Consider the following 70,550-nt stretch of genomic DNA (forward strand, 5'->3'; position numbering starts at 1 on the left):
TTGTACATGAAATGCAGCCAGCTGAGTACACACATAGCTGGGTCCAAACATGCTGAACACAGCCTGAATGCAGAGCTGTCACATCCAGGCATACAAGGGACAAACGTGCAGCATAATTCACTTATATTTACTGTATGAAAAGCAGAATTCTTCCTTAACTCGGCTTTGGGTTTGCATGTACACCACTCATTGGAAGGTGGCTCACAGGCAGGTTTGATAAATGACCAAGGTTTTCTTGTTGTGCTTAGCTCGGTTATATATGCGGTTACACTCCGAGGGCAATGACAGCATCCTGCGTGTTCATGATCCCTGTACCCTCGTTTTCGGGATATTAAGATGATCCGTTAAGTCAGACAGAAAAGCTAAGTCACACCATCCACCTTTCATCCCCTGCCTCAATCATAGCCGGCTACTCGCTCCACTTTCCCCCCCACTTTGCTTACTCCTGTGTGAAAGAGCACATGTGCCAGTTTGGCAAGGTAGGTGGTAAATGAAACAAACAGCCATCTATTTGCACCCTACCGAGAAATACTCAGCCTCCCACCTCTCTCAAAAACTGGCTGCCTTCAGCATCAGCCCTCCCTCCACTCTTCAGCCATCAGCCATTGCTTTCTTTCACTGTGTCCTGTGTAGTCGGGTCGTGTGTGTGTGTGTGTTTGTGTTGGACGGGTGCTGTGGGCTGATTCCATTCAACACATGGCATGCAACCATAAAGCACAGCTGCAACTAGGTGGACCAGGTAGAGCTGAGAGCTGTGTTGATTTTGAACGTGGCATATTTTAATTTTACTTCAGGTTACACTTGACAGAAAAAGGGACAAGCTGGACGAACCCAACATTTCCTGGAAGGCAAAAACTGAGGACAGCAATTAACCTTAAAAGCGACATTTCCCCTGATGCGCACAGGAAAAACGTCTGATGCAACAGTGCAACTAATCATGAAATATTTTATTTGCAACATGACTTATAGCTAACTCAACTGGTGCAGGTGAACATTTCTCTTCTGAACGTGGGACATACTTTTTTTTGGAATTAAAGCCTCCATTTCTCTCATATGATGTGATATGTCTGTGTGCTTTTGGGAGAATGGGCACTTGTGTCATAACTCACATTTAGTGTAATAAAAACACAACCCACTCTAACAAGCAATAGGCTACTTGTTGTTATGCCTGTTCCACAACAGCTAATTTTAATTAGGCAATTAAATGAAAAGCAGCAGTTGCATAGAGGATAATAAGTCAGATGAATCCGTTTCAAACCCAGTTCTTAGAAGTAAGTGCATAAATCACCTGCACATAAAAAAAATGTGATTTCAGATTGGGATTGAAGTAACTAGATACAGTTCACAGAGTTGAAGTGTCTATAAAAAGACTTAAAATCCATGTATGTAAGTAAACAAGAGGGGTATATTTAACTACTGTTGCTTGGGCAGCCATTTTTTCCATCAGAAAAATAAACATGGATCCCTCTTCTTGTTACAATACAAATGATTTCAATCATGAGTCATGGTCACCACAGTACCCTATATTCAATAATGAATTAGTACATATAGTGAAATACTCCACCTTACATGACCATCTCTTCTGCTGCCACAGCACCAGCAGTTACGATAGAAACGAAGACAAATTGAGATCTGAGCAGCAGCTGTCCTGTTACGTCTGCAGTGTTCAGATGTTAGGTATAGGCTTATGAATTTTGAAGTAGCCTAGCAGCTGTTTAATATTGCAGTCTCTCATATGAAATTTACAAAATTTGCCACCAGCCTAAAGGTCGTCAGCCAGCAAAAGTCCTACTGAATGTACTCACATCAGAGCAGCAATGACAAACTAATGAACAAAAGACAAAAGACAGTTGTTAAGACTGTGACTTCTCCTCACACAAGTGAGAAATCCCAGATGAAGCCACAGAGCAAGTGGAGCAAGACTGTAATCCATCGCATCATCCAGGATCTGGAACAGTTACAGCCTAGGCGTTTAATGCTGTGCACTAAAAAATACAAAATGCAAATCAACTGTAGGGATGCAGAGAGGGAAATAAAAGCTGCGTTGGCAACTTTTTTTTCTTCAAAGAATCAAACTGCTGCAAGCAACATCCCTACTGTCTGACTCCAAGCTCCAGTGATGCAAACATTAGCTCTTCCGTCTGCAGCAACCAAAAGCAACAGTCATGCTTTAGCAACTAACTCTCAGAGTGAGGGGCATTTAGATGCAGTGATAATAATGATGAAGATGGGCAGCGACATGGTGACTGACACCATCATTATTCTCTCATTCAGATGAGCTCAATTTTTGTTCTGTGCAGAACACACACTGTACATGGAGCGCCAACCGTTGTACTTTGCCTTCACATCAAATTCAGGTAAATATGACCTAAAGGAAGAGGATGAAACAGGTTTTGGGATTTAAGAGGGGACACATCATGCTACCCTAAATCTGTGGTGGAAATCACTCTACCAGAGTGATTTCCACCATCCCCTGAACTCTCACAGTAACAGTATGAAACCTCCAGATGCTTTCCCATTGGTTTACTTTATACTCTCTCATGGAAATATATTCCATCCACCCACATTAAGTACCTAACCATGTCAGTCATAGCACACCATCAAGCTGCACCATGAAGTGAGGAGCACTGCGTAACACCCCACTGTCACTGATGTTACCTGACATCCAGTGAGTGTTTGTATCGAGTGTGTCAAGGACGAACAGCCTGATTGTGTGGGCCAGCAGTTTATATATATCCTACCTGACCTCACCTCATGTACCACAGCATGTTACAGAAGTCCACATCTCCATGTGTGCAAACTGACTCACTCTTGTAGCTCGCGCTCCAAGGCTGATATCCATAGTAGCCGGTGATCCGCAGTATCCGCTCCTCTATGGATGCGCTGTTGATGTCCTCAACTGAGCGGGAGGACTTGAGGTCCTCTTTGATGGCCTCGTCCACCACCAGGTACTTGAGCTGTCTGAGCTGAGGGCTGATGTCCGAAAGCCTTCTGGGGCTCACGTCGGGCGACTTGCGCATCCCGCTGGGAAGAAAAAGAGCAAGGGGGCGGCGGTGTTAGGCTACAAGACAAAGTGGGACCGCTTAGCAAAGGGAAAGTGAGCCTGTAAACCCTGTATAGGACTTGATAAGATAAGAGTTCTCCTTGGTTAAAGCAGGGAAAGTCAGTGTTGTTAAGGGCCCCTGCAGCGCCTCTCTTGTACACTACAGAAATCATCATCCTTCACTGGCCCTGCGTCCGAACAACAACAGTGTGAAAGACACTAAGCCAAAGTGACTGGTCCTGCAACTGTTGTATAGGCTACTATGCACCGTGCAGCCCCTATTATAGGCTTATAGGAATTTGAAACTAATGAATCGATCGTGTGTGATTTGTGGAGATGGAGAAACAACACTTGTGACAGCTCCGGGGCATCATGTATGGGCACTGGAGCACAAAACTGCGCCCAGCCTGCAGCCTCTCTCTTATATCATGCTATCGCACAGAGGAGATGAATACTTGTTATTCTGTGTCCACCAGGTGAAATAAACTAAAACCAGAGGCGTTTAATGTTGCACCAATAAAGCTCTGTTGTGTGATGTACCAGACAAAGTAGCACAATGATGACCTGAAAGCATCTCAGCTGTTATGAAACCGTCAGCATGTGAAAGGAAAACATTATTTACTAACCCATTCACACAAAATCGGTGTGTATAATTTCCCCCTGCTCTGCTATATTATCCCCAACGCAGCCCCCATATTTTCTTTATAGAATTATAATCTGCCTCCATACAATTAAAGCCCTAACATTTACAATATTATTGAAATTCACAGAGAATAAGACTTTAGCTGTAGCCTATTGAATGTTTTTAACACTTAAAGTCAATTTACTTTATCAATGCACCTGGGAGATCAAGTGCGCAACAGGTCCTGCCTCCTGTCGTTCGGCTGCGAGGCGTTTGTGAAAGTTTAAATGTCTTACATCGGCATCAAAGTAGTAGGAGGTCCAAGGTAGCACATGCAGTCCCGGTGGGGCCGTCCGACCCGGTCCCACACAGTGCCCTCTCCATCGCCGTACATCCTTCAAAGGCCACAAATCAGGGCAGCTACTGTAAATCTAAATCCCCATCAAGGCTGGCGGAGACCAGAACCGTCATCCTGCTCCTTCTCACCCTCACAGACATATGCCTGCCTGCCTGGCCACTACAGTACAGGCTGTTTTCAACACTAAAAGGCTGCGCTCTGATCTGGATGCCGCCGGCTCCTGGAGGCATTGCAACAGCACCATCTACCGGATTCACGTAATTTATTCTCTGTAAGCCTGAAATACAGAGACCACACTGTACCAGCTGTAACCCCCTTTTAACCTGAAGGATCTGAACCACCACTACAGTACCTTGACATATATCAGCCCCCAACGATTTTTATGCATGGCTATCCAGATATATAGCTACACATTAAAATTCCAATAGTTAAGGCTATTCTAGTACAATCTTTGTCGAAATGTAAGAAAAATTAATCTGCTGTCCTTCCCAGGCCCCACAAGTACCCCTAGTGGCCCCTGAATCTCAGTCGTCACATATCTGCAACTATACTGACTCATCTCTCTCCCTATGAAGTGTCTGAGTATTCTTCTGCAGCTTTGTGGCTGTAGAAGTCCTCATACTGTCACATTGAGACAGGCACAGCAAGTCTCCCTGGCTCAAGATCACACAAAAAAGAGGAAGGAGAAGGAGATGTATTGCATATTGAAGTGTGAAGGAGGGGTTCTAGCTTTTATAAGACTATCAAGCAAAAAAGGGGATGGGAATGTAATGCACAGGCACATAAAATTTTACAATTGTCTTGATGATATTGGTATCTGTCAAACAGTAAACCCCAGCTTATGTCTTTGGAAAATAAATGTCAATCGCCCCATTCAAGTTTACATTTCTTTCAGCACATCAGTCACAATACTTAAACTTTGCTCATGCTTTCCTGCCTTGTTTTCCTGGTATTTCTGTGTTTGTTAGTTTAATTTATTGTGTTAAACTTTATCATATAGAATATGCAAGAAATATTGACTGCACACTTCTAGTCTGTTTTAAGATGTTTTTCAGTAAAGGTGTAGCAACACAGCAGCGCTGTTTCCAGGCTTTTCCCAAGTAACTATCACTATAGATTTCACAGCAAATTTACAGGCCACTGGTTCCCCTCTTTGTCCATTATTCATAGTCTACTTTGCCTAAGGAGTCCACCAGCATTTTCAAGATGATGGCAAAGGCCTGTATTACAGACATTAAAGAGCAGGAATTGTTGTCTCTGTTCAATTCCACAGAATCAAAGACAATTACAGGGATGCTGTTGATTACATCCAATCAGAGCTGTGCTTCCAGTAATGGCGTAATTATGTTCACTGGTGGTGATTATGTCTCCTTGGAAATTAGAATCAAGTAAATGTATTTGGCTTGTGTTCAGAGGTGTGAACTGTACAACACAGACAGTACACAGTACACTTAGTGAGATTTGTTGTTAGGAAGAAAAGTGACTCATGCCTGTCAGCAAGGTTTTCAAATGAATGCGGATTTGAGTCTATTGAAACTTTTTCACTGTTTAGACTAAAGATAATTACATTTCATGCTCATTCTATATTTATCTATCAAGTGCGACAAAGTTTATATGAAGTGCATTATTTTCTGTCGCTTCCTAGATAAACCTAAGCAGTACAAGCAGTTCCAAGAATCAGGAAGAGTGGAGCTCTACCTTGCATAGCGTTGCCCATGGGTTCCGGGTCTGTGGTCCACTCGCTGCATTGCGTCGGCATCCTGTGGGCTCCTGACTGCGCAGAGCAGCACAAGCACAGCGACTGTTTTTTGAGGACAGGTTTTTGCATCGATCAGTGACAAGCTTCACCTCACATGTCCACACGGTGGGGTGGGCCTGTGCTTACTCAAGCAAAAAAGTGGAGTGTAGTCATCAATAAGCGGGTCAACACCTCCCATCGACAAGTCTTGGGGAGGAGAGGATCAGGTTCATCTTGCATAATGCACCTCTCAACTTCACAGCTCGGCCAAAGCCAAATCAATTCTCACTGTTCGACTTTCTGCTTTGCCAAAACTGAAGAATGTGGACACCTTTCCTGGGAGACTCAGCTCACAAACATCAAAACAGGATTGCTGATATATTCAAGTCATTCACTTCCATCCAGCACACCATCTTCCACTTCAGCAGACCTCTAATAGAGATTTAATTGGTGCCCCAATCTACACAGCACTGCACTCCTTTCTAAATATGGATCAGAGATGAAGTGAGAGCCAAAGCTCAAGGCCAAGAGACATAAAATGAACAGTGAGGACGATACATCCTCTTGGTTCACACACGAAATGGAAGATATTGATTGAAATAATCAATTGTTAACCAGATATGTTCGTTTTCTAATGATCCATTCATTTTCATAAAAGCAGTTTCAATGGATTAGAAAAACGTAGGTTTAACGAATGACATTAACATTAAATGACAGTGAGCCAACTTTCACAGTGCCATGGCCCTAAATGAAATGCAGCCATTATTAATGCTATTTAATAACACCTGTGCTTTTCCTGCTCCATGACTTATCAAAATGTCAGTCATGAAAAAAGGCATTCAAAGCTTTCTCACAGCAGAATAGGTGACATGTGAAACACATGACTAACTGAATTAAATTCAAATGTGCTTTTCCCTGAAATGACAAGTCAGAATGTCTGCAGAGAGGAAGGTCTCTGCGTGGAAACTGATGCTGTCATTTTCAGAATTTATTCAAACACTACCTGCGTTTTGACAGGAAGGTTTATTCATTTTTGTTGATTAAAAGAGCTGCTAATGCCCCATTTAAGCCTTTGCTCTAATCTAATATTCTTTATTGACATTTAATATGAATAATTTAGACAAGAGCCTGTTTGGGTATTTAATGCCAACTGGTGCTGTTACAAATGTTTTAGTTTCTCGCTGACTATGTGATGCTCTATATATTTCTATTCTCTCTCCTTCATCATAACCTCCCCCTTTAGTTCCTCTCCTTTGACCATGTACAATTCAGTGCTTGGTCAGAAATGAAAGCCCTCATGTTAGAAACCTTGAGCTCCTTTCTCAGTCATTTCCATTGTTTCTCTTATCCTCCTGTGTCCAGCTGAATACAATTTCAAAAAAAAAAAGTATGATGTAAATCCTCTCTCTTCTCACCATCAATATTTAATATGTAGCTCTCAGCCTGGAAACAGTGTAACAGGCCACTGCTGATTGGCCGATGCATGAGGAGAAGTGAAACTCTGAGCCAGTGAGAGAGGTCACATTTATTACTGTGTATTTAAGTACTTAAGAGGTTTTATAAACATTTTATTTTCTCATTACTCAGCAGTTGATCATTGGCTTTTGCATTTGTGTATGCCAACATGTGGAGCAGTTTATAGTTGTGATCCAGAGAGACACACCTATTCCTCTGTTGCTAGAGAGGGCATTATGTGGTGAAATGTTATTCCAGCTAGAAGGAAACATAACCTTTATGGAATCGGCACCCTGTAGTCCCAGGGGCCTGTGTCATTTCTTTAGGCTATATTTGTTATTCAGCTGCCATTACTAGTAAGGTTGACACACAGCTGGAGAGTAACCAGGAGAATCTCTGAGGATGAGAGGACCTGCTGATGCTATTGTGAGCCAACATCGTGAACCAGTTAGCAGCCCAGGCAAACAGCTCTAGTGGGAAGAAAAGACTGGCAGCCTCAATAGCCCCAGTTTCCACTCACATTTTCCCTTTTTTAGTTTTAGTTGACGACTGACAACGAGACAAAAATACAGTATATGATCAAAGCTCTGGGAGTAGCCATTCATAGCCCCTTCTCGTGCTGCTATTAATATTAAAAGACACACCTCTGAGATGACAGGAGGATTGACTTCAGAGGTGCTTTTCAGGTGACAGTTTCACAATAGTGAAGAAAAGTGTTGAGGAAAATATTTTTCATATCAACACAGATGATGAGCTCTACCTGAACTGGGGTCCCACTCCAATTGAAACACATCACTTTTGACTATGAGTCATTCACATCCATGTGGTTATTATAAATAGAACATGTTTTTCGGTTTGTTTTCTTTGTGGATGTGATTATTTTTCTCCATATAAAACATTATTCATTTATTAGCTTGAAAATCTGTCCACTGCTACTTACATGTAAATCCTCCTGCTTTTCTAACCCTAACCCGTCTTAGACAAGGTGTACCTCTCCTCAAATGAAAGTCTGCTTTGCATAATTGTTGCCCAATTTGCCAAAAGTGATTTGGAGTAATTGGTCACCCCATGTTGCAGAGGCAAAAATCACCACTCTGCTTCTCCAAATCCTGAAGGTCGTTGAACATTCACCACTTGGAACAAGTGACTGCTTCCTTTGAATATTTATAACCAATTATTTTCAGTGAGGTTTTGAGTGTGAAGACTTGGCGAGCTCTTCTCAGATTACTGTAAACGTATTCTGATTGGATTGAATAACCGACATGGCAATTAGATTAGCCAGTAGTGGTCCTCCATGTGTTTATAATTTGATACAAGTTGTGTTTGTCGAAAGTGCACAGCCCTTTACTCTCTCTTCTAATTGGTGGCCACAAACATTTTCTCAGCATTCTCACTCAGCTGAACGTCACACTTACATCTGATTCGCCTGGATGTCAGCTGTAGTGGGATGACAAAGTGGAAAAGACAGGAAAACGTGGGCTGTGCAGTTCCGTTCCCAGGAGTTGCTCCATCTGTTTCAGCATGACTGATGATGATGTTTCAACCTGTGATGCTTTTTGTCAGAAGTTTGAACTCCTGGGAAAACAACTGCAGATTACATCCCCTCCCCCTATCTGTTCCTCTTGTTAATATACTCATGGTTTGTCATCCAGCGCCTAATAAATGTGCATATGCAGTCTTTATATCGAGCCAAGTGTGAGTCCACACTGCAGAGATGAAGGTTTCACTGCAGAGTGGTTGCAAGAGAGAGAATGCCTCTGGCTGCAGCATCCACTTGCCACTTCCTCTCTTCTCTCCTTCCTTCTTCTGGTCCTGTCAGTTTGTCTCACCTCTTATACATTCAAGACAGAGTTAACTGGGGCAGTGTATGTCCTCCTGAGTGTTTGCTGTGTGCTTTTCTGAACATATATGATTTTTATGCCAAGAAAATATAGAACTGTCATGCATGACTGCAAACTCAAATCACCATATTTCATTTTAGTTATTTCTTTGGTCCCTTGTCATAAATAAATCCCTATTAACATTTCGAAAATATGACCAAGGCTCACTTCACAAAGGCAAATTGAAACCACCATGTTTGCCATAGCAAATGAAAGTAGTTACAGAGCTGGCAGTGGGGAATGTTTGTGCTTGAGGCTTCCTGCATTCCCATAGTCCCAGTGTGTGTGTCAGGATATAAATAGAGTTACTCCACCATCAGAGAGCGTTGCTATAGGGTAGATGCCAGTCGTTGCCTCGGTCCAATCCAACCCACCCCCCTGTCCTGGATGACCCCTGAGTCCTTGGACCACTGGTGCATGAGGGGCCAAAGTTGCAACAATAGACTTGTTGTAAAAACCTGACTGATGAAATGTCAAGCATTACACAATGTACTCCCAGGCAATTCTGCAGTGCGTGTTGCTCTTGGATTTTGCTGGAGTGAGCGTTTGATGTATCTACAACAAGCTGTAACACAACAGTGTTGCATTATTTGTTCACTAATGCATCCTTAAAGAATAGCTTTAGATTCAGCGCACTGATGCTTCTCTCAGTTTATAGCACAGGGATAAAAATCATTCTGTTTGCAGGACTGAAACATAAGGCCGAATTGTTTTATCTTCACAGCTCAGGCTCAGGTAGTTCCCTGTGTGGATATGCAAAAAGATCAAATAGCAATATTAATGACAAGAAGCGGCTGGTAAATTTCAGGCTGGTGCGTAGAGCCGGGCCTTCAGGGGATAGTTCCATTCTGCCCCAGTACACTCCTGACTGACAGCCTGGCTGCAGCTACTGACAACTGCACTGTATGCACAAGTTTGTGTGTGGGTACAAATTGAAAGCAAATAAAGCAGAGAAACAGTGCGGCATTAGAAGATGTGATGTCCTAAAGAGTAGGTGTACTTTAACTGGCCATGTGCCAGAGGTAGAAGGTAGTTTGTTGGAGTCTCTGGAGTCAGCAAATGCAATCTCATTTTGTGGGAAGCACATGCTTATGCATGCAAAACGTTTGATTTCTTGTTTTTTATTCTAACCTTGTTTTATTTTTATAAACACAATAACGCATCCATTCACATTTAGCAGGCTGCAGATTCCTCTCATGGGGGCACTGTTTGTCATTGTCAGACCAGTATTATAGCTGCCAACCTGCACCACCTGCAGCCACAGACAGTGCTGTGAAAAAAGTTGCACTTCCACCTGTGGGCAATGATGATGATATAAATGTTTTTTTTTTTTTGTTTTGTTTTTTAATACATACTGTTAATATGTTTAGTTTTGTCCATAGTATATATTTTAAACCCGCACAGTTTACCTCTAAAATACATTTACAATTTGCACAAAGGCTGAGAATAAACAAGTCATAAGAGTGTGAATGTGTGATGAGTGTGTTTGAGTATTGCCTAACCTTAACAGTTATTTTGCTGTAGCTGTAATGGGGTGTGGAGGCGTGGACCGTAGGTGGTGCGACGGTGTTGGAGGGCTGGTCAGGGTGATCACAGTGGAAGTAGGTGATGAGGTCAGGGTTGACGATGTGGCGAGCAGGAATCCAGAACCTCTGCTCCGGACCGTAGCCCTCCCAATCGACCAGGTACTGGAAGCCCCTTCCACGACGACGGGAACGGACCAGGCGCAGAACCGAAAAAACCCGTCCCCCATCGATGAGGCGACGAGGAGGTGGTGGGGCTGCCGGCAACAGAGGGCTTTCACTTTGGACACGTGGAAGGTGGGATGGACATGCATGGAGCGCGGAAGCCTCAATCTCACCGCCGTCGGACTGATGACCCTCTGGATGGGGAATGGGCCGATTAACCTGGGAGCCAGTTTCTTGGATTCCACCCGGGGGGTAGGTCCCGGGTGGAGAGCCACACTTTCTGGCCGACCTGGTAGACTGGAGCAGGAGATCATTGCCGGCTGGCTGAGGCAGTGTAGCGACTCACGGAGCGCTGGAGTTCAGTGCTTGCCTGGACCCAGGTTCGGCAGCGGACGAAGGCTTGGACAGACGGACAGGAAACCTCCTTCTCCAAAGCCGGGAAGAGCGGGGGCTGGTAGCTGTAGGCACCCTGAAAGGGTGAGAGACCCGTGGCAGAGCTGGTGAGGGAGTTGTGGGCGTACTCCACCCGTAGGAGCTGCTGCGACCAGGAGGACGGATTCCAGGAGACCATGCAGCGAAGGGCCGTCTCCATCTCCTGGTTCTTCCGCTCAGAATGTCTGTTAGACTGGGGAAAGAACCCGGAGGAGAGACTGGCAGTGGCTCCCATCAGGCTGCAAAACTCCCTCCAAAAAACCGAGGAGAACTGGGGCCCCCAGTCGGACACCAAATCGACAGGGAGACGATGTAGGCAGAAGATGTGGAGCAGGACCAGCTGGACAGTCTCTTTGGCTGACGGCAACTTGGGCAGGGGCACAAAGTGGGGCATTTTGCTGAAACGGTCGACCACGGTGAGGATGACCGTGTTGCCGTTGGAAGGAGGAAGACCCGTGACAAACTCCAAGGAGACGTGTGCCCATGGACGATGTTAGACTGGGAGAGGCTGAAGGAGTCCCACCGGAGCCTGATGGGAGGGTTTATGCTGGTTGCAGACAGAGCAGGCCTTGACAAAATCGTGGGTGTCCTCCTTCGTGGCCACCAGAAGCGTTGGAGGAGGACGTCTTGAGTTAGCTGGGACCCAGATGGCAGGAGAGTTTGGAGGTGTGGGCCCATTGCAGCACCTCCGACCTCAGGGCTTGCAGGACATACAGGCGATTAGGCGGGCAGGCACTGGGACCAAGTTGACCCTCGGTGGCGGGTCTCACTCTCTCCTCTATATCCCAGGCCAGGTCCTCCCCCTTCTGGACCTGCCAGGACAGGGCGTCAGGCTTGACATTGCGGGACCCTTGACGGTAGGAGAAAGTGAAGTTGAACCGAGTGAAGAATAAGGACCAGCAGGCCTGGCGGGAGTTCAGTCTCTTGGCTGTTTGGACGTATTCCAAATTCTTATGGTCGGTCCAAACCAGGAAGGGTTCCTTGGCGCCCTCCAGCCACTGCCACCACTCCTCCAGAGCCATCTTTACCGCCAACAATTCTGTTCCTGCTGTCGTAGTTTCTCTCAGCCGGTGACAGTCGCCGAGAGAAGAAGGCGCAGGGGTGGAACTTCTGGTCGGTGACAGATCTCTGGGACAGAACGGCTCCCACCCCTATATCAGAGGCGTCCACCTCCACCATGAACTGGTGCTCAAAATCAGTTCGTTACGAATCTCGAGTTTGGTGAAAATGATGGGCCCCTGAAGCAGTTCAAAAGCTGATGAGATAAGAGGAAGAGGGTACCGGTTCTTTATGGTGATGTCGTTCAAACCCCGGTAGTCGATGCAGGGTCTCAGAGTCTTATCGTTCTTCTCGACAAAAAACAAGTTCGCCCTGGCTGGAGATGAAGAGGGGCGGATGATGCCTGCAGCCAGGGATTCATTTATGTAGGTCTCCATGGCCTTCCTTTCAGGGGCGGACAGGGAGTACAGACGACCTTTGGGTGGTGATGTGCCAGGCAGGAGATCGATGGCGCAGTCAGGCAGAGATGTTGCCTTGGCTTTGCTGGACACCTGGTGGAAGTCGTGGTATTCCGAGGCACCCTGGAGATGTCAGGCGGGGCCCTGGAGCTGGGAGTGTAAAGCAGCGAGGAAGCTTGCTTCAGGCAGGACAGGTGACACGAGGTGCCCCACTCTTGGATGGTCCCCGTCTCTCAATCAATGGTGGGGGTTGTGCCAACAGAGCCAAGGATGACACAGGATGAGAGGCAGGCAAGGTGAGTCTAGAATGTGAAACTGAACAGTCTCATGGTGGTTGCCGGACAGGATCATGGGAATCTGAATGGTCTGGTGAGTGGCTGTGCCCAAATGGTGGCCGTCGAGGGCCTGAGCGGGAACCGAGTGAGGTAGAGGAACCTGCTCGAGCCCCAGCTGCTGAACCAGCCCCTCGTCAATGATACAGGTGCCCCAGAGTCTATTAGGGTGGCCAGGGTGTGGGGGCCATCAGGAAGGATGAGCCAGGCTTGGAGCAGCGGTCTGTGGTTGCAGGGAGGTTTGACGGTTGTTGGGCTCACCAGTATCCTCCGTTACTGGTGAGCCTTGGCTTTTATTGGGCACTTGGAGACAAAGTGACCTGCCTGTCCGCAGTACATGCACAGGTTAGACTGGCAACGACGTTCTCGTTCCTCTGGGGTGAGGGCGGTGCGGTTCGGCCCAACTGCATTGGCTCAGACTCCCCCTTCTGTTGCCCTGGTGTTAACCGTTCCTGCCTCAGCTCCCCGACCGTAGTCAGAGAGCACAGGGGAGACTTGTTTACCTCCAGGGCCGAAAATTGATGCTGCTCACTTCGGGGTTAACCCCCTTCACTTTTACCAGCAGTTGGAAAGCAACACACAGGAGCTCCACTTGACCTTGAGAAGCTGCCGCCTTTATTAACTGACTTACATTGCACATTTACTGCTAACGGAATACTTTTGCTGCTTGCTGCCGACTCGTTGCTCTACTCAGCTCCTGCTGCAAGCACCGTCACTACACTGGTGAGGATGAGGGACTGGTAGAGCCCCCTCAGGAACAGACAGGGCGAAGAGGGACCCCTTGATGCTTCTCTAGTCTGCGGGTATGGATACGGAGATCGATCCGGATGGCCAGCTCGATGTGCCCAATGTGGAAGGAATGTCATGGGAAACCAGCCCGTCCTTAATGTCGTCAGCCAGGCCGTGGAGGAAGGCGTCACAGAGGGCTTCAGATTTCCAGTTGCTCTGGCTGGCCTTGGTACGGAAGTCGATAGAAAAGTCGGCCACCATCCAGTCTCCTTGCTGCATACCCATATGCCCCCGTGCAGTCTCTGAGCTGAAAGCCCCCAGGCCGAACACCTTGCGCAGCTCACTGGCGAACAACTGGAAAGAAGCGCAGGCTGGAGATTGTCTCTCCCACACAACAGCAGTGCCCCACAGACAAGCCCTGCCCGTCAGGTGATTGATAGTGAAGGCCACCCTCGCCTCCTCAGTGGCGAAGGTGCGGGGCTAAAGGGAGAACGGCAAGGAACAGTTTGTTAGGAAAGGGCCACAAGTCTCTGGGTCTCCTTCATGGCGCCCCGGGGTTCCCAGGGCATTTCTGGGTGAAGGGGAAGCTGGAGCTGGTTATGGTGCCATTTGAGCTGGTGAGGGCATGGGAGCAGCGGACTGACTCAGGAAGGTCGTTAGTTGCTGCATTTGCCCTACTAATGCTGCTAGCGCCTGTCCATTAGCCTCAGCTGCCTGTCTAGCTTCTGAGGCGGCAGTGGACATCATGGCCTCGTGCTGCTGGAGAACGCCCTCAATTCTCTCGAGGCTATCAAGGGTGTGGGATTGTGCGCTGGGTCCATTTCTGGCTAGATTGTACTGTAACGGGGTGTGGTAGAACATTGTAGCACAACCAAACAGGTGAATAGTTGGTAATGACTTTTATTAATGAACCAGCAGAGATATTGCACACAGGTGGGTATTGGGGATAGAGGAAGGGTTCCGGGGCCGGGGCTGGGGCTGGAGATGCCGTGTCGCGGAGCCGGTGAGTGGAGCGGGTTGGGGAGGCTTCCACACACAGGGACGAGTTGGTAGGAAGGCAACGGTACCGTTAGGGAGCAGGCTGGAGACGTAGTCGAGGATGCAGGAGGATCGGAACCTGGTGTGCAGTCAGCGGGGCAGACGAACCAGGAAGGAGCAGGCAGGCCGGTAATCGGAGTCAGACGAAGGATCGGGAAACCAGCAGGGAAGCACTCACGTTGCAACATTGGAGCTGGAGAACGCCATACAGCCACAGGGACAGGCAGACGGGGACCAGGAAGCGCACAAGGCTGAGGCGTTTACCGGGGCAAAGACGAGGCAGGATGGTCAGGGATGAGCAGAGTTGATACAGGGAAGTCAGTCCGGAGATGAACGCTGGAAAGTCTTGCATGATACTAAGAACAATCTGGCAAAGAGCGAGTGAACCGGGGATGCATATATACTGGCCTGATTGGAGATAAGAGTGCAGCTGGGGTCAACAGGTGAGACAGTGAGGCTGATTAGGAGGTGTGGCAGAGTGGAGTGAGACAGAGGCATAGCAGGCTGTGACAGTAGCAAAATTTTTCCAAACTAAATTGTACTATGTTATGTTATATGTGTAGTTTTATAGTAACATTACAAATGTACTTAAATATACCTTAATATACTGAAAGCATGGCTCAAATGATTTAAAAGGACTATTTCTAGTGCACAAATTGAATGAGGGCAGGAAGTCAGTTGCATGTGGCGCTGGGTTATTCATTGTTGGGTTTTGAGCCTGTTCTGAAAATGGCTTTGTCTAAAGTTTGAATTACAGGCACTGTACATATTATAAGTTTAAGCAGATTTCATACTTTAAAGCGGTGATTCTAATCTGATTACAGTCGGATTTGTTCCAATTACATTATGTAAATGAACAGAGACAATTGCGATTCGGTGCCGATTCTGAATGTGGCAGATTTGTACTGTACCAACTGTCTGACGTCCTCAACAGTTATTTCCAATTACTGTGCGCCCACAGGTAATTGTGTTCTCACAACATGCACCCAATAAATACTTTGCCAGGAGCTGCCTTCCCCTCATCTTTATTCAGGCATTTAACCTTGATAACATGTATGTAGGCTCAGCAGCTCTGCAGTAAGAGGTGCCTGCATGTCATAGGTAATTACACTTCTGCTCAATAAGAAATAAAGCTGCTGAATGAAACAAAGCATTGCTTTTTTTTTCTTTAGAATTTGTTAGGCGATGGGCCAGCACAATAAACATACACAATTGAATTTACTATCCTTAGAGAGAGCTTTGCAGCCTGTACCAATAAAATGCAATAAACTCTATAGTACTGGGATGAAAGCTGAGGTTGAAAGGTATAAAATGATCACCAATACATCAACAAACAAAACAATTATATATATATAGATGAGTGTTTTGTTTTCTATTTAGTTCCATTATTTGTTGTTGTACATATTTCTTTGTGCTATATATTGTGCAGTCACACCAAAGCCTCTATATATTTTAGGTATTCAATAGCTTTGTTCTTTGCATGTTCTCATAATAAATCAGTGTCTTTCAGCAGCTAACAACGTCCTTGCTTTTATGAAGTGCCACATGTAATGAGTTTGATGTGCAAATCATTTCTATTTATGCTCAAATAAGAAAGCATTTTCTGTTCATCACTGGCTGGGGTATTTGTAAGCCTCTTGTTCACCCCACAACGTCAATTACTGCTCTTCTGTGATGGAGACAAAGATGTCCTAAACATCCACCTCCATTTCATATTCAAGGATTAGATGAAAAAGTAAAATAGTGTATTCAAGTGCCAACAATTTTATTCTTTTTCTTTTTAAAAAAAGAGAAGCTTCCCAAGACCTTACATATAATCACATTCATTGCTATGTGTTCTGCTTTCCAATATTTCCAAGTGGTTTTAGTGTACAACTGTCCACAGCTCTCATGCTTACTTATTTTGATTTAAGTACACTATTATGGTAAATACACGTTATATAATAATACATGTTGCTGGAGGCAAACAGCTGAAACTGCAATCAGAGCACAACATGCTTTTTTTCAGTGGGATAAAACAATTACCAAAGTCAAATTAAGTAATAATAACAACACTTTATTTAAGACACACTGATATTTTACAGTTCATGGAATCACTTCTTATGTTGAAATGTGTTGAATATGTTGAAGTTTACAGAAAACCTTGGTGGCATTGCTGTATTACAATATTGGTATTGTAACACTGAAGTACTCAACTGTGCATATGTATCTACAGTATGCGCCACAACGACTGAAGAGATATGTACAGAAAACTATGATTCCAAATATTCCAAACGTATCCGTTTTGTCAGCATAAATAAACAATGTCAGTGTGCTTCCATTTGTAATCCTTGACATGTTTACTCCCTGAACAGAACTAGAGCTGCTTTACCTTTGAGACAAACTGCATGGTGACAAACAATGCCAGAAACAGTAAAGCTGAAGGGTCAAAGGCTTGACATCAATCTATTCAACGAATCTACAAAACAGAGAAACATCTTTACAGTAAAAGAGACAAACCCAAACTTATCAAAATTCAAGTTCTCCTTTTTTTCTCAGCAGACAATATGAGCAGTATCAATGCTTCACAGTTTACATGAAGGCCCAGACTGGTGAAACAAAAAAAAAAAAGAACAATCTGATCTACTGATCTATAAAATTCAATATTAAAGATCAGTGAGTAACTCAAGATGCTGACACAATCAAAGCTAATTTCGCAAGTGGTCATGACACCTTGCTGCAGCTAAACTTGTCAATACTTAACAAACAGAGCCAGCGGAAAACAGCAAGAGGCAATGCTGTGCGCTGGTCAGGCCTTGAATCTCACTGTAGCAAACAGCATAAAAAACATTACATTCAAGACTTTATAAAAGGCTGCGACTGTGTCTTGATGGAGCAATGTAGCAGAGAAAGATGAGGTCAGAAATTCAGCAACAAACGGAGACTGAAACACTGTTAAAACTGATGATGATTGCATGTCTTTCTATTAAATGACAAATAAATCTGCATTACAGTCATATTCTACACTGTATGTGTGGGCGTCTGCACCGAACAGAATATAACAGGACGGATAATGGAATGAAATTAGTACTTCTGTCAGAACATTTTACCTCCTGCTAGAAATATTTCTTTTTAAATACACAGAGGAGTTCAATGTCAATGTCACAGAAATCTGCAAGTGCATATCCACTGGTTTAAATTCAGATTATGGAAAATCATTGCCCTTGTTGAGATTAAAAACTGACGTGGTAGATAATCAGAACTGGGATAGTTCAATTCAAGCTGCTCCTTCTGCTGCTTGAGTTTATAGTTTCAAGTTTCCCTAACGTACCTTTTTAGTACAGAATTCCTTTCATAAATTACTAACAAAATTTTGTAAACCTTCCTCGTGTCATATCTAAATATAGAATTTTCGACATTCAAAGGATGTAAATACAGTAAAATAGTTTCTGTTCAATGTCTTGCCTTTACAGATCATCCACAACAGAGGTAACATCATATTTTTCATTAAAAATATCACTGATGAAATCTTTGGAACCATGTCCCTTTCCTTTCAGAGAAATCCCAAAGTTATTTTTTCTGTACTACTGCCTGGTTCCAGTACATGTGCAAACTGAGCTCTCTTTATTGACAGTAAAATGCAATAGGGCAGTCGGCCCTCTATGGTTCCCTTTTTTAAGCTGGGCTAACCTCATTCCCCTTTTCACACAGTCCAGCACACATTAAGCAATTCAGACAAATCAATAAATTATAGTGCTTATCACCACACATGGACAACTCTGAAACGGCACTGCAACATGTTGAGAAAATACATATATCTGCAGACAAATACTTTCCCTCACAATGAAATGCAACAATGTGGAGTGCAACCGGAACGTTTAACACCTCTGTAAAGATGAGCCAAAAATGCTACAAAACATATACGGTGTGAAACAGCTCATGTATTGTTCATAAAATGTATCGTCTATTCTTTCAGATGCCTTTTTCAGGATCGACTGCAACCTCTCTTTCAGTCACCCATGTGACCCAAATTATGCAATGGAAAAACAGGTCCCTGAAACTTTCAAAAACTCTTCAAAAATCCATACGAGCAACCAACTGAGGAGAATCCGATGAAGCATTTCACAGCTTAACCACCAACAAACTTCGATCAGTCAGAGGCGAGCACTAGCATGAAAACACAACACATTACAAATTCTCCTGTCAAAGTTCCAACTGAAAAAAAAAAAGTTCTGACCTCACAGTACAAGTACAGTTAATTACTAAAGTTGTTTATATGTTTTAGCTTCACTTTGGCTCATCTTTAAGAGTTGTGTTCATTCTTGATGGCACTATACTTTACATATTTTACCTGATTATGTACATTCCACATACCTGTCAAGCATCTCTATTTATAAGATACAGACATATTGTATTACATATGTACTATTTTGTGACAGACTACAGATAATTGTCTTATATTTCATCTAGATTCAAGAGACCAATTACATCCTAAGATGTCACTAAATATGCAATAAATAATACAGCTCATAAAGGAGCTTAGCTCCTATGAGTTATAAATGCAGCAGGAGGCTTTTCTTTTATCACTGACTTTGTCTTTAGAGTCACTGTTAAAATATTAATTTTCTACCTAATTATTGTGCATAAATTTAATCTCTGCTGCATAGCACTGTGTTGTCAGTATTGTGGTTCGGCAAAGGAGATTGTTTGCGTGATCTCAACAGTCTCAACTAGTTTTACTTCTAAATTTTGCAGGGCTGAGCTTTGCAGAATGCCTACAGCTGAGACTTAGGATCTACTCGTTCTATCTACTTATACTCTTGCGTGTATTACCCCCCCACTTTCATATTTTAATCATTCAATAGCAGTTTGCTCCATCTTTGTTTACTGAATCATGGGATCATCATTAGGAGAGGCCAGAGTTTGGACACTAACAAACGGCTGGGTCTTGTCTTCATTGTGAACTGTGGCCCTGTTGGACACAGTAGTGAAGGACAGGTGGTCGTGCTCCAAAATGGCGAGGCGGTCCAGCGGCTTCTCCTTCTTCAGGTAGAACATCTTCCTCAGCTGCTTCAGCTGCTGTAGCTCGCAGAAGGTCTCCAGCACCACCAGCATGACGATCAGACCCAGGATCAGGTAAACTGATGGGACAAACACACAAGGCAAGGAAAGAGATTGCATATCAAAAACAAACCTAACCAGGCATTCTATATAACCCTGACAAGAAATCACTTTAACATTAAGCATGTTTTTAGAACTTAACTGTGACTTTTTATGGGACATAACACAATTTATACTATTCAATATCTTACTCTATAACTGTAGAATTTTCTGTAGGTCATTCTATTCTAACGCATTTCTTCCATGTCGTCCCAAAACCTGTTGTTTATATGCACTGACACAAGGGGGCAGTGGCTAGGCAGCCATGTTAACAAGAACAGTGTGTGTGCTTTTGTTGGATGTAAGATAGGAAGAGAAACAGAGAAAAGGTTTCAGACAATGCTGGAAATCCCCTCATCCCCCGTTTACAAGTAAATGTTTGTTGCACAGTGCTAGGGGTAAAATCTTTCACTTCCACCTGATACAAGCAAACTCTCTTCTCAACATCTAACATGAAAAAACCTCTGAAACCCACTAGAAACTCAAGGTGTGTTTAAACAGGTGTTTGACCTATAAATGACAGCATTACAGCACTATCAGGTGACTGTTGTAGCAACAGCCTAAAATACATTTGAAATCCCCTTTTACCCAAAAAAACTGTTTTATGTTTTACTGTGTATTTGCATTTAGAACATACTGTATGTATACAGAATAGGGCTACACCCTGAATGCACATCATAAAAGCAATGACTGCTTATCACCAAAGGCAGTGGCAAAACAGCTCTCGAGCAATTGCCACCAACTGTTCAATATTAGCTCTTCTCTTCGATTACTCCAGATGTTATTACAGGCAGTGGTGATGTCACTTCCAATATGGACACGTAGTTTTTCAGAGGAAGTTGTATAAATGTGTCTAGTGTCCTTTTGTACAAACAAACACGTTTTGTCTCCTCCTACAGTCCGACACATTGTGCCCACTGAATGACGCCTGGCTGGTGCGTACCACACGCCCACACCACACATGGCAGGTGACAGTTCATTGGAGTAGTCGTCGACATTTATCCACAGCTTGTCAAGACTCTGTGGATTTAGTCTGAGTTTGGCTGTTTTGTTTTTTTTTTTTTTTCTTGTGACTATTAGCCCTGACAGTGCTGCTGACAGCAAGCTGCACAAATGCAATCAATGCCTCAGCACTCTGCTTTAGGCCATGGCCCAATTTGTATCCTGCGCTGCACGTTCTCATTTCATCTTGACTAGTTAATATGGCTTTAAACACGCATGAAAATGACGGATTGTAGCTTTGTCAGCAGCTTGACAACAGTTTCGAAAAATTTCCCAAAGAGCTATTACAACTGAACCCTTTTAGTGAGCTTTGTATTGTTTAGAAAACTACATAGCTTGTTGAAGGCTGCAGTGGTTAAATGTATTTATTTTTTCATTACATTTTAACATTTTGTAATAGCAGCCTATTGATGATGATTCCTACTATATCTTTATGGGCATAATTTATAAAATATAAATCATCTCTCCTTTTGCCTAAATGAAAGTGCTATAACTGATTTCTGACTCAATTGTAATTCAAGCTGTATTAAATAAAACGTCTTTTACGTAAGCTTTGACTAAATGGGTCAGAAAATAGACCCAGCTTGTTATGTCACAACCAGGCAGGTGAAAGTTTACCATCATAAAACTCACTGTGGGTAATATTCCCACATCAGCAAATCATTGCAGCATTAACTCTGACAAACTGGCACTCATTGAGAGACATTATAGTGAGGCCCAAATTATATAGGATTTATGGGGTTTTATTGCTGGATTGCTTTATAGCTCAATAAGGAATTAAGTGCTACCCATCCACTGCAAACAAATGACACAGTGATATCCTTCTTGCAACAGGAAGCATCAGAGTTTATAAGAAATCTGCCTCTGATTTGAAACACAAGCACTGATTAAAACAATGCTGTGTGCCCGTCATCTCATCCATCCTCTGTTTATAGTAATTAGACTGAAGTGTTGCAATGATATATGCTGTTTAAAAAGCTTCACATTCTACCATTAAATGCACCTCAGAGGATGAGAAAGCACAGTAAGAGGAATTGATTATAGACCTTATAGCTACCACCACCTTGTTGTGGAAATAGCTCTAATACAAAGAATCATCAGCACTCACAAGTGATGCCGACTTTGTAGAGCTCCCTGAACCTCTGGTTAGCAGCCTCTCCAGGTACATAGTCTCCCAGGCCGATGGTGCTCAGGGAAATGAAGCAGAAGTAGAAGGACTCCAGGAAGTTCCAGTTCTCCTCCAGTGCTGAGAAGATGGCGGCGGGGATTAGGAAGAAGCAAGAGACGGCCACCGTGGCAAGCAGAGTGGCATGAACAATGGCCACCAGTGGTTTGGACAGGCCCCAGCGCGTGTGGATGTACATGATCGGCCTCCGTGTGCTGAACACCATGATCCTTTGCACCACGGCAGTGAGGAAGAGAAGGGTGAAGGGGATGCCGATCACCGAGTAGATAATGCAGAAGGCCTTCCCTCCATCCGACAGAGGTGCTGTGTGACCATATCCTGTGCAACAACATACGTGACACAAAATGTTTCAGTTATAGTTGACAACATGATGTTAGTCCGTATCTGATACTATTCACACAGTACAGAATGTAGGTAAATATTTACCCACCAAATGGATTGTGTAAGTATACAATAATACTGTATCTGTGGCTATTTCATGGAAATGACCCTGCATTTTACATAATACATTGTACCACAAATACTCAGTAAACAAAGAGGCATGGTTTTCTGCTGGCAAATATCACATCCTGACTTCTTATTTCAGCACTTACTGGCACAAAACACATTTTCATTTCTTTTGAACTCACTTTGCTATCATACATTTATCCTCTTTGTGTTTACAGTATGATGTTACAGTTCATAGTTCTGATAAATGTGTTTACTGAGGAGATTCTTAATGTTAAAGTACTCAATATTATAGAACACTTAAGAAAAAGTCAGATACAGTGTAAGGATGCATGACTGAATTTTCATACTTCATTATAAGCAAAATTGGGAAAATTCCCTTAACATACATAACAGCAGCACAAAAACAATCTCTACTTTATTTCCTGTCTGTGCTAATAACATTAGCAGCCGTGCATCTGACTGTTGATGGACAACATAAAGCACAGATAATTATTATTGTAAATGATTATGGTCTTTCTGTTTTTTAGTATGTGTACGAGCTTGCACAGCGTCTCCTCCACCCTGTTTTGGAATTCAGCCTGTTTCTGGCTTATTTAAGCTTTATTTATACAGGGAGGGTTGGCTGAGCATACATTAAAAGCAATGCCATGAAATAAATAATAGGAACAGACAGAGTCTTTCATTAAATATAAATGTCATTGAACAAACAATAAACAAAGCAGGGGCTCGATAACAGCAACTGCAGGCAGGTAAAAAATGATTAATGAGAACAGTCTTGAAGTTATGTCACATTGATGTGAAGGAGGTATTGCTATAAAAAAACCCAACACGTGCTCATGAGGTGGACCATAAGAAGCATGTTAAAAATACCATTGCTCACTAACAATTGTGTGCAAATGAGGAAACAGCAGTGTGTTTGCTTGTGATATATGCTGTTAAAAACGCACAAACAACTCACTTTCAGCTTCTACTTTAACACAGTGTAACTATTTCTGTTAGGAATAAAATGAATGCACCTTTTTCCCCTTGTGAGAATAAAAGGAAATGGCCCATCATGGTATCTGGTAATATATTTTGTAACTACTGTCGGTCTTAACTGCTGGATAACAAAGGTATTATTAAATATCCAACAAGAATCAACTGCAGGTGTTTTATTTCTCAACCAGAATCATTCTGGAAGTACCACTGAGATTAGTCAAAAGCAAAAAGAGACAAAAGAAAAGCAAGAACTGTGAATTACAAAAAGGCCCAGCTGATGTCTGGATGTCTGTTATGTTTCTGTTTAGCCAGCAGCAAAATTTTGTTGAGACTCAAACAAGAAACGAAGAGGTTTAATGCAGTCAGGCAGCTGCTGCTGTACACATTATCTGTAGCCTATAATCTCGTAGGCCCTATGTTGAAACCTCATAGATAACTGCTGCCATGTGGTCAGACTAAAGTTCCTTAAGTATACTGACAGATAGGCATCTGCATGGCATGTTCTTTTGTGCAACGCCAGTTAAAAGAATATGACTCTATGCACAGTGTCGTGCAAAACTGACCAAATGCCTCCAGACATATATAAAAAACAATTTGTTTAAAAGATTTGCCTAAATTAGAATATGCACTTTCCTGGGGGGAAATGGAAGGTGATGTTGACATTTACCCTGTCAAGTTTGTGTGCTTCTGTCCCCGACACTGGGTACAGGTCTGCTTCTGTCCTACATACAGTGATACATTGTAGGCTATACTTTGCAAGAGGGCAGTTCCTTCACAGAAATGATATGTTTAGTAAAGGCTGTGCTGAGTGCAATGCAGTGTTCACTGTGCCAACATAAATGCAAGATAGAAAACATATAAAATACATATGACCTAGATTTAGCTTCTGTGCTTAAACAACTACATAAGCAAAAGAGTAAATACATCTACTCAACATCAACATGTTTTAATATGAGGATGAAGCTACTAACAGCTTTATAGCCTGATTTAAATCTTGAGATAAGTTATCAAAGTGATAAGGAAGCGACATTAAATTAACTTTTGGTAAATTAATTTGCCCTTCAGTAAGCACTTCCCACAGAAGACTTTTTTTTGTTTTCGCCTATGGTTTTGTGTGTTGCCTTTGTGTGGCGTAGCTGTGGCTCTGCAAGTCAGACAAAATTATGTTTTGATAAAATGAGAACAGGAAGAAGGCCAAAACAGGGGCACACCTGGTTAAATATGTGTACTATTTATATTCTATCTTATGCTGCGCACCTGGTCTCCTGTAGCATCACCTACACTGTCCATCCCGAGCCTATTAGCGGTGACCTATTCTCACCTGTGGTGGACAGCACGGTGCTTGCAAAAAACAGCGCAGAGGTGAAGTCCCAGTTCCAGTTAGCGGAGGCGTTGTTGAGGATGGAAACCCCATAGTTACTGGCATCCAGTGCTTTCTTTAAAAACCGCTCCAGACGCTCCTCGGATAGACATTCATTGTCCTGGAGGAACTGTTTTTTGACGGCCCTCAGGTCCTGGCGCAGGGCGTCCTCATAAGGCAGCTCCACCGAAGAAAAGACAACAGCGCCGAATACGAGATAAAGCAGATACCCCAAGACTAAAGATACAAAATACCACGTCGATTTGTGACTTTGTATCAAACGCACACAAGAATTGCTAGCTAGAGACTGAAGCATTTTCAAGAGGTATGTCACCTCCGTGTTATGTTACGGGTTTAAATGAATATAGTAAAAAAAAACAACGTTATCAATTTAACCGCCTCCCGTGCTATATTACCGAAATATCTTCTAGCTAGGGATGTTGTTAAAGACAAAGCTCAAATGGGGAATCTCTTCCCCCTCCGTGAGACCTGCTCAAAACCTGCTTTCGCAGTCGTGGCCTTCAGGTGCAGTCGGAAATGTCAAAATTATGCAATGAGAAGAGCAGTGTTTTGACTAGAAAAGCAGATAGCCCACTCCACTTGAAGTTGAGGTCATAATATGGCGGTTTTGGGAAGACAGGTACTGATGGAAGACGACTTCACAATAAGAAAAATAAATCCCTTTATATTTATAGACGTGTGCGTAACCCTGCTTTATGCTTTATCTTTGACACTATCATAGGCTACTAAAAAGTAAATTTGGGCTTGATTTCTAAAAACTATACAACTTCTGCTAATATATCATTTCACTGTGATTGATTTTATTTCCGAAAAACACAAAAGGAAAGTCTCCTGAATCAAAAATTGTTGTATTTCCGAGCTTCAAGTTACACGTGAAGGAAACAAGTGATGTGGCGGCGACAAAGGGCGCGTGACGTAAGATCTCCTCTCCTCCCAGGTAATCAGTCGAGATGTCTTTCAGTTTCTATTCAAAACCATCGAGAAACGTCAGTAGACTATTGTCACTGTCTCCCCGTCTTTTATTTAGTCACATAAGAAGGTGAAAGGAGGAAAGTTTCAACGCCCCGATACGTAAGAAAAAGCTGTGACGATGACAGTTTTATTTGTGGCTTTAGGGAGAACTGGTCCCTCAGGCTGTAGATGAAAGCCGCCTAATATAAAGTTTAAAAAAAAAATCAATGAAATATGTCTACACCTGTGAGGATTTCACTACAAATTTAGCTACATACATGCATCTTTCATCATTTTTGTTGCTGCATCTAAAATTGAATAAGGGTCAGAATATTGTTCTGTCCTCACTGTACTTTATGACCCCAAAGAAAGAAGATACAGCACATCTCTGCTGTCCCTGCGTCTACAATTAGATAAGGCCAGATACATTCTCCATTTTTTCCCAGTGACATTTGTGTGATACTTCCTGAATCTGACTCACTACTACCTACATGTTCACTTCAGCTTCTTGAATCGCACATGTATTTAATCTTTAGTTCCTCTTTCGTTTCTCGCCTTGTGAAAATTAACACTGAGCTTGAGGCAGACACTTAGTATTAACACCAGTCCCCATTATTTTACGATGTGTCAGAAGATGAATCCAAATCAGGTGTTTAGACACAATGTTTTTGTGCAGGGATCAGTGGAAAGTGGCAATTGACCTAAAGTTACCCTCTGTGCATATTATGTCTAGACCCTTACCCGTTTGATTCAATGATTGGGATAGATGCAACATCATAATTTAGTCAAATTAAGACTTCAACGATGATTGCGTCATTTAGGATTCCTGGATTACTCTGGTATTAAATAAATTGCCAAAGAAAACATTTTTTCAATTCATTTTGTTCTTTTGCCACCTGTGTGAACTGTATGTAACATAGCATTAGCAAGGTTAAGTGGGCAACTGTCCCAGGACCCAAGACCACCAGGGGCCTCCAGAACCCTCATAGTGTGAAAGCACAATATCATCTGACATGTTAACAGCTATAAGGTGGTCCTGCTTTATTACCTGATCTCAAGGCCATCAAAATAATTTTGACTATCATTGTGCTTACATTCCTAAATTAACTTGAGTTTATTCAAATTACCACATAGCTAACCTGGGCTCATGTAATGTTAGTGTTGGAATACTGCATACCATTCAAAGAGGTTAATCTGGCAATGGGCTTCTGATTGCAAATCCTCATTCATCATATACTATATAGACAGGGTACTGATGAAGATGACAACTGGCCCCTGACCTCATGTCACATTGGGCAACCAGTACTGTAACACTGAAGCAGCACACACTGATAGTGAAGGGCCATCTCAAATCAGTCCCAACTGACAACAACAAACTAGGTTGTCATGAATAATTCACTGAAATTATCCCAAGCATTCATTAGTATCAGATTGTTTTTTTTCCACTACACTATAAATCAGGTGGTTTAAAGTGTGATAATTCATGATGACCACGTGAAAACTGATTGACTGTGACTGTACTGTGAGGGTAACAACAAGCTGCACAGTTATGACCGCAGATGACCTATCCGGGTTGCCGTAGTAATGCAAGACTGTGGCACTCCTCCTCAATGAACGTTGGAAAGATGGCGACGGCATACGCACAAGCGAGAGTCAACTGTGCCGGCGGATAGAAAGTGCTCTAAAGAGACAAAAATCCGCCTCTCTTGCAAATATTTACCGGTGCAAAGTCTGTCTGATATCGCTTAGACATGGTTTAGTCCATGCACGGCTAGGAACAAGAAGCCACTGCTTCGGTATGGAGCCTCCGGATCGTAACAAGCCCAGCAGGTATGCGAATTTGTTGAACAGACACTACACCATCAGGACCTCGCACTTGCCAAATAGGGAGCTGAACGTGACACTGCAGTCGGCTCTATGGGAGCGCTTGCGCATCCCTCAGAAATCGACTTCCTGTCAAATAGTGGTACGCGTGCAGTTACTGCATTTGCAACACTGGAGTTGCAAACTTTTTGGAGCAAGATTTTCAGACGCACTTTGCTGCGGATATTACCTTCCCATCTAATTCTCGGTTGCTAGAGAGAGAGGCAAAATGCTCGCCAAATGTTAAGGTAACATAACGAACAATTATCAGCCGCTGTAACAGTGCAACATGTCATGGGAACAAGCTAGCTAACGTCTCCTGTTAGCTGTCGCTTGTCAGTTTATTGTTCACCCGCAAGTTCACGAACAGATACTGACGGTGCTGGAGCGGGACAAGTGTTGCAATGTGGGGTCGTTAGGTGGACTTGAAAGTGTGTTGTTGATTATTTGAGATTGCCAGACCATGCATTTCAACACTACACCGAGGCACAAACTTCGCTGGCTTTCGCTAGCATTTCGCTCCACTGTTATTGTTAATCCTCTAGCTAGACTTGGCGCTCCTGTTGTTGTTGTCGTCTCGCACTCCACTGCTGAATCATGATATGAGCCTGTTGACTATGTACGGTTAATTCATACACTTTATGCTGTTTATTAAGTGGATTTCCTTTTCTTAGAGGCGTATAACTTAGTTGACAATCTGTTGCACCAAATGTTTCACCGTGCTGTAAGTGCGCAGATGACAAGGCTTCTGAGGGATACATGTCTGCAATCTCGCAGGGGAATGCATACAAAGAGACACTCGTGAGATGTTTTTCCTCACATGTGCACATCTCCTAATCGAAATGCCGCAGTGTTTGCCCCTGACCGCTGGCGACAGACCCTCAGGAATCTGCTGTTATGTCTTCCCCTCTCCCTTCTCCTCACATGTAGTTGTTTGTCTGCAGAGCGAGTTATCACAGTGGATCAGCTCTGTCAACTGCGATAATCCTGGTTTTGAGCAAGTAGTTTGATTTTTTTCTTTCCAGTAATGATTGAGTCACCCGCTAGTTGTTATTCTGTTGCACCCTTGTGGCCACTTAGTCCGAGGTGGGGACACAAACAGCTCGCATGATTGTGCAATACTGGGCCTGTTAATGTAATTGCTGTCCCACTGTCTCATAAAGAAAAGTACTGAGCCATTAGACATACTATTGCTGGAAGCATGATAGTGTCACAAGTTGACATCATTGCAATGTTGATTAGTGTCTGTGCAGAGTTTGGGGTGAAAGGTAAAGTATGCTCCAGAAAGCTCAAATATATGCCTTGGCAGTGTATTACTATTTGTTGTAGTTACCATTTCTATAGTAATGGGATCAGAAACATACAAAACGCGGACAATTGTACACAATAAGGGTTACATGGCCGATGTGGCAGAGTTTGCAGGGACACAATATTAGTTTGGACAGATCTGTAATGAAATTCAAACTTTAAACTGAAATGACAGGTCTCACAACATGCAAAAATTTGTTATCTGAGTTTTTGTAAAAGAAACATCCTTCTATCGATTAAACACTAAATGTGAGTTTCGTTCAAACTGACAACTGTTTTGAGAAACGGGAGCTATGGGCTCGCATGGCAATTGAAGGCTATCGCTATCGTTGCAAGTACAGAGGCCCTTTGTCAATAATGTCTCATTTTCAAAGTCAGTCTGAAGACATTGTGGCTGACAAGCATTCCAGGGATTTCAGGATGTGGTGTACTGTGCACAGTGGATGGCTGCCTGGAGCCCCGGAGACGCTCATGGGGTAGAACTCATTAATGCCTGCATTTGCCAGTAGCACAGGCTGTAGAATACAGATGGACTGTCCTCTAGCATTTCCTAACTGCATCCTGTCTCTGCCCACACCTGCTTTAGAGAAATATCACTGCTCTCACATTCTGTCACTCTCATCTGTTATTTTCTCTTAAACAATGGAATCTTTTTAACTACTAAAACTACGGCATTTGTTATTACTAATGCACAGCAGGAGTATGGTCATGTCGGATGATAACTAATAGAAAGGGAAAGGAAAGATCCTTAAGTGCTGCAGAATAACATGTTCATCGATTAGATTGCCATTTATGTTGCGCACAACTGCAGAAGAAACTGAAATGTGAGTTGAAACTGACAAAGGTGTAGCTTATGACTATCTACAGTTTCAGATTAAATTTCAAGGTGGAGCAGACTGCTATCTGCACTGCATTTACGCAAGTGGCATAAAAACATACCATTAAACTCATGTACTTTATGCTGGAGCCCGCTGTCTGCGATGTCCACATTTAGATACATTCAGGTCATGTGACTTGTTGAGGTTAATGGCATGAGCTTCCACCGGTACAGTAAGGTCTGTTCCCTGGTGTTAAGTAATGTATAAGGGCAGATCGTAAGCTCACCAGTGTTTTAGAAATGCACCGCTTTTTCTGCTTCTTCTGAGTGAAAGTGGCTGTCTGTTGGCTGCGCATGCACAATGTGCTTTGCACAGTTGTATGTAGGAGAGGTTGGGAAGTCCACTCCTGGCAGTGTCACACTGTTCCAGAGGAGGGTGTGGTCAAGTATGTCGTGTTCATTGTTTCTGAATTCTGTCAGCCTACAGCAAAACATCTGATCTTTGCCAGTTTATCAGGGAGTTACAGCAGGTCAGACATGCATATAGAAATTTGGGCAGATGTGCACACACAGGTTTTAGGTTTTATTAGTGCCTCGCCAGTTAACCTTAGAGTGAAATTACTAGGCAGCAGACACATCCTTTTTATAGGAGGGGGGTGTCAAAATCTGGATTTAGCCTACCGAGCATCAGTTATGCCAGCATGACCTAATTAATTGGAAAGTGTGCTCTTAGAAAACCCCCAGCCACCTTCTCCTCCTTTTCCTCTCTCTGAAAAAATCCCCTATAGTTTGGACATTGTGAGCAAGTGTGCTCACTAACCAGCTGTGTGCTATTCAGCTGTGGGCCTCACAGGCCACGTGTCACAACTATACAATAGTGTGCCCCTTCCTGGTACAATGGTGTGGATGGTTGGTGTCAAAGGTCAGGCCCCCCTGACTCTGGCAGCCCTTGGTATCACTGCTTCAGTCGCTATACAGAAAAGAGTCCTGATTTTGTGCTATTTATTATGCACTCAGTGTTTCTGCCTAGGGGCTAAAGCATTCCACTGGCCTTTATTGGAGCCCCAATGAGCCATCAGATGAGCCATTGAGAGCAGCCAGACACCATCTGCAGTGATAATTCACCAGTGGCAGCCAGGCAGGGACAGCTTGAAGACCATAGTGCGTTTATGGTTAACTGCAGGGCATGCAGGCCAGTAACTTTCTCTGGGCAGCCTGCATGTAGGTTTAGGGAAAAGCAAAGAATTCAGAACAGGAATTTGCGCAGCTTTTACTGCAGCAGCACAATATGTGCTTGAAGTGTCTCATGGCAACCAAACAAATAACTGGCAGTGATGGCGTCATTGGTTCCGCTGTCATTCCTGAGTGATTTAGTCATGCTGTTCTGCGTAAGGAAGTGTCTTTTTAAAACTCGGTGTCACTCCCTCTCACATGCATTTACTATTTCTGTCCTCAGACACCACTCACTCATGCATGCCTTGGAATGTTTACTAATGTGCACACAATCTCATCATACTTGTGATGGACACAGTGGTAGGTTGATGGCATTCACTCCGTCTGCTGCCTTCATGCATTTTCCTGATACCTGTCTTGATTTTTGCATTGCATTTCCACAGCACATTTTGTCTGTTGCTGTTGGTGCTAAATGCCTTATTGTAACACACAAGATTGCTTACTGTTCCTTCTTGTGCCTGCATACTGAAAAGATCACTGTGGTGTGCTGCCTCTGCAGAACAAGCCCCTTCACAATTTCCAATACAATACACTCATAAAGGCACCAGTGTTCTGTCATGCAAGAGTTATTCTGTGATTTCAAGACTGCTGTGGTTAAGGTTGGTGTGCTGTTAACGTTATTCTTGCAGTACGTATCATTTATGAACTCTTGATTGCAGCTGGAATCTTGTTGCATTAAAAGTTGCAGGATTTGCAGCAGGTGTCTGTCTGCCTTGCATGTAATTCCACTGCTGCTCCCAGGGGACTCTGTGTGTGTACGTGTGCGCTTGTGTGTGCGCACACACTGCTTTTGGGCAGATGGGCAATAGAAGTCTGGACTCTCTCTCTATGTGGTTCCTTGAAAAGCTTAAGCAAGTGATTTCCAGATTAACCCCCTCCCTTAGCACTCACACACACTCCCCAAGTGAAAGTGATACAGCCTTGCCCCTTTCAACTCCGTCTGCACAGACACTAACAGGCGCGTGTTGGGGAATGCTTTTCAGTCAGATGATCGATGGTGGGACACATGGTGACCAGCATATAGAACACCCTTTTTCATGCCCCTCCTTTTTTTCTCTCTCTTTTTGTTTCTGTTGGCGGGGTCAGACCTTCCAACCTTTGTCTCTAATCCTATTAAAAAACCCTCAGAAAGGCATTAGGAAACAAAGCTGTCACAATGTAATCTAGAAAAGCGTGCTGCTTGCACTCTCTGTGTTTTTTTTCTCTCTGTCTTCCTTTTTTCCCAGAAGGAAATGATTCAAGTGACAATTGTGTTTCCTTTGAAGCAACATATTCTGCCATGGACTTTCCTAATTTGAAATTCACAGTCAGGATGTGGTTAGGCAACCATGATGTCTACATCTTTATTGTGGCCCAAGATTTACTCTAATCACATGAAGGCAATGTGCTGTTTTGCATTAGCACTGTGTTTGCATATGGTGGAACAACTTCTACACACTTTGGGTGAGTGAGTCTCAGTGCTTCATGAAAACTTGACTTGTGCATTTTGGTTGATGACTTAGCAGACAGAGTTAATGAGGGTTACTATTTCTCCCTCTCTGGTTGAGCCATTATGTTTACCTAGACCGAGCGAGGGTGCCCACAGCTTATTATCCTGCGTCTGCATGGCTGTGGTCATGCACAGAGCATCGCTGCTGTACATTTGGGAGGCAGCCAGTCAGGCTCCAGAGGACAGACAACTCGTCAGTCTGCTGTAGGTAGTAGCAGACATTCAGTCTAGTTGCAGTTTAGCAACCAGTTTGCTGTGCCATTAGAGGAGATCTGCTGCACACTCTGTTTTGGGTACAAACAACTGAGCACTCTTTGACCTTTTACACACATTTCTTGCGTTTCCTTTTGAAATGACTGAAACAGTTTTGTAATGTCAATGCATTGACTTGTGGTTAACATCACTTTCTTGTAGTTGTGGTTGATGTAAAGATGCAAATCAAGCTCATGTCGATAGTTTGTTCATCCTGTTTTCCTCTAAATGGTATTACATTTTGACAGGCAAGCCAAGCCAGTGGAAAATGCATCCCAACAGAACTTTGAGGTGGATGAATCCTGTGACTCTCCCAGTGAGGAAGAGGAAGCTCTGTATGGCACATCACCTCCTTATACCCCCCGTCAGATAAAACGCATGTCTGGCAAACATCAAAGGAACAGCCAGGCAAGGAGTGCTGGTCGGTCTCCCAACAAGGGTAAGTTCATAAATCAATTTGCCTGAGGTATATATGGAAATAAGTTTTAAAAACGTTTTACCATTTTTACATGCAGTTTTACATGCATTGCACTGACTGGGATGTATTTTGTGTCTTCACTTCAGCGGACCTTAGCCCATCTGTTCTGAGAGAGAGTCCCAGGCCAGTGGAGCCCCCTGAGGAGCACAGCTACAAGCAGGGAAAGAAGCAGAGGGCCACACTGCGCTCCACAGAGAGAGACCACAAGAAGACCTTTGAAGGCTCCTTCATGCTGGATCCACTCTCCAAGTCCAGCCCTTTTGGTGCCCTCAACATGGATCCCAGGAAGCATTACTTGAGCTTGGGCTGCAGCAGTGGCAAACTTCCTGTCTCCATGCCCCATATTGCCCGGCCCCACCGCCAGACCTCCAGGACAGACTGTCCCGCCGATCGCCTCAAGTTCTTTGAAACTCTGCGGCTGCTGCTCAAGCTCACGTCTATGTCCTCCAAGAGGAAGGAGAAGGAGCAGAGAGGCCTGGAGAACATGGCCTTCATGGGTCACAACAATGAGGTCATTTGGTTGGAGCTGCAGGCTTGGCATGCACGACGCTCCACCGGTGATCAAGACCTTTTTCTTTTCACTGCCCGCCAAGCCATCCCTGACATCATCAATGAGGTGCTGCACTTTAAGGTCAACTATGACAGCCTGAGAGGGGCCCAGTGTTCAGGGTCTCTAATAATCCAGGGGGACTATCAGAGCATCCCTGATCTACTCTGTGGAGAGGAGAGGGAGCCCACTGTAGCAGAGACCAACCACTGTGGAGTAGATCCCTGGGGCTTTAGCGCCTGCCCCTCGACTGCAATGAATGCAGCAGAACCCCTGGGCTCTGGCGCTGATTGCAGGGAACATCTTCAACGCCAGCGGCTGGCATTTGAGCAGGTCAAGCGGGTTATGGAGTTGCTGGAGTCTGTGGAAGCTTTGTACCCCTCTTTGCAGGCCCTGCAGAAGGACTATGAAAAGTATGCAGCACGAGACTTCCAGGGCAGGGTGCAGGCGCTCTGTCTGTGGCTCAACATCACCCAGGACCTCAACCAGAAGCTGCGTGTCATGGCCACGGTGCTGGGCCTCCATGATCTATCACGTATCGGGTGGCCTGTCTTTGAGATCCCTTCACCTCGCTGCTCTCGTGGCAATGAAGAGGAGGAGAATGAAAAAGATGAGGAGAATGACTCAACAGCCACTTTTACAGCTGAAAGCGAAGGGGAGGACAGGGATGCCGAGGAGGACGGGGGATTGGGACACGTAGCAGATGGAGAGTTGTCTCCCCAACTGACTCCTAAATTTGCCCGATTGTTGTCAGAAGACGAGTTTCTCCCAACTGCTACTTCAGGAAGTGCAGAGTCAACTGTGGGAGGGGGAGTGTTCTGCCCCACAGCAATCTACAGACCATTTGTGGATAAAGCTCTGAAACAGATGGGACTGCGTAAACTGATCCTCAGACTGCACAAACTGATGGACCGCTCTCTTCAGCGGTCCAGAGCAGCGCTGCTCCGCCACACTCCTGCACTGGAGGTGAGAGTATAGTATCTGCAGGCCGCACATGCTTAATGATAAGCATTTTATCCAAAAGTAAATAATCTTCAATTAAACAGAACCTCATGTTAGGGTTATAAAAGTGTCTCAAGTGTCTTAGTAAGGTGTTGCTTCCCCTTGAGCATCCAAAACGGCTTCTATCTCGTAGATTATGAGTCTCTAGACTCTACTGGAGTTTGACAACAAGAAATCTTAACATAAAGTTAACATACTACTAATTTTCCTTAAACCATTCAGTGAGACCTTGTGCTGTGTATGGAGGCATCTGCATTTATTATAGTGTTAACTGTAGCACCTGGTTTTTATTTAGTCTTAGTCTTTTGATGAAAATATGTTTGATTTTTGTTTTTTACTCGAGTGTTGGTCAGTGACGTCTCATTTTCGTCACACATTTAATGTGTTCTAAGCATTTTAAGGCTACAGATGTTGCCATCTGTATGTGCAGTTACTATGGTTACAGGTGTCTCTCACAAGGTTTCACTCTGGTCTGCAGTAATACGCTGTCTGACTGACCCCACTAAATCCAGTCAGCATTTCCAAACTGTCTGTTTGAATAGAGCGAGTCTCTCTAGCTCGGTATAGTTCTTCCTGTTAACCGAGCATTACTGCAGCTACCTGTGCTGTTCACTGCTGCACATCTACAGAAGTTGATTCTTACTTTACCATACTTCTTTATAAATGTTGGTATGCTGCCTGCATGTTTTCGTAGTTTGTCCCAGCTGTTTTGTTGCAGCTCATTGTCTAATTCTTTGTGGATGAAATTAGTCCATAAATCTGTTTCTTCCAAGAACAGGTAACGTCAGTAACATTACTGACAGACCCATAACTTTGCAAGGTGTTTCTTATCAGAGTCAGGAAGCATAAATGGAAAACAGAAAAAGAAAATCAACAAAATGCAATGCAAAATATGAAAAAAATTATAAAAAATAATACAAATATTAACAGTATTGCATCAGGTCAAGTGACTAAATCATCTTCATCTAAACGAGTGATATTTTGGGCAGCAGAGGAAACTAATCAGAGGGTGTAGTGTGTGCTCCCTCAGATGCAGATTGTTGAATAATACTTTGCATTAAAACATGTCCCTCTGTTCATATTTCACATTGTTTAGTTTGGATCCATTGACAAAAAATGTTATACATTTCATCATAGTTCTCAAAGGTAACTTTGTATTTAGTTTTAATCTAGTTTTCGTCATGAACAATAGGTCAACTAATATTTTTCACCAAATTAACACTAATTTGTTGTGACTGCACTCATTTTTTCAGGTTTTTCCTTTATTTGTATATATAATATATGAATAATAGGACCCCACTGAATGTTTGTAATATGTATACTGTTTTCTGTGCAAATATTAGTAATTCAATCAAGCACGGTGTTCTCACAGATAGGAGCTTACAAGAAATCTGAGCCTAAACTGTAAACAACATAGGATGTGTTGACACAGTGAGAAATCTAGACATAGACAACAAAAAAAAAGGAGCAGTTAAGAAAAAAGGATTATTTTTGACTTTACTATAATGGATGATGAGCTCACTGGGTGTTGGAAAAAGTGAGCTTTGACAATTTAGTGTAGCATTTTCGGGAAGTTCCGACACTGTCCTCTTCCAGCAAATGTACAAGGAATGTGAACACTTCTTGGATCGCTGATGTGATTATGAAGGAAGGAGGGGGAGACGATTTGTAGCTGTGAAACGCTGGTAACAGGGAATTGTCTTTGCAAAGTTCTGGATCAGGTTGACGTTTTTGGTCAATGTATATCCTACTATTAAAACACAGTTTGAATAAGATTTAATTAATGGAAAAATAAAACAAAAAAACAACTTTGAATTTATTATAAAGCCAAGTGTTTCCTCTGTTAATATAACAGCATATAATCCACTAAAACCTGCTAAATTAACTTCCCTGGACGTATCTTCCACCTGCAGTTTGCAGACTTCCCAGACCCCATGCTTTACAGTGATTACCTGCCAGAGCTGTCACGCCATGTGTCCTGCAGTGGTCCGGCAGATCCGGAGCTTGGAGCAGACCAAGTGTCCTGGGAGGATTTGCTGGACATGGACCTGCCATCCTTCCGGCCGGCATTCCTCGTGCTGTGCAGAGTCCTCCTCAATGTCATTCACGAATGCCTTAAACTGCGACTTGAACAGAGGCCTGCTGGAGAGCCTTCACTGCTCAGCATCAAACAGGCAAGCAGCTGTTGAAACTCTTAGCATTATAGTTTCTAGCTGACTCTTCTCTACATATTGTGCAATTCATGCTGAATGACTTAACACTTTTTACATCTAACATAACATACATCTTTTACTTTCTTTGTGACTTTCTATATGGATACAAAATGGACTGGCAGAAATGCATTTTATTCCTTCAGTTTGATTGGATTTTTGTTTGTCACTTACGTCTTTTAGAGAGCTGTGTAATTCCTCTGTTTTGATTACTGAATAAATGATGAATGAGTTTAGTTAAATTTGTCTTAAAGGAAGACTGTAATACACGGCAGGTATGTCATATGTAAGTGCTAATCCTGTGTTATTTGTGCTCTGCAGTTGGTGCGTGAGTGTAAGGAGGTTCTTAAAGGTGGCCTTCTGATGAAGCAGTATTATCAGTTCATGCTGCGCGGCGTGGTGACTGATGCTCAGGGCTTGCAGACAAATGCCAATATTGATGAGTTTGAAGAGGACCTTCACAAGATGCTGGTGGTAAGATTCCTAATCTTCTCCCCTCCTCTACATAAAGTTAATGTTTAAAGTTTAAAAGTGTATTTACCCTGACCGCATAACCGTTGTAGAGAAAGGCTTGTGAGTTTATGCATTATTGAGATGTAACAAACCTAACATCTATCCCTGTTTTTGAAGGTTTACTTTGACTACATGCACAGTTGGATCCAGATGTTGCAACAGCTGCCTCAGGCCTCTCACAGCTTAAAGAACCTGTTAGAGGAGGAGTGGCACTTCACCAAGGTCATCACTCCTTACATCCGCGGAGGAGAGGCCCAGTCTGGGAAGCTTTTCTGGTGAGTGGACCTGCAGTCCATCTAACATGTGGCAGTTTAAATCTTAGGTTATTTATGCCGGCCACAGTCCTGTCACCTACTGGGAACCAAAGTGGCATAAAACCTTTTTAATGTAAGTTAAGAGTGAATTCGTCATTTATATGAGACTGATGACTGTTCTGCTCTTGGCAGTGACATTGCTGGGATGTTGCTCAAATCCACTGGAGAGTTCCTTGATGCCGGCCTGCAAAAAAGTGGCAATGAATTCTGGGAAAGTGCAGATGACAGCACGGCCTCGGATGAGATCAGGTAAGGGGAATAACGTTCAAATCAGTGTTATGATTTTTTTGTCCCACTGGAGTTTTAAACCTTGAACCTTTTGATTCCTCCAGGCGGTCGGTTATTGAGACTAGTCGGTCACTCAAAGAACTTTTCCATGAGGCCAGGGAACGAGCGTCCAAGGCTCTAGGCTTTGCCAAAATGCTTCGCAAGGTGAGAGGCAGCAGTTCAGAATTTTCCCTCCCTTGAAACAGAAAGCCACAACAGCACAGACTTTGCAGTTTATCTGTGACCCTGTTTTCTCGGCTCACTGAAGAACTGGGACTGTGTGTTCTGACATACACTTTGTTTGCTTCCCTCTCTCCAGGACTTGGAAGTCGCTGCGGATTTCAGTATCACTAATGGGGTGACTTGTCTTCTAGAAGCACTAAAAAAGAGAAACTATGTCAAGGTGTGTCTGCTTTTCTTTTAATTTTGTGCGTTTCTGATATTTCCTTTCAGTCCTCAGGTCATTTATGTACCATTTAACCTCCTCCTTTTATATCCAGGTTCAGATTCCAGGCTTGGAGGAGCTGCAAGTTTTTGTCCCCTGTGGTTTGATGGATCAACGGCCACTCATCCTGCAGCTTCTCAATGCTGCTGCCGGCAAAGACTGCTCCAAAGAGCCTGAGGAAATTGCTGATGATGAGGCCTACCTGCTTATGAGTAAACACAGAGCCGGGGACTCCAGCACTGATTCTGACTGGGCTCAGTGGGACGGAGAGCTGCTCAAACTGGTCCCCCAGATGGAAACTGTTGACACTTTAAGGGCCATGAAGGTGTGTGTGTGTGTGTGTGTGTGTGTGTGTGTGTGTGTGTGTGTGTGTGTGTGTGTGTGTGTGTGTGTGTGTGTGTGTGTGTGTGTGTGTGTGTGTGTGTGCGCGTGCATGTGTGTATGCATATATGTCTGTCCATTGTTTACAAGCCTCACACTAGTCGAATGTGCTCTCAGGTGGAGAACATGCTCTTGATAGTGATGCAGTCAGCTCACCTGGTGGCCCAGCGAAAGGCCTTCCAGCAGTACATGGAGGACGTGCTCACTCTCAGTCGGGAGCAAACATCTAGTCAGCCTCTCATCGCGAGCGCTCTGGAGGAGCTGAAGGTACTTACATAACCATAAGCTATGATTTCTAACCTGTTAAAACACTGGTTTAGTTTGTGTTGTTGTAAAGACAGGCGCATGTCTGTGTCCTACTTTCAAATCTGTTTCCACCACAACTGCTATCAGTTACCCTGAATTTCTACTCTGTGAACATTACCTGGTGAAAATATACTGGGCCACTATCGGACTAGATTTTATAAATAATTCCTAAAGGGGAAGTCAACAAGAAACACACAACATAGAAATTTATGACAAAATAATAATAAAACTCCTCTCTTTCCTCTCCCTGTCCCTCTATCTCCTATTACAGGATGAAGCACTACAGCTATGCATTAAGATCAGCACTGCCATTGACCGAGTGGAGTACATGTTCACCTCTGAGTTTGAGGCAGAGGTGGAGGAGTCTGAGTCAGCCACTCTGCATCAGTACTACAGGGAGGCAATGATACAGGGCTACAATTTTGCCTTCGAGGTAAGAGCCTGCAGGCTTTTAGAGGCGTGAACTGTAACAGTGTATATTTTTACGGAAGCACATGCTATCTCTTCTTTGACTCACATTTTTCCTGGTCCGAGCTTGTGACATAACAGGCACATTTCCACTTCACTTACATTTAGCTTAATGTTGACTACCGTGTAATACCGGTGTGGTTATGGGCCAGGCTTAACAAAAGGTAATAAAGTTTTTTTTTTTTTTATAGTTTTGCTGTTGTTTGTTATTTACAGTACCACAAGGAGGTGGTGCGCCTGATGTCAGGAGAGTTCCGGCAGAGGATCGGGGAGCGCTATATTGCTTTCGCCCGCAAATGGATGACCTATGTCCTGACCAAATGCGAGAGTGGCAGGGGCACCAAGCCCAGGTAAGGCCAGGCCCTCTGGTTGGGCGTTATCCTACCAGTGCAATTAATCTTGAACAAATAAGTAAACAATGTTCCCCCTCACCTTAATCAAACAGCAAACTTTAGACTGATTAAAGCTTTATTTTTCTTAGAGTATGTAAGTTCATAGTGGTTAAAGGGGTTTTGTTTGTGTGATAAATTCTGTTTTCTCTTTTTAGAGCTATTAACTGTAAAATCAGATATATTTAGCTCCTGTGTGAGGGCCACAGTTTTAATTGAAATACATTTATTTGTCAAGAGCTCATGCATTGAGGCATAACAAGCTACCATGGCAACGATTTACTCTGGTAATAGAGTGAAGCCTTTAGGTTATTTGATGGAATACAACTGCAATAGTAGCATGAGAGATAACAGACACCCTTTTTTAATGTTATGAAGAATATGCAAACAAAAATAGGCACACTGTTGTCATAGTTGAATAATTTAAAACTGTGCCACCATAGTACGTCCTGTTCCTACAATAGAGAACACAAGGTGCTACTTAGAACATGTCCATAGGGATGAAGATGCTGAAATCTATTCCATTATGAATCGCACCAGTTAGATGTTTGCTCCACACAGCACAAACAACTCTAAAACCTACATGAATCCGCCCCTTTAACATATTTGTATATCAACTTTAAAGTTTTGATTACCTGAATGTTTTTTGAGAACCCGTTCTGACACACCTGTTGAAGTGTCTCAGCTCAGATGACATCTCTGTTATGATGCTGACATTGATGATTGAGGCACATTTTACTCTGTTAAAACACAAATGGAAGCGAGAGGAGGAAATGAAATGAACAGTAGCTGAAGGTTTTGGGACACTGATTGACTGCTGTGATGTTACACCTACAGGTGGGCGACTCAGGGTTTTGATTTTCTTCAGGCCATCGAACCTGCCTTCATATCAGCATTACCTGAGGATGACTTCCTGGTAAAATGGATTGTTTTCTCCTCTTTATTGTTTTCTGCAAAATTTCACATGTATGCTTGGGATATGATGTATTTATTACCTGTTGATGGTTCTCTCTGCAGAATTTACAAGCTTTGATGAATGAATGTATTGGACACGTGATTGGAAAACCTCATAGCCCAGTCACCGGCCTGTATATTGGTAAGATGACTTGTGACAGTGACTTGAGTATCTGGAGTTCAGGATTTATTTCAGTGTTTACATTCGGTTGTAAAGGTTGTAAGTTTATAACCTGGCTGTCATGGGGACGAGCTGTTACACAGAGCAGACACAGCGGCAATGAAATAACAATCCACTTCCCGTAGAGTAGGAAAGAATTATTTGTTTGACTTGATGTTTGTTAGTTTGAGTGACCCCACTGGTTACACAGACTCATTTGAGCAACTCCATGCTGCTCTGTGGCCAACAGGTTGTTCTGGGAAAAAGCGAAAGTGTGAACGAGGGTGTTACTGAAAAAAGAGCATCTTTGCTTAGCAAACATTTTCTGATTAAAAAAAAAAAAAAAAAAAAAAAACAAATGTTATTAAAACCAGGCTGACTGCAGACCGTCAGACACGGCTTTGTTTCTGCCATTTAATGCAATACAAGTCATGTTTATAGAAAAATAATCCTGCAAAAACCACCAGATCCAGCCAACATAATTTCTTCAATGTCTTAAATTTGTCCAAACCAAGATATGGAGACAATAATCTGGTACTGCCACAGAACTAAATGTTGTGACTTGTCTGTCTTTGACTTGGATGGAGTAAAGCAGCACATTACAGTGGCTTTCATGTGATTGCATAATAACCTGACCACGTAATGTATGTGGTTGTCAAAATGGGGCCAGTTTGCCTCCATAGAGCAGTTATTTCTGTGCTGTTAGTTCATTGTAGGTTTTGAGATCTGAATATTTTATGTTATGCAAACGAAACAAAAAAAAAATAGACTCCTGCCTAAATTTCTTTTGACCACATCACGTAGTGTAGTGTAGTAGTAACACACACACACACACGCGCACACACACACACACACACACACACACACACACACACACCCTTCATATTTATGTGAAGCATTTTGCCACGGTCTGTTTCACGAGGTGCTACTGTATATAAATATATATGCAGTATCCTGCTGTACGTCACCATAGCAAACTAACTTTCTATAGCCATGAGTTCCACTCCATCAATGCATAGTCTGTTCAAGGTTTGCTTTGGTGGGTGGCCTGACTAAATTAAGCGCTGGGTGTTTTTCTTTTCAGCTCCCAGGAATAGTCCTCGTCCTGTAAAGTTCCCTCGCTGCCATAGTGACCCACCAAACCCCAATCTGTTCATCCCTAATGCTGAGGGATTCAGGTATGTGATGACAGCCCAAGTTTTTACGGTACTGTGTGCCTACTGTGTTTTAATGTTAATACTTGTTCCTGCGTCGCTCACTGTGCCTCATTTCCTTGCTTTTTATGCCTACTGATGTTTTTGCTTTGTAGTTGTTGAGCTTGTGTTTTGTGTGAGCCTCTTTGTGTGCATGTGTATGCTGCTGAGTATGCCAGTGGTCATTTCATCATTTTTTCAAAATTATCATGACTGTGTGAGTGTGTGTGTCTCTCCCTCAACCAGCCTCCCCGTCACACACACAAACATATGTATACATATCCCATGCCAAGCCACCTCACCTCCCAACGCAGAGCTCCTCAGTTTGTTTTTTCACCACACAGCTCTCGAAGTCTCCCCTGCGATCTCCGGAACCAGCTGTTCCCCAACGGCCCTCGCCCTGTCCCTCAGGGCCCGGGGGAACACAGCCACACCAAAGCACCAGGCAGCACCCCCAGTGATGTCAGGTAGCCTTGCCCCAAAGTCACCTGGTAGAAACTGTTGTCAAAACCCAGCCCCAGATACAAAAGCAAAAACCATCATCACTAATTCTTTATAATACTCTGGAAATGGAAGGAGGAAATGCTTCGTGTTAAGATTTGAAATCTAAATGTGTTATTTGCAGGACACATTGTTCTGTATTGGAGAGAATTCCCTTAATATTTTTTGGCAATCGGCAGAAACTTAGAGCCAAAAAGTATTTTACACTCTCATCAAATCTGTGATGTCGTGCTGATGTACAGCTTTTAACAGGGAACTTCAAAACATGGAGAGAATGAAACACTATGCTTGAGATAGAACTTATAGAGGGATATAATTTATATTTAACTTGTTTTTCTTTCATTCATTTGCAGTTTGATTTATAAGCTCAACTGGCAGATTGCAGACTTCCTGCTTTTAGCCTTCTGATTCCATCTAAATAAACTATAAATGTGGATATTAAGACAGATATTGAATTACCTATTGTATCCACAAAGTTAGTCTGCCATTCTTTGTAAATTGATCATTTCCAGGCTCTACACTGGTATAGCATCACAGACCTAAATCTAGCGTCAACCTTTTGTAGTTTTAGTTTATTTTTGTAGTTTTAATCTTTGGCCAACATTAACCATTTTATTAAATTGTATAATGAGGAATTTGCCTTCACATTCTACCTGAAATATAATTTTACTTCATGCACTGATTTTGCGTTTACAGCATGGATGTTAAGATATGATTATAGTATTCACTGTAGATTTGCTATCGCGTAAATGACATGCTATAAGATGCATCGAAATAATATGCATGGAGCTGATCTTGGCTACAAAACACTTTAATTGAATATTAAGAGAAAACTCAAACATAATGACTTAATAAGCATCATTTTTAGCCTTTAAAGTGATAATGTAGTCTTCCCTTCAAAATGTCACCAAATCAGAAAAATGGCCCTACACAAGTCTTGTCACAGATGAAGGGAAGTTGTTGTGCATGGTGTGAAAATGGAGGGGAAAAAAACACACTACCTGATTGAAAGAGTGGGCTATGATATTCTGCTTTTTAGTGCTATTAACACCAGTCTTGCTTTGATGCTGGTAATTTACTGCCATTAGATTTTCTTGCGCATCTGTGTGTGCTTTCGAAATCAGAACATGCACTCTAGAGATCTAACCTTCAAGCGTGAATGACTCTGATGCATGCTGAACTGGTAGTGGGTGTCAGGAGGCATACTGGGAATAACCTACATCTTTGTTCCTCTTAAAAGGTCAGATCATTTTGTGAGTTTGTTTATATTATTTTGAAAACGTAATTGTGGCATTTCAGCAGACAAGTGTATGGTATTTGATTGGTTGGATGTAGTATACAATGTTTGTCATTTTCATTTTAAGCACATTTAAAAACATTTTCCCCAAAAGCATCTTAAAGTGAAGATAATGTGATAATCTCTGACCCCTTTGCAAATCAGTCTCATAACGTTAAGATGCTTTAAGGAAACAGTGCCCTCCACTGTTTAATTTTCCACAGTTTAACATAAAGGAACCACTTGAGAGAGAGCATAAAAATAAAATGCAGTCTTGGCAGAAGAGATTCCCCTCTGAGCTGATCCTTGAATTGCCCATGAACAGAAAAAACCCCAGGCAGAAACATACCAATCTGAATCAGTAGTTTTTGTTTTGAACACTGTGTTGCATCAGTTTCTTCCATGTCCTTGCAGGGGATCCAGTTACCATGAGAATGACCGTCTGTCATCGGTTGCAGCAGAGTTGCATTTCAAATCCCTGAGCCGCCACTCCAGCCCCACAGAGGACAGAGAAGGTGGGTATATTCAGTTAATCACCATGGTTCTATCCACGTAGTGAATGTTCATCTGCCTGATTTAGGTGAACAACTCCTGTGATTTCTCCCTCCAGAACCCTCTTATCCTAAGGGAGATCCTAACAGCACCGCACGGCGAAGCTGGGAGCTCCGCACCTTCATCAGCCAGTCCAAGGGTGAGATTATTGAGTGATGAGGCACGTTAGACACGCTGCTCCATACAGTTGTTTGACTTCAATTATAACTAATAATTTCCCCTCTCCTCTCTTAGACACAGCGGCACGGCAAAGTCCAATGGAGGCCGTCCGTCGCTCCATTCACAAGTTCGAAGATAAACGCTACGCCGTGATGAAGCAGCGCAACATCATCGGCCAAGTGTGTCACACGCCCAAGTCCTATGACAACGTCATGCACGTGGGGCTCAGGAAAGTGACCTTCAAGTGGCAGAGGGGCAACAAGATAGGTACGGCTACCTTCTCACTGCATTTGCTATAATGTGGGTTATTTAACGCACGCACAGGCAGTGATGTTATGTTCGTGTGTATGATAACAGGTGAGGGCCAGTATGGGAAGGTGTACACCTGCATCAATGTTGACACTGGAGAACTAATGGCCATGAAGGAGGTATGTACTCCAGCAAGATCAATTCAATAATAAGAAATAAAATACAATTAAAATAAAACATATTAATAATTCTGATTATTATTATTTTGTCAACCAGATCCGATTCCAGCCGAATGATCACAAAACAATCAAGGAGACTGCAGATGAGCTGAAAATATTTGAAGGCATTAAACACCCAAACCTGGTGCGATACTTTGGGGTTGAGCTCCATCGGGTAAGAGGCCTTCGTTTATGTCAGCTCAGGCAACACATGGTGCACACTGAAGCAGTTTGGTATAAACTTTTCATGTGCTCACCCGTAGGAGGAGATGTACATCTTCATGGAGTACTGTGATGAAGGCACCCTGGAGGAGGTGTCCAGACTGGGGCTGCAGGAACATGTTATCAGGCTCTATAGCAAACAGATCACTACAGCCATCAATGTCCTCCATGAACACGGCATTGTCCACCGCGATATCAAGGGTAGGTTTCATATGCTCTCTCTTATTTTTCATGTTTTGTTTTTTCTTATCTGAAGTACAGGAAATTCTGAATAAACTCCCACTTTCCCCATTGTTAATTCTGTCTGTATCAGGAGCCAACATATTTCTGACATCCTCTGGGCTGATTAAGCTGGGTGACTTTGGGTGCTCAGTCAAGCTGAGGAACAACACCCACACCATGCCCGGAGAGGTGAACAGCACTCTGGGAACAGCAGGTAAAAGCTTGTATGCTGTGTCTCGGTTGCAAGCTGCCAGCAGGGGTCGCTGTGGCTTGATGTCTGCTGCCTCTCATGCTACGTTTTAGAAAAAATGTGTAATATGAATACGAATATGAAGATGTACTATAATATTCTCTTCTTTAACTGGTGTTTTGGATACAGCAACCTTGATTTTTTTATGCATTTCCATGCTTCATACTGCATATGATTAATATACTAAACATTTCTTATGTTATATGCAGCATTGTATCATATCATCACTGTATTACTGCCTAGTAAAGTCTAGTCTTTTAACTGATGGTTATTTTTTCAATTTTCTCCCCTGTCTTCATCAGCATACATGGCACCTGAAGTCATCACAAGAGCAAAGGGGGAAGGTCACGGGCGAGCAGCAGACATCTGGAGTTTGGGCTGCGTCCTCATTGAGATGGTGACAGGAAAGGTAAAGAGTGACAGAAAAGGTGGTGTGTTTCACACAAAGTTCAAGTGTTTCGTCTTAGTCATGGGTGCTTAACAGGTTTTAAAAGTGAGAGTGCCACACGGGCTTACATCTTATTCAGGGATAGTTTTTGCTGTCATTGTGTGCTGTCACAGAGGAGGAGACAGATGGAAGTACTTGTAGCTTTGTTGTTATTATTGTAAACAAGAGACCCAGTGTAGAACAGCTGTAGCTCCAGCATGCATTTTTTATGTCTCAGCTCACTTAAGTAAAATATTAATGTAACATATTTAGCACATTTATGCCACATATATTATTGAATTTTGAGCTCTGTGTAAGACGCTGAATCAATTATTGTAAATTATCGATGTTTTGACAACAAATTGATGTTTCAGTCTGATTAAAGTCCGTGGAGCCAGTGTCCCTACAGCAAACCTGACAATTTACTTGAGTTATTTAAAATAGTTGTCAAAACCTAATGCTCATGAAGCTTGTCCGTATGCTTATGGTCTTAAATGAATCGGCCTCCGTTCTTAGCACCTCAGGCAAAAAGAGAATGAAAAAAAAAAAAAACAACCAGAAAATGACTCATGTTCTTATTTTTTGATCTCAACCTGCAGAGACCCTGGCATGAGTACGAGCACAACTTCCAGATCATGTACAAAGTGGGCATGGGCCATAAACCCCCCATCCCAGAGAAGCTGAGCACAGAGGGGAAGGACTTCCTCGGCCACTGTCTGGAGAGCGAACCCAAACGCCGCTGGACAGCTAGCATGCTGCTGGACCACCCGTTTGTCAAGGTGAGGTACTTCCGTGGCAGATGTTATAAAGCCGTCATGCCTTCTTTTCGTGATCTTAACCCCCAGACTAAAACCTCACTTTCATGAGTGAACTGTCGGGGCTTGACTGAACACTATGTTACTTTACAGCCGCTATTTCTCGTCTGTTTCAGGTTTGTACAGATGAAGAGTGAAAGGAAACCCCCTCTCTGGCTTTCAAGTTTACAAATTAAAGCACTACTGTACATGCTGTTGGCAAAAAGAAAAAGGAACTGTGGACATGGAGAAGTGGACGTTATGGCTGAAGGCACATGGAGTTAAACTGAGGAACTAATACAATATCATTTCAGAGGACAACTGGACCTACGGAGTATAGGGTTGTTGTTGTGTCTTTATGTACCCATGGACTGGGGGGAGGAGGGGCAGGGGTGGGACTGTACATACTGTAAGAATAGGATTGGCTTTAATTCTTGTATAAACAATATTGTAAAGTTAAAGTAACTATTGCCACATTTGTTCTTCTCACTGGTGAAGAGACCTCTGAAAAGGCATTGAGGAAGACTTTTTTTTTTTTTTCTTTTAAACAAATGGGTGGGGTGGGGTGGGACAAAAATCTATGGCACTTTTAAACTGTTTACCCAAGGGGGCAGTTGAGTAGAGGAGGGAGGAATCTTATTTCAGTCGCCCTTTGAGGCAGAAAAGGATGCGGTAAACCTCCCTGAACAGAAGGAGAAGCTGGTTTAACGTTATGAAAGGAGCACCATCCAAATAGTCAGATTAATTTATCACTTGTCCTTTGGCAAGCGCGGGCACTAGGAAGGACTTTTTTTTTTAATGTATTTTTCTTTGCCTTTGCTGAGGAGTAAATGTCAAGTTGGAGCAATGTTCAAGTCTACTGGTCGCCGGTGAAGAGCTGTTCATGTGACTGGAGCATAGCCAACAAAGAGGAGAAACGGGGCCTGCTCTCCCTCCCTGCTGCTGAACACAAAACATCCACACAACCAAACACAGACACTGACACACACCACAACTTCTGGTCCTCTGCTGCTCTTATAGTGTTTGCTATGTACAAACAATATTAATAAAACAATTGTTTTTTTAAAAAAAAAAAAGGTGAAATGTATATTTTCTTCAAACATAAAAATGCCACTCATCATTAGTATGCCATTGCTATCCACAGAGGTAGTTCATTTCATTTTGAGCTGACGGTAAAATGTGTGGTTTAACTGCATTGAAATATTTGCATCATTGTTTGAGGTGTAACATGATCTTGTCTCAAATATTTCCAAAACAAGATGAACACAGGCTGCCCCACACTTCACTTCCATGATCTGACATCTTTAACATTTAGACCAAACACAGGTGATTACTCTCAGCTCTCAGATCAGTGAAGGTCAGGACTGCTTAGTGTTTGTTTAGAGGAACCTCCTTATTCCCGTAGTTAGAGCTTCTGTCAATCTCAGTCTGGCCAATCATCCAGCGAACTCCCAGTGACGCTGTGAGGAAAAATATTCAGAAAAAGTACGTTTAGAATATTATTTGAGTGAACCACTAAGACGTGGTGAAAGATTCTGTAAGACATGTTTTCCTTTAGTTAATTTCCTTTTCAAGATTTTCAAGATAAGAGTTTTTCTCAGGTTGCTTTCCTTGAATAAAAAGCATTTACAAAATAATCACATCTAGCCGCACAACAGTGGATGAACATTGATACTTTCTAATAAGGCACCCATTATGAAGCGTTTATAAATTGTAACTTGTGGCTACAAAGCGTATCTGGACCATTAACTATTCATTAACATTTTGAATATCTAGAACTGCAGATGACTTGTACTAATTCTAAGTATTTAATTAACTAGAAAGTGAGAAACTTAAGTCAAAGGCTTTCTGGTGCTAATTTACATGGATTTTTATGTGGGTTATATGTGAATGGATTTGTTGTTTCCTCAACACAGATGCAGTGTGAATTTACAGTATGTTTGATATATATTTTTTAGTTGTCGACTAGATATATTTTATGTGCTGTCACAGAAGTAATTTGTGTCATAGGAGTTAAGGCAGAGAAAGCCAGTTATAGCTCATTTGAGGGTGACTTCACTTTGCCTTCAATATATGAAACAAACCTGCAGAGCAGAGAGCCACAGAAGCTAAGATGGTGAGCATCGATCCAGAGCTGAAGAGTTGAGCCAGTAGTAGGCCCAGAGGGTAGAGCAGCAAGCAGCACCAGAATAACCAGTTGATCAAGGACCAGGGTCGGCGTGGAGGGCTCACTGTGGGGCCAGGGAAACACCCTGTCTGTGTGTAGTGCTCCTGAAAGCTATCCTGCAGATACATCAATACAGACACAAGTCAATACCAAAGTCTCAAAATAAAAAGTGAGCCCAGGTTTGTTCCAGCACCCAAAATGTGATGACCTTTCATAATATTTCAGTGGTGAAAAGCTCAAAATGCTCAACATTAGCCAGTTTGGATTAAAGAATTGGAGACAACGAGGCATGCAACAAGAAGCAAAGTTATTACAGTCTAAACTTCCCCCTTCAACACACTCTTACCTTTTCCTGGTAGAGTTTGTGGAGCCAAGCAGCGCACTCTGCCTCATCCTCTGGGATCATCTCTAGCGGGATTCTCCTGCAAGTAAAAGAGGGAAGTCAGATCTCTCAGATAAAAACAGATTGCATCACTAAAGAGGAAATGAAACAAAAAATCTTCACTGGAAAGCATTTCTTTGTACCTCACATATAAATCTGCATGATATTTCTTCCCATTAAGAATTCCAAGCAAGGTTGGTGATTCGTTGTTTCTGAAGTTCAGTGTGGAATCATAAACAGCCGCAGCTACACAAGACGAGACACACAGCAGCAGTTAACTGTACAACTCATTTAATTTGTAAATATTTCCCCTCTCAAAGACACCCAGCTCACAGTGTCTGGTATCTACTGGCAGCCATATTTAAACTCTTCGTCAGAGATGGATACTCACCAGTTCCTCTGAGGTTTTGGACAGTTACCCAGAATCCTTTGGTCCTGGGCAGAAGATGGTACTTCAGTTTGGGCAGACCTTTGCTCTCAGCCACCTGCATGCTGACCTGGTGCTTCTTTGGTGTGAAGCGTGTTCCTTCACAGTAAAGCAAGAACTAGTCCCAGGAAAAGAGAGTGTTCATCAACAGCGTTAAAGACATCACTCTCAGCCATCTTGATTTTATTATAACTCTCACAGGCTGAAACTTACCCAGTAGTTTTCTGGGTAATCCCGCAGGTTCTGAAGACTCTGTGCCACTGTCCTTCGGTCTTCTTCCCATTTCCTCTTGCAGAAAACTATCTCAAGGAAGTACCACATCCAACCGATGATTGGCACATACGCCAACTCCTTCTTGGCTAACGCTTTTGAGCTCTGGGAAAAGATTGACATTTTTTTATCGTTAAGGAACTACACACATCCTCTACATAAAAAACGGCTAAGCACTTGGGTTTTCTGGGACACTTGTCTCTTACCCCCAGGACACCGAATCTGTCACAGAAGGTCCAGCCACACAGGAAGTCTATCTCAAAACTATGATTGAGAACCACAATTGCATTCTCCTTTCCATACAGTGGATAACTCTTTGGGTCGGTGTAGAGCGTGCATTCTGTCCCAGACCACCACTCCAGGGCGGCTACCATCTCTGAAGATCAGGAAGACACAATCATGTAGTCACCTCTATGTTTTGTGAGGAAAGATAGTTGTGTTTGTTTGTAAAGCTGCCTTATGCTGCACCAGAGTTGAAATCTATGATCTTGTTCCTTGGAACAAAGTTACCACTGAAATGAAAAATGAAAATTTCTTCCTTCCAGCACCAAAACAAACACAGTACCAACAGATTTCAGCATCATCTATGTGGCAGAGAATAAGAGCAACTACTCACGGCTACTGACACAGTAGGCCAGTCTGATGTTGATCCTGCGGGCCAGCTGTTTACTGACCAGCCACAGAGGTAGAGTACAGAGCTGCAGCAGGTTGATGATGAGGCCGCTGACCAGGAACACGTAGCAGATCATCAGGTGACACAAGAACTGGGACTTCAGCAGCTGCAGGACGCCCATTGTTCTGTCAAAGTTCCACAGCTTAAAGCATTAAAACACAACCACTTCCTCGTGTCACACACACTTGACTCAATGGTATGAGATACTGTATCACTCAGCTCTGTCAAACACACCTATCAGCTCAAGCCTAGTGTTGACCTAAGGTGTGACAGTAACTGCCCTTACAGCACTCAGCCTGCTCTTACAGGAAGATCAACTTCGAAGAGATCAAAACTCCAGCAACACTTGTAGTATAAAGAGCAACTTTATAGTGCTGTTAACATCAGCCCTGCCTATTTTTGCTGGTGATCCACTGACTTTTAGATCTTTGGCATGTTTGTGTGTGGTTTTGAAATCATTACATGGACTATTGAGATCTTACCTTCACATTTGAACTGTTAAGTAATTCTGATGCATGCTTAACCTAATGGGTTTCCGTAGACATACAGGAAATAAACTAAATGTTTTCTTTTTTTCTTTACCTTATTTTAACCTCATTTTGGATTTCATACATGAATTGTGTATTATATATTATTAACTTCTTACTTGATTTGTGAGTTCAACTATTATTTATAGATCTGGGTGCCTTTTCCCAAGATAAGATTAAAAGATAGGTTGAAATATGCACAGTTAATATGAAGAAGTCATGAGTCACTGTTGTTCCTAGTTCTCATCTTCTAATGTCTCAAAATTTGTGGAAAATTGAATTTTTAATTTCATCCAAAGCTAATATGGCAGCCTGAGTTAAACAAAAAAAGTGTATACACCCAAAGTTACACTAATAAGACCAATTTTGGTTGATACCAGCAGACTGCAAAATGCAGGATTTATAATGCCAAATTAGAAATCAAAAAAATCAAACAAAGAAGCTAAATGGAATGCACATTGTTCTATGTATTTCTTTTTAATACAAGCATTTATTGTGTCATAATTACATAAAACACATACGGTTAGAGGATAATTATTTGGACTTAGAGTCTTTAGTAACTAAATTAATTATTCTTCATCATTGATCCAGGATCATCACTCTGTGTCCCTGAGGTCGGTCATGTCAGTCACTTAGTGGCTCATATTTATTATGGGAGGAAAGCTGAAGTACAATATCACTGGACTGTGGGCAATTTTCTGAGTGACTCATAAGAAGAGAGAGAAAAAAAAAACATCTGGTGAGTTCAAACCAACACAAAAAAACTAAAGGTCTAATCATTAATTATGAAATGTCCAGGTAACAGCAGGTGGAGAGAGGATACAGTATGTTGGTTACATGGACAAATAAATAAATAAATAAATAAGACTGGGGCTGCAGAAACATGTCATCAGACTTTAACCGAACAAATGAATCTGTCCACTAATATGTGAAGGGTCAGTGTCACAGTCTTCCTCATAGCTGTGATTTACTTGTCTTTCTAAATGAGTAGCCAACAACACTATGACATCATCAGGCATGTTTAAGCTGAGTGACTCTGGCTTTTCATACTTTTATCCAGGTGAGGTGAACAGAACTCTGGGAACAGCAGGTAAGAAATTATGTCTCGTGTCTGGTTTGCATGCCACCACCGGGGGTCACTAAAGCTTCTTTTTTCCACTCCATGTTTCAAACCAGCTATGGCCTTGTGTTGTCCTGGTAATGAGTGTGTGATGCAAATTTTAACAGTTTAATATGTGTGTATCACAGCAAAGGGTGAAGGTCATGGACACGCAGCAGATATCTGGGGTTTAGCCTGCGTCCTCACCGAGGTGACAGGAAAGGTAAGGAGTGACAGTGACTGAGGGAGGAGACCCACTGAAATACAGTATGTGCTCACTAAGTTACTCTACCTCTGTTTATACTGTCAAGAAGAGATGCAGTGTAGATTAGCCTTGGCTTCTGTTTGTTGTAACAGTGCAGTATATTTATATTTTCATTTATTAAAACCGTAGGAAGTTGACTCGTGACTCAGGTAGTGATTCTCTCCTCGTTTTTATCTCAGCTCGCAGAAGGTGAGACACTGCCTTAGCAAGTATTTCAAAGAATTCCTGATTTCTAAATACTCTAATATTCATAGTACAGTTTTTTTTTTTGTCTTTGCTGAGGAGTAAGTGTCAAGTTGAGGCCTTCAGAGGATTTTCGAGTAAATCTAGTTACTGGTGAAAAGCTGTTCTTGTAAGTGGAGTGTATCCAAATAAAATGAGAAACAGGGCCTGTTCTCCCCCCCGTGGCCAAACACAAAACATCCAAACATCCAAACACAGACACTGGCACACACACCACAACTTCTGATCCTCTGCTGCTCTCATAGTGTTTGCTTTGTACAAACAATATTAATAAACTAATATGTTTTATTTTTTAAAAACTGAAATATATATTTTATTCCACCATGAAAATGTCATATTAGATTACAAGCAAAGAGGTAGTTCATTCTGCACTTTGTTGAACTTAAAATTTCAGTTTGATTTATCAGCAAGAATATTTGCCTTGACTGTATTCAAATATTTACCCTCTGATTTTAGAAGCATGTAGTCAAGCTATATTTTATCTTGCCTCATGTTCCTATTATAAGTTTCCTAAAGGAAGTTGCTCACCACAGTCCAGTTTCATGATCTTTATCTTGATGAGCTTATGCAGCATAGTGTTAGGACAAAACTACCTTGTCTGCATTGTGCTTTTAAGCAGGTTTGCACTTGTTGGACCAACAGGAACCTGTCAGACTGGTGTTTACAAAGTCTGCAGCCAGCAGCTTGCAGATTAGAGGCTGTGCAAAGAAGCAGCTCTGAGTAGGGTCAGGATTCCTTAGTTTCTGTTTAGAGGAACCTCCTTATTCCCATAGCTTGAGCCTTTGTCAATCTCAGTCTGGCCAATCATCCAGCGAACTCCCAGTGAAGCTGTGAAGGAAAGAGTCAGAGAGAGTACATTTAGAATAATATCTGAGCAAGTCACAAGAAGGGCCGACAGATTTTGAGATCCTGCACAGGACATGGTTATTTCCACAGTAAATTCAATTTTTAATTTTGTAAATTTGCCCTCACAGTATAAAGATTTTTCAGGATCTTATTTAAGTTACGTGTCTGAATTTGCCACTTTGAGACTGGAAACTGAGGGTTGAGTCCGTCAACAACCAATGTCTGGAGAAAATCCAAAAATAAGTTCCAGTTTAACTGACACTTTTCACAAAATGCTTAATACTGAGCTGTCACCTCCAAGAAAACTAATTTTGTCATTTTTACCTCAACCACAAACATGGCTAATCATTTATTGTGGAAACCGTAACATGTTCCTCCTGAACCCATGCTGTCAGGAAAAAATAATTTCTCTATTTAACATCTCTGTGAAACAAATTAGATAGATGAATGTTTAACTCTGAGTAAACACATGCCTGAATGCTGTTGGGGACATGCTCCCAAGACAGCTTAATCATATCTTCCAAAAAAAGGGGACTTACATTTGAGTTGTCAGATCTGCTGCTTTATGAAACATTTGAACAAAAAGGAGCTGGTTAAACTGAGGGAGGGACTGTTACACCCATTTTTGGGCTTGAATGCATGAAACAAACCTGCAGAGCAGAGAGCCACAGAAGCTAAGATGGTGAGCATCGATCCAGAGCTGAAGAGTTGAGCCAGTAGTAGGCCCAGAGGGTAGAGCAGCAAGCAGCACCAGAATAACCAGTTGATCAAGGACCAGGGTCGGCGTGGAGGGCTCACTGTGGGGCCAGGGAAACACCCTGTCTGTGTGTAGTGCTCCTGAAAGCTATCCTGCAGATACATCAATACAGACACAAGTCAATACCAAAGTCTCAAAATAAAAAGTGAGCCCAGGTTTGTTCTTTGACAGCCATGTTGCTGTCAGTGTGTCTAGAAAGTGGTAGGAGCCAAAATATAACAACTTTGTTTAATGTTTCACATTAGCCATTCAGATTAATGAGTTATTTAGGTCATGGAAAGTGTGAACAGAGAAGTATTGACAGAAGCCAAATCCACAAAAATACCCCAACAAAACAAGACAAAAAAACCACACCACAGTCCAGGATCTCCCACAGTATTTTATCCTCTTACATCTATCCAACTTATATGAAATAAAACACAAGCCTTCAGGGAAAAAGAGCACAGGCACTTTTTTACACAGTAAAATTAATTAGTATGTCTTTTTTTAGGCCATCAGGACTACTACACAGTTCCTCATGGGAAAACCTTCACTCCATCAGAAACCTCCACCTTCAACAAACTCTTACCTTTTCCTGGTAGAGTTTGTGGAGCCAAGCAGCGCACTCTGCCTCATCCTCTGGGATCATCTCTAGCGGGATTCTCCTGCAAGTAAAAGAGGGAAGTCAGATCTCTCAGATAAAAACAGATTGCATCACTAAAGAGGAAATGAAACAAAAAATCTTCACTGGAAAGCATTTCTTTGTACCTCACATATAAATCTGCATGATATTTCTTCCCATTAAGAATTCCAAGCAAGGTTGGTGATTCGTTGTTTCTGAAGTTCAGTGTGGAATCATAAACAGCCGCAGCTACACAAGACAAGACACACAGCAGCAGTTAACTGTACAACTCATTTAATTTGTAAATATTTCCCCTCTCAAAGACACCCAGCTCACAGTGTCTGGTATCTACTGGCAGCCATATTTAAACTCTTCGTCAGAGATGGATACTCACCAGTTCCTCTGAGGTTTTGGACAGTTACCCAGAATCCTTTGGTCCTGGGCAGAAGATGGTACTTCAGTTTGGGCAGACCTTTGCTCTCAGCCACCTGCATGCTGACCTGGTGCTTCTTTGGTGTGAAGCGTGTTCCTTCACAGTAAAGCAAGAACTAGTCCCAGGAAAAGAGAGTGTTCATCAACAGCGTTAAAGACATCACTCTCAGCCATCTTGATTTTATTATAACTCTCACAGGATGAAACTTACCCAGTAGTTTTCTGGGTAATCCCGCAGGTTCTGAAGACTCTGTGCCACTGTCCTTCGGTCTTCTTCCCATTTCCTCTTGCAGAAAACTATCTCAAGGAAGTACCACATCCAACCGATGATTGGCACATACGCCAACTCCTTCTTGGCTAAAACTTTTGAACTCTGGAAAATTTTAAATTGAAAGTACATTATGGAACTGGAGAATAGGCAAGGCAATAATCACATCAAGATTTCTGATTTGGTTTTTAGGCTTCAAAGAAAAGGAATTGAGATATGCACCAATTATTAGCCTTCCTTCTTTAGCACCAAAGACAATTATCTCAGTTTTGTCTTTGTTTAGTTGGAGGAATTTTCGGAACATCCACTCATTAATATGTTTGATGCATAGACCCAGTAAGTTAATAGGAGCATAGTCGGAGCTTTTTATAATTGAGTGTCGTCTGCATAAGTGTGATAAGTGATATTGTTCTTATGCATAATTCAGCCAAGTGGGAGCAGACAGAGATTAAGCAGGAGAGCTCCCAGAATTGAATCTTGAGGTACTCCACATGTCATGCTAATGGAAATTCCAAATCTATCAGAGCAGGAGTGTCCCCATCTATCTTAAAGAATCTCTTGAAGACTCATCTCTTCCAAGAGTACCTCCTCTACTAACACCTCTAACACCCTAACATGCCTAACTAGCACTTATTATACACCTCCGGTGCACTTCTTTACCTGATCTCCTTACACTTACTGAATACATGAAGTACTTACACCAAGGTCTCCTACTGCACTTAAGCTTTAGTGTTGTCCCTCACTTGTAAGTCGCTTTGGATAAAAGCATCTGCCAAATGATTAAATGTAAATGAATGTAATGGAAACAAAACAGTCCCTTTTTGCAGTTAGTGCTGAATTGCAAAAAAGCCTCAAGGTCAAAAAAAGGGCACGTGTGTGGTTCTCTGGGACACTTGTCTCTTACCCCCAGGACTCCGAATCTGTCACAGAAGGTCCAGCCACACAGGAAGTCTATCTCAAAACTATGATTGAGAACCACAATTGCATTCTCCTTTCCATACAGTGGATAACTCTTTGGGTCGGTGTAGAGCGTGCATTCTGTCCCAGACCACCACTCCAGGGCGGCTACCATCTCTGAAGATCAGGAAGACACAATGTTGAAAAAAATGGTAGTTTGACTGCGTTTGCAAAGTTGTCTTATGCTTCTTGCAGACTGATATTAAATATTTGATCTTCTTCATTGGAACAAAGTTATCACTGAAATGACAGATTTCTTCCCTCCAGCAGAAAAAAAAAAAAAACACAGTACCAACAGCCACATCATCTATGTGGCAGAAAATAAGAGCAACACTCACGGCTACTGACACAGTAGGCCAGTCGGATGTTGATCTTGCGGGCCAGCTGTTTACTGACCAGCCACAGAGGTAGAGTACAGAGCTGCAGCAGGTTGATGATGAGGCCGCTGACCAGGAACACGTAGCAGATCATCAGGTGACACAAGAACTGGGACTTCAGCAGCTGCAGGACGCCCATTGTTCTGTCAAAGTTCCACAGCTTAAAGCATTAAAACACAACCACTTCCTCGTGTCACACACACCTCCCTTCATCAGCCAGCTCTGTCAAACAAAGTCGTCAGCTGGAGTTGCCCTGGGCTGTGACAGCAACTGTTCTCACAGCACTGATCCCACTCTGACATAAAGGTTTTCTTTGACTGGATTTAATCTTCTGAATGGAGCCTCTGTGCTGGACTCTGCATAAACTGGACTGTGCATAAACGGCATATGACAGGGTAAATGTTTGCTCCTCACTGTAGCCTACTCTTTTTTGGGTATAGGGTCATGTATCATCATCAAGCCCATAACCATGTTGTAGTTTTGTCAGAGCATTTCCTTAAAGTCAAGTAATATGAGTTTACATGCATTAGCTCTGTTATTGAATCAGTGTGCTCTGAAAGGTCAGACCAATCCCACTTTAGTTTAGCAGCCTATAAGAAGGTCGCATTTTTTAGCTGTTCCACAGCACTGACAAACACTGTCCTTATTATTTACCATCAAACTGGTTTTGATGGTACAACACAGACATACAAGTCTGCAAAGTAGGTGGCAACAACAATAGCACGATAATAATAACACAAAAATACCACTTAAAAATTTCAAGCAACATTTACATATCAGTGGTGAGATGAGATGGAAATACAACTACACAAATGATCAGAATAAATACAATCAGTGACAAAGATTATTTCAACAGACTGTAGTTTGACAGAGTCAAATGTCAAGTTATTACTAATCCATAACGAACAGGAAAAACACCATCATTCATCTGACACGTGACATTTACCTGGCTCAGTCTATGTTCTTCAGGAGAGCTGTCCTGCCACAGGAATCTTCAATCTCACAAAAGTAGACAAATTAAAAGAAAACACCAGTCTTCACCATGTATCCATGCCACTTGGAATTCGTGCTGTTCTTCAGATTTCAGTCATGTTCATTTTCATTCTCTAGTTGACTCACTAAAAGAAAACTTCCCCCAAACAAGGAACCACACCCATCTGAAAGCCACGCCTGGACCCGAGGATGGAGACATGAGTGAGAGCTCTTCTTCCTTCTAGAAACTCTGGAGCCAGGTCGCCTGCAAAGATGAGGGACGTGGTCGCGGTGATCAGGACTGATTAAACCAGCAGAGCCGCTCTGTCACCATGGTGACCGATATAGCAAATAAAACTCCCTCATAAGTAATTAGCTCAATAAGATACATTTCACCTCAGGATGATAATAATACATTTAGTCTGAGGGTGATTTATCGAGTTCACCTTTAAAAAGTTAATCATTTTTAATCAGAACGTCAACATTTCCCGATACTGATACACCTACACGCAGTTGTTTCTTCGTGTCACAAACTGGGACTGAGTGAGACCTCTTTCTGTTTTTTCCCTCGTCTTTGCCTTGCCCTTATTTGGCCATAGGAAAGGCGGAGTAAGGGTGCATGCGCCGTGGTCTTTTCGTGATTAATGTAATCAAGCATCATAATGCCAACAAAAGTGACAGCTGTCTGAGGAAAACGTCGTCCCTTTGCTCGGTTTTGACAGGATCTGAGTAACAACCACAGAGTCATACAGAGAACCCCCCCCCCCCCCCCCCCCCAATTTCAACTCCGTTTAATACGGAGCCGTCATAGACTGTGAGGGAGCCATACTGACGGGGATTTTGCAGGAAACTGGTAAACAGTGTTGCCTCTTGGTGGACAGCACTCCCTGCAGGTAATATGTCGTATGTGCGTAAGAAAAAGTGATTTTACTTTCTTAAAGGAACAGTTGACCCCAAATGACTCCAGTCAACGCTTAATCACAAGAGTTAAGCCTCAGTAGCAGTAAGGTTGGGGTGTGACTCAAAAGAAGCATTGTACAAAAGTATTGATTTAGAGACTGGTGCTATCCGGTATTACAAAATACATAACACAGTAATTTCTTTACTGGACTCATTAACCTGTTGAATTAAACTTCTTGCTCCTTTAAATTGCCTCTCAAGCAAGTTTAAAGTTAATTTTTTTGCTCTACACAAAAAAGCCATGTTTTTAAGACTGCATCAAATGGAAATATTTCAGATGCCTTCTGCATGATGTGTTACACACTGGCTTAAAAATTGAGGCTGTTAATGGCTTTGATTTACGATTTTATAGCTCTGCCAGCAAAGCTTTCTCCTCATCTTGTTAAATTTGTTTATTATATAAAACTCCTTTTCTGGATATAAAGTCAGGTTTTATAAAAGCAAGATTCCTCCACCAACTTTGCAACACAAATAACTTTAACTGGCTAAATAATCCACTTCCCAAAATGAAAAGGTCACAGGAAAGGCGGAGTGTGGTCTGTGTGAGCTGGCTCATGGAAACACTGAGTTTAATAGAGTTTCTCTCCTCACAGAAAATAATACCATTCCTCAGCTGAAAGTAAAACAGAGCAGAAGTGGAAACAGATACACTAACATACAAGGCATCCACTTTTAATGCTTACTTCAGTTTTTGGCAATTTCCTCTTGCCAACACCAGAGGGAAATAGAGATGCACTGAACACAGCTCCCGTATTTTGAGGAAAAACATCCCCTGTTGCCCATATTGTAAATGTGCTCATATTTTCTGTTTTGCCTGCTTTAAAAAATGTTGTGATATGTTATCTATATGGAACCACCAAGCCAAGCCAAACAACATCTGATTATTTTTTCTTTGCAACCCAGAGACCCCTATATGGAGGTTAATGGGATCCACCTTGGGGATTGCTGAGAAGTGTTTCCAAGCTCTCTTTTTACAGGTCCCATAATGCTTCAGCCCTCATGTCCTTTACGACCAAATAACCTTGAAGAGAGGACATGCCTGTCTGAAGAGGTCCAACCATACGGTAAAGTAGCTCAGGAAGTTCTTTATGTTCAAATACCAAAGACAAAGAGTGTGAAGGGGCTCTAGGGAATCATGTTTAGTAAGTATAGTATGTGCACAGTCACTTTGTGGCTACAGAGGTGATGGAGCACAGCAGGTTTTACACTGTTAGCTGAACTGAGGAAGAATTGCTACGAATTCGAATGCACGTGTCAATTATTCTAAATCCCATAGCACCTTTACAAAGTGGCCAAGGTCAACACTGATGTGTATCCAACTCACTTTCAGGCATCCTGGTTAAATACACCTGCATCAGACTAGTTTAGATGAATCAGAAGTCATCATTTTATTTACTCAAGTTCAACACTCATTGCAAATGCAATGTTTAGGGGGTTGTGTTTTCTTTGTTACCTGATTTCATAGAAGGCGGAGACAATTTAAGAAAATCACACAATAAGACTTTCTCCACATTACATACAAAGCAGCCTAGTATGAGTGAAATTGTTGTGATACATGGAGGAAACCATTTCTATTTAGTTTATGCAGGCCAGGTTACACGCAGTCTCCTTTTAAACAGGAATAAAATGCCATCAGTGCACAAACTGGGAGGTCAGACAATACACAGAGGGTGATACATGGATTTAAAATCAACAACTCACTGCCTTTGTCCTCCTAGGTGCAGGCTTCTGTCTGTTAATGTGGAGTTATGCTCTTACTGTCTTTAGGGTAATTTGTGCAGTATTAGCACAAGTGCCCATTTTATTACCATAAAATAAAAGTATGATACTAAAATATTCCCTCGAGACAATCTTTGAAGACATACTGCATGTAAATAATCTGTTTTGAATAATCATTTTTCTCATATGTTTTATCAACACAAAAGTCTAATAAACTATTTATAAATGATTAAAAGCATATCTACTTATTTTCCCTCATTAAAAACCCAAATCTATGAAGATACAAATAAACTTAGTTTCAGAAGTTGAACTGCTGGATGCAAGATGTTTTCTTCTTCATTAAACAGTCCATTCTCAGCATAAGTGCGCTGGAGGCTTCAAGTTTCCACACCACACTTGTGTACGTTGCATATTGGACCACGGTCGGTTTCCAAACTATTTGTGATGCCACAAAATCATGCTTGTGCAGTACATGCACATGTTCAACTCAGATTTATGGGAAAAGAAAGAGAAATTTCTCCCTCAGCAGATGATTTTGAAAACAAGTCTTCCAAGTGTCAAACTCTGCACGTGCATCATTCTGCACAGCTAATAGACACAATAAAGTAATCATTCAATATCTGTCACTCTTATAGCTGTAGTCTAAAAGCTGCCTTGGCTGTAGGACACACATGCAGCTATGCAAGAGGCAAGTACATGAGAACAACTGTTCAGTGGAAAATGTAAATCAGAGTGAAAACATACGTCTTAAAATTGGTTGTTAAAGTGAAATGACTAACCATCAGAGTACCTCCTACCCAAAGTGGGTAGCCAGGAAGAAGAGCGTCTCATTCACATTTCACTGACTCTTTGGTGGAAAAGTGCAGTTGATACGAGGTTACTGGATTCAAAAATGTGTTGCGTGGACACCTCACCGCAAGAAGTTACCCTTTTCCAAGAAATGTCAGCTTTCATTAAATGAGTAATGTGTTACTGTTAAAGTTGCCCTTCTCGGGCCCTTCCTTGGTACAGCAGGCAACTGGATACCATATAAGAGCAATGTCGTGCGTTTGAGTGCAGCTTTTGACATTTGTTGCATGACATTCCCCTGCTCTTATTTATTGTCCACTGTTAAATCAAGCAGAGAGGCTATAAAAATAATTTAAAAAAGCTTCCTTTGCTAGATCAAACTAAAGACCAGATGTAATGAAGCTGGACTACATGCTTCTTTGACATGCAGGAAAATTGGCCAGCACCAAAACATCCGCTTCAATCTTGAAAAACCCCCTCTGTTATCACACCATTAGGAATGCAGAGCAAATTTTTAATAGCTGATGCTCGTTCCTTTACTTATTTAGTGTAATTAATTAGTTACTCTTGTAAAAATCAGTGGCTGCAGCTGACTTTTTTCAGTCAAGACTGAATCAGGTTGATGCAGTTGGCCAAAGCCAACAGTGTTGAGCCAGGAAGAGCTATACTTTTGGCTCAGCAACACAGGGGTGATTTGGATGAGCATGCTGTGTAAGGAATGCACCAAGGATTAAGTGAAATCACTGAATAAGTGTGATTTATGAGCCATTCTGCGTCAATAGATTATGACTGGCTTTAACTCCTTTTACCTGAAACAAATGAACACTCACCCCAGTCCTCTGCATGACTCTTTATAGTAACAGGTCTATCAGCAGATGATTCACATCCTTCTCACTCTGAGGAAAGCCTACCTGTGTATTCCTCGCAATACAGTGAATTTATTTATTATAACACAATGTGCGGCTCAAAAAATTGCTTTGAAAGAGCGAGGAAAAGATGTTTTTAAACACAAAATGCAGCTGCACGACAAGCCTGATGCAAATGATCTGACCAGGCATCACAGTCATTACTGTATACATTTGTGCAAATGGTCGAATAAATCAGGAACAACTCTGACCGGGAAAAGGCTCTATTCATTCAGGTTTTGCACAGGCTTTAGTAAATAAGGCGATAAATCTGATTAAGTAATTCTGAATGACTGCATGTTGGAATGTCATGAAAGGAGATAACGTGCTCAGATTTACTTGTACGCATGCTTTAGGCTTTTGGACATATAGGAAAAAAGTACAAATCAGAAAAAGTGACAACATAGCCTGGAGCCTAAACTTTATTTGACATAGTGTATATGTGCAGTAAGCCAGTAATGAGATCCTGATGTATGCAGTGTGTTTCTCCCGGGGCTGGGCTCTGCAGCGTCGTCCATCAGGCAAAGTAACCCTGACGACACATCCGACTGTCAGTGAAACACTGGGAGGTTTTCTGGAGACACCTGCTCTGCTGCTCTCTGGGGCCCAAACATGAGGCCTGAACCGAGGGCCAAAAAGTACTGGCCTGAGTGAAATTATTTGATGTAACGCCATCACCAAGGTGAAGAAGATTAAAATACTGCATGGTTATGCAATTACATGTCCTCTTCTTCAACTTTTACTCCTGCCTCCTCTGACAGATGTCAGAATTGGGATTTGAATGCTCAGGAATGAGACAATGATTCAACCTGAGGTCACATGTGCAAAACTCTGGATGTTGGTCTCAGCACGTATGGTTAACAAGTTTGTGGAGTTAGTGTAATGTGGGAATAGCGTGATATTTTCTAATGTTTCTGCAATGGTGATCCAGTTATTGTCTCTGTGCAGAATGTGGTAGTTGCAGTAGCAAAAAAGGCAATGAAGAAGGAGGAGGGGGGGGGGTTTCTTTCAATCAGTATTGTTTAAAGAGATGATATTGTATATAATATGTATACTTGAGGGAATCCAGTGTTAACTGAAGATATGTGACTTTTGAATGGGCACAGGGATGTTTCTGTGTTGTCCAGTCTGGAAAATCCCATTGGTTTGAACTTTTTTGCTCCAGTTACTCTCAGTAGCAAGAACTCTAAATCATAAGTATTTGATGATTTCATCATTTGTGATTTTTGTTAAGGGAGCTATGCGTAAGTGTTGCTATTGCTACATAGCCAGTGTTAGCATTCACAGATGTTTACTTACCATTCTTGCCAAGAGCTTCAGCCATTGTTGCATCGTTACGAGACAAGAGGTTATAATATGTCCTCTGAGCAACGCTGCTTCTTCAGGGCAGCCTGGATGCTACAGTGACTCGGTATCAGAAAGATGGTCCGTGGCTAGCTGGTTAGCATGCTAACTTCAGTAGAAGAGAAGAAGTGACAGCAATAGAAGCAATAGAAGCAAAACAAGAGTTAAGATCCAGCTGCTTTCCACCGCTGGACACAGATCTTGGCAAGTAAAGGAATGAAGTTTGAAGCTGAGCTCACAACGTTTCTTCTAGACTGGTAAGTGAACAGCTGTTAATGCTAACATTGACTATGTAGCAATATCAAGACGTACAAATAGCTCCTTTGAAGGAATTCCAATCAACATTTTAATATAATCAATTGATGAAATCACTATGTATAATGTGAAGGAGTTCCTCGTAATGTCAAACAAACTCTGCACTTCCCGTCAGCTGTACAGACCACTTCAGCTCATAGTTTTGGTTTTACAGTCAACGACTTTACTGTTTTGGTTTTCACGCTCACTGCTCTCATCAGCATTGTTTCCAGATGTTGAGGCAGCTGTTAGAGCTACATATTTCCCTAAAGAGTCGGTAGAGACCAAAACAAAGCTAAAAGGGCAGTAAATATTGGACTTAAATGTTCCAGGTGGCCAGAGAAACAACTTCAAAAACAGAATAAGAAAAAAATCCAATTAAGTAAAGCTGGAAACCCTGCATTAAAACCTAACAGACCAAAAGTAAAACACAAAGTGGCATTTAAATCCAATCAATAGTAAAGTACTTTACTGTGCTTTTATGTTACTAAAGTCATTAAGGCCATGTGATGATTAGTTTATGAGGTGAAAGTTCACCCAAAAATAAAATTCAGTAATTACCTCACAATCACCATTAAAGTCTGCAGGACCATCAGACACAGAGTGAGCCCCCATAGTTCTGTGTCAGCATTCTTACAAATGACTGAAGTTATCAGGGCCATTTTTACTGCTCCAGCAAGCATTAAAAAAAAAGGGCCACATCACATTTTTTCCAAATAGCTTGTGAAAATATTCCAACTGTTTGGTAGTGAAAGGATTGCCTAGAAAGATTTTTGTCACACACACATTCTGACATTGCTTTGTTTTAGACAGTGCCAACAGCTGCGCAGCCAACAACCCTCTCACAGAAGTCGGAAGACTGTTAACATGTGAAAAAAAAAAAAAAAACTTGACTTGATTTTACAACCAGCCAGGCTATATATATCCAGCTATATCATTAGTTTTGGAGGCGGTGCATGCTGGCACAGCGGGAAGTGCGGTCAAAGACTTCACCACATTTTCTTTAAGATGAATTATTTAGGTTGAAAGAAAAACCAGAACCCTGCAATTTCTCATTTTCTCCATTTTGGTGATAAGTCACCTTCAATCAATCAGCACACAGCAAGCTGAAGTGTTGGCACTGAAGTGCGCGGTCTGTTGAGGACACATGGAAAATGTTAACGTCAGTTTAACTGCTGTCTATGTTCTTATCACTTAAAGGGAAAATTGATGATGTTTCCAGACATTTTTGTGCATTTCTGTTCAGAACTAAGTTAAAAGTCACTTACAACAAAATCAGAACTTATACCACGCATTATTATCACAGCTAAACTGTCAGATTTCCTCAAAGGTATCACTGAAATTCAATAATATGTTATAATATTAAATGGTGAATATAGAAATTTGTTTTTCTATTTTGTAAATTGAAATGAAATAACACCAAAGTGTTTCTTAATACACCTGTTTAAAGTTTCGTTTTTGAAGTAAAGAAAATTCATGTTATTTGATATCTTCAAATATTAATAAAATAAACTGCTTTAGCACAAAGAATGGAAATCTCTGGCAGTTATCCAGCAGTTCTGCAATGGGGAAATGACAAAAAAAAAGAAAGAAAAAGAAATAGAGGAGAGAATGGCTGATATCTTCAAACAGCTTGCCATGTGTATTTTCACGACTGGATGTTCCATTACAGCTGAAAGCAACATGGCTGAAAAACCCATCAGAGATGTAAAAGGATATGCTATGATCACTTGTTTCCACTGGTGAAAAAGAGAGGGGAGATTGTAGCATTGTAGTCCCGCTCATAAAGAGTCGTCTCCTGACGTGTTGATCCACCACTGAACAGAACTGGAAATACTGTTTTAGAGTTTATAAAGTTTTCTTACCAAAACCATTAAAATGCTTGAAAGCAAAAATGCTAATATTTTGTTTTAATACCACCCCATTTAGCTTTTATGAGCAGCATATGTTTAATGAATGCTTAATAACACACTGTAATGTAGTTGTAAACAGATATAGTGAATGGAAAAGCGCTCTCAGACTTTTGGACCCCACTGTATATTTTATTATAAATACCTTTTAAATTTTATTCATAACTACTTCACTTCTTCACCTGACAACAGAACAAACACTGATGAGGAGGAAGAAATCTAGCAAGTGAACCGTCAAGCTCCTCATGTCTTCATGGGTTTTGAACACTTTTATACCTGATTGATTTGTACATGTAATGTAAATACAATGCTACATCATATTACAAGTATGTAGATTTGTTGGTGTGGGTAATGAAATGTCATTAAGTTTGATTGCTGTCCTATCAAAAAATTCATTAACTGTTTATACACCAATGACAACACTTGATAAGAAAAATGATTGTTTTGTATTACAACTAGCCTATAGTCTGTTATAAACTGTTTATTCTGTTTATTTAGTGATATAAAGTGTTACTGGTTAAATTTACTGATCACAGGTGATTGATTTTTCTCACTTTTGTTGGTTTACAGCTTCAAGCAGCAAACAGACAAAGCCTTGTGACAATACAGCAACATGCATATTTGGCTTCACTGTTATTACAGATGCAGGTTTAGTGAAACATGATGTCTGGACTGTGTAAAAATATTTATGTGCGCCAAAAGTTTGGACACTCTTCCACATGCCTCCAGTGGACAGCACCCATCAGTGAGCAGAGCCTGGCAAAGAAGTACAAAGTCTGACTTCCAGCTGGAACTTGTCTGTCTGTCACAAAATCTTGCATGTAAGAATTCCCTCAGACCCAGTGTGTAGCTGTACATCCAACAAATTGTGTGATCTTTTGTATTTGCGGCATACGGGCAATGTCAACTTATCTCTCATTTCAGAATGGTTCAGTTTAATTTTCACCTTCGTGTGACCTGCGCTGTTGACTACTTCAGCAGGTGGAGGCTGTGTCTTGCTCAAGGACACTTCGCTGGCACCGTTTCAGACTGACTCACCGTTCAGATTTTCTCGAAGCAACAGCGGATTCGAGCACTTATCGGGTTATTTTAAAAAAGTTAATACAGTACTTGAAAGTCATCCAACCCAAGATTAAAGCTTCTTTGGTGACACAGGATGTCTTGTTGTGTTGATGTGGCTCAAGTATCTCAATGCCCAGCCAACACCGCTCTCCAAATATTAAACAATTTCACGGACGTTTTCATTCCTGGATGATACCATTAAAAACAAATGAAATGTGATTCATCTCAAAGCAAAGGGAAGTGAGGGGGTATCTTGATGATCTCTTCTCTCCAAAAGATATGGTTGTATTTGTTTAGAGTTTATTTTTGTAAATCAGATAAGTCAGCCTTTAGAGGGCCTGCAGCTTTCTGCACTGTCTGGCTTTGTTTTGTGCAAGGTTACTGCCAGGCCAAGACTTCACAACCTGATTTAATGAGACCCAATGCATCTGTTCTCAGTTTCACACCGATGCCATCAAGACCTAAGTGGAAACAAGCCTTGCTCTGACACCCTGCCTGGACGTTTTTTGAGGATCAGGCTATCTGTGCAAAAAAAAAAAATGTAGTTCCATTTGGTTTTCTTGAATATATACATCTCAAAAGATGAGTACCTTTTTTCAGCCTGGATTTGAGCAAATGTCCAAACATATAATTACTGCTGCATGGGAAAACTCCTTTCTCTTTTCCTTCTTCCACATTTCCTCTACTTCTTTTTAGTCCTTGCTTCTTGACTCGTTCTTGTACCACTCTCTGATGTCAGTCATTTCAAACATGTCTCTCAAAGCCATGAGTAATATCAGAGAGCTGGGTTCTTATAGACAGCTTGGAGCCCCTGTGCTGCAGGACCTCAGCTCGCAGCCCAGAGCCTCTGGCACCTCTGTTTTCTGGGTGCAACGAGTGTGCGCCCCCAAGGTTGGCAGAGAGAAGGACCATGGATATTTTCCCAGTGACTAGAGGAACTCATGCCCTGAAATAAATGACTTACTTTATTTCAAATGACAGACCCACTTCTTTCCTAGCACACTTGCCCTTGGCAGCCCCTCAGTCACTTTGTTCAGCAACAACATAGGTTGACTCATTAAAGGAGCCAGTGGGAACACTAAATGTTGATTTCTCTTGGATTCTGGGAAGCCAAAAAGTATGCTTCCCAGGAGTCAAAGCTACAATTGCTCTTTGATCAAAAGTTTGTTTCCGTCGATGCACTGGACTGGGTGGCTGGAGTTTAAGCATAGGTTGAGGTTTTATTGAGGTCTGATATGAAAGGTGGAGCTTGATACCTTCGGACAGAGACCGGCTAGCTGCCTTCGTGTTTCCAGCTGTTTCCAGTCTTTGTGCTAAGTTAAGCTAACCGGCTGCTGGCTGCAGCTTCATTCCATACAGATGAAGAAGTGCATTTCCCAGAATGTTAAACTAGCTCACTTTAACAGATAATATATTTGTAGAAAAAGAAATACATATCTTTTGATATGAGAAAAAGGCCGATTAACCCACAAAAGTTTTTGAAGAAGAAGTTGATTTGCAGTGCAAACAGATGAAATTATATCAGCTGTTGGCTGATTTCTTCCACGTTCTAAGAAAAATAAGATTTTTTGGACCAGATGAATCTCTGGCTGTATCAGCAACGACTTTTGTCATTAAGGTCTCATATTTTCTGAAAGGTGTTAATGTGATTCAGATATGTGTGCAGATTTCTTAAATAACCCCAAAGTTGAGTTTATCTTTCCCCCTTTTTAGATGCTCAGCTGTGTCTCGCTAAGAAAAGTACATTTTCATACAGTTACATAAGCAAATGACATGAAAAATGGTCATGTAGAGAAAAGAGAGAGGCGGAAGTAGAGTCAGAGTGTAGAAAGTCAGCGAGTGGGATGTTGTCTGTTACTGTCGCCCAGCACTGGACAGCCTGGTATTTCACACCCGTGTGACTGAGGGGGAACATCACCCACAGAGCAGCTCTCCTTTTTAAACTTGTATTTGAATAAGAGGCTTCCCTCTCCAACCTCAGCTCTGTGTGTGTGTCTCTCTGTGCTGTTAAAACTGACAATCTGGTGCCAAACTCCACATTTGTACCTCCAAATACATACACGCCAACACCAAACTGTCTGATCTTTAACTCATTCGGCAACAATGTTCTCATCCTTGGGGTTAATCCAAAACTGCTCACCTTGTGACACTTCTCCTTAAAAACCACGGGTGAAAGTGAACTTGTCTTGATGTTCTTTCAGTTAATTGCAGCCAGTTTGTTTGAGGTTATTCATCCTTTTAAAATGCTCGCTGGTTGCTAAATACTCACCTCAGCAGAAAAAGCCGGGTTTACTGTGTCACACATTGACATCCTCTGGCAAAGCTGTATGAACCACCCTGGAACGTGCTCTGGGCTTGAAACCAGCCACCGGTGCCAGACCCATATAGCCAATCTTTGGTGTGTGCCACGTGGACTATTCCAAGAGCCTCGACCCAAATATCTCTGCCACAGAGCTACGAGAGCAAGGTTTTGACTTCCCCATTTTCCCTAATAGCGCATTTTTTTCCTGGCCTGAACATCATTTATTTAACCCCTTCCCTCCCTGGTTTCCGCACTGTGAGACAGATGGTCTGGTGCAATACCACCGAAAACCCCTTCATCTCTAGAAACCGTAGGATTCTGCAAACTCAGTTGAGCATTGTAACAAAGACCTCTTTCTAATTTTATTTTACCATGGAGAGTATTTTAGGAACTGACCTAGTAAAGATGGAGGCTTTTACAGGAAATGGACTGCTCATATTCAGGTCAATGTTCTAGAGTGCATCCAGGACATGGATCAGGCAAACTTGGTATATTTGATAAACCTTTCAAAAAGACAGGATGTGGTAAATTTGAAAAGAAAACATGAATGACAGGATTAGTTGAATTAATGTTACTATATCATACAGTTTTCTACAATGGTTGCCATAGGTTTGAGCATACCTTCCTTTGAATTGAAGTTACATTTCAAACATTTCTTCACTTTCATAAAATGGGCTACATCTT

At 42.2% G+C, this 70,550-nt stretch overlaps 5 protein-coding genes across 5 annotated transcripts in view; 1 reads left to right on the plus strand and 4 right to left on the minus strand.

Annotated features, from left to right (window-relative positions):
- slc35f3 (solute carrier family 35 member F3) overlaps window positions 1-4,059 on the minus strand; it is a 49,531-nt gene extending 45,472 nt beyond the window's left edge. The window contains exons 1-2 of the mRNA XM_022763379.1: window positions 3,962-4,059; window positions 2,810-3,024 (exon numbers count right to left, since the gene is read on the minus strand). Coding sequence (XP_022619100.1) covers window positions 2,810-3,024; window positions 3,962-4,059 — 313 coding nt within the window. The remainder of the gene's footprint in view (window positions 1-2,809; window positions 3,025-3,961) is intronic.
- Window positions 4,060-16,520: 12,461 nt separating this feature from the next.
- Window positions 16,521-25,380, minus strand: kcnk1 (potassium two pore domain channel subfamily K member 1). Its single transcript, XM_022763291.1, has 3 exons — window positions 24,849-25,380; window positions 22,022-22,417; window positions 16,521-19,892 (listed from the first exon to the last, which is right to left on the minus strand). The coding sequence occupies exons 1-3, from the start codon at window positions 25,201-25,203 to the stop codon at window positions 19,636-19,638; spliced, it is 1,008 nt and encodes a 335-aa protein (XP_022619012.1). The 5' UTR covers window positions 25,204-25,380; the 3' UTR covers window positions 16,521-19,635.
- Window positions 25,381-27,586: 2,206 nt separating this feature from the next.
- map3k4 (mitogen-activated protein kinase kinase kinase 4) lies at window positions 27,587-47,684 on the plus strand. The gene is made up of 27 exons (XM_022762571.1): window positions 27,587-27,689; window positions 33,070-33,260; window positions 33,386-34,812; window positions 36,762-37,022; window positions 37,380-37,532; window positions 37,689-37,846; window positions 38,018-38,134; window positions 38,218-38,317; window positions 38,472-38,555; window positions 38,653-38,922; window positions 39,096-39,245; window positions 39,556-39,717; window positions 39,969-40,102; window positions 40,979-41,057; window positions 41,159-41,237; window positions 42,340-42,433; window positions 42,793-42,915; window positions 44,640-44,740; window positions 44,836-44,916; window positions 45,012-45,203; window positions 45,294-45,364; window positions 45,462-45,578; window positions 45,667-45,826; window positions 45,939-46,061; window positions 46,400-46,506; window positions 47,124-47,303; window positions 47,456-47,684. The coding sequence occupies exons 1-27, from the start codon at window positions 27,658-27,660 to the stop codon at window positions 47,474-47,476; spliced, it is 4,767 nt and encodes a 1,588-aa protein (XP_022618292.1). The 5' UTR covers window positions 27,587-27,657; the 3' UTR covers window positions 47,477-47,684.
- A 955-nt stretch (window positions 47,685-48,639) lies between these two features.
- On the minus strand, window positions 48,640-51,359 carry LOC111234451 (1-acyl-sn-glycerol-3-phosphate acyltransferase delta-like). Its single transcript, XM_022762559.1, has 8 exons — window positions 51,181-51,359; window positions 50,771-50,940; window positions 50,508-50,669; window positions 50,259-50,412; window positions 50,011-50,113; window positions 49,832-49,907; window positions 49,403-49,601; window positions 48,640-48,778 (listed from the first exon to the last, which is right to left on the minus strand). Exons 1-8 carry the CDS (start codon window positions 51,356-51,358, stop codon window positions 48,687-48,689), a joined length of 1,134 nt encoding a protein of 377 aa, XP_022618280.1. The 5' UTR covers window position 51,359; the 3' UTR covers window positions 48,640-48,686.
- An 894-nt stretch (window positions 51,360-52,253) lies between these two features.
- Window positions 52,254-58,777, minus strand: LOC111234410 (1-acyl-sn-glycerol-3-phosphate acyltransferase delta-like). Its single transcript, XM_022762491.1, has 9 exons — window positions 58,556-58,777; window positions 57,571-57,752; window positions 57,180-57,349; window positions 56,219-56,380; window positions 55,970-56,123; window positions 55,722-55,824; window positions 55,543-55,618; window positions 54,868-55,066; window positions 52,254-54,199 (listed from the first exon to the last, which is right to left on the minus strand). Exons 2-9 carry the CDS (start codon window positions 57,746-57,748, stop codon window positions 54,108-54,110), a joined length of 1,134 nt encoding a protein of 377 aa, XP_022618212.1. The 5' UTR covers window positions 57,749-57,752; window positions 58,556-58,777; the 3' UTR covers window positions 52,254-54,107.
- Window positions 58,778-70,550: the final 11,773 nt, after the last annotated feature.

This window comes from Seriola dumerili, unplaced genomic scaffold, assembly GCF_002260705.1.
Source record: "Seriola dumerili isolate Sdu_G_001 unplaced genomic scaffold, Sdu_1.0 BDQW01000024.1, whole genome shotgun sequence".
Taxonomy (NCBI): domain Eukaryota; kingdom Metazoa; phylum Chordata; class Actinopteri; order Carangiformes; family Carangidae; genus Seriola; species Seriola dumerili.

Bases quoted from the DNA above. Each gene is read 5' to 3' on its own strand.
- kcnk1 (XM_022763291.1), bottom strand. From the start codon at position 25,203: ATGCTTCAGTCTCTAGCTAGCAATTCTTGTGTGCGTTTGATACAAAGT. The intron at 22,418-24,848 runs GTGAGAATAGGT...GTTGTTGCACAG, and splicing joins CACCGTGCTGTCCACCACAG to GATATGGTCACACAGCACCT. The intron at 19,893-22,021 runs GTGAGTGCTGAT...TTGTCCCATCAG, and splicing joins CTACAAAGTCGGCATCACTT to TTTACCTGATCCTGGGTCTG.
- map3k4 (XM_022762571.1), top strand. From the start codon at position 27,658: ATGGAGCCTCCGGATCGTAACAAGCCCAGCAG. The intron at 37,023-37,379 runs GCAAGCAGCTGT...TGTGCTCTGCAG, and splicing joins CACTGCTCAGCATCAAACAG to TTGGTGCGTGAGTGTAAGGA. The intron at 45,365-45,461 runs GTATGTACTCCA...TTTGTCAACCAG, and splicing joins AACTAATGGCCATGAAGGAG to ATCCGATTCCAGCCGAATGA.
- LOC111234451 (XM_022762559.1), bottom strand. From the start codon at position 51,358: ATGGGCGTCCTGCAGCTGCTGAAGTCCCAGTTCTTGTGTCACCTGATG. The intron at 50,670-50,770 runs GTAAGAGACAAG...ATCTTTTCCCAG, and splicing joins ACAGATTCGGTGTCCTGGGG to AGCTCAAAAGCGTTAGCCAA. The intron at 50,114-50,258 runs GTGAGTATCCAT...CGTCTTGTGTAG, and splicing joins CCAAAACCTCAGAGGAACTG to CTGCGGCTGTTTATGATTCC.
- LOC111234410 (XM_022762491.1), bottom strand. From the start codon at position 57,748: ATGGGCGTCCTGCAGCTGCTGAAGTCCCAGTTCTTGTGTCACCTGATG. The intron at 57,350-57,570 runs GTGAGTGTTGCT...CCTGATCTTCAG, and splicing joins GGCCTACTGTGTCAGTAGCC to AGATGGTAGCCGCCCTGGAG. The intron at 55,619-55,721 runs GTACAAAGAAAT...TTTTACTTGCAG, and splicing joins CATGCAGATTTATATGTGAG to GAGAATCCCGCTAGAGATGA.